This window comes from Apium graveolens, chromosome 5, assembly GCF_009905375.1.
Source record: "Apium graveolens cultivar Ventura chromosome 5, ASM990537v1, whole genome shotgun sequence".
In the NCBI taxonomy this organism is placed as follows: domain Eukaryota; kingdom Viridiplantae; phylum Streptophyta; class Magnoliopsida; order Apiales; family Apiaceae; genus Apium; species Apium graveolens.
The window spans coordinates 48718966-48791054 of NC_133651.1; the positions used below are offsets into that span (position 1 = coordinate 48718966).

Below are 72089 nucleotides of genomic sequence, written 5' to 3' on the forward strand. Positions count from 1 at the left end.
ACTTCTTACCCGGGTTTGGAGGGCGTCATACAAGATACTTTTGTATTCTACCCACGCATCTGTACTCCATCAACACCAGATCATTTCCAAATATGGATGTAAGAAAATATATAAATCCATATATATCTATATACTCCCTCTGTCCCATTCATTTTTATACAATTTCCTTTTTGAGATGTCTCTCTCAATTTATACATTTCAAAAATAGTAAATTTATATAATATATAAATTAACTACATCCACTACTTTATCCACTGTACTCGATATATATCTTAAAAATTAATTGGTCCCACCACTTTACCCACTTTTCTTAATTTTTCTCATTAAATTACACTTTTTCTTAATCTCCGCAGTGAACCCTTAGTGAGAATTCAAATGAACAGAGGGATTATTACATGATAATATCAAGAAACCGCTAAGCCTGAATCATAATTTTATTGCACTACCCACCATGAATACCCTAGGATAATAATTTAAAAATTTATAGTCACACATAAATCCTCTACTTTGGGCTTGATCGAAGGTCTTTACTTCAAAAGGAGAGCGCACAAAAAAAAGAGTTATGCTATTTACTAACCTCTTTTCATAAATCGGTATGAAGCATGCCGAATATAAAATCAAATGCAGAAATATGGGAAATGATCTAAACCAATCCGGGTTCAAGGGATGCTCGACCTAACAAATTACCAAATGCCTAACACGCCCCCAGATCCGGGTTCAGAGAATTTGGTTGTCACTATGAAACCTCAATATAAAATAACATGTTTAATCAATAAACAAATAATAGCAGTTGAAATATAGTATCTACGACCCCAAACTAACCGAGATCTTTTTAGGTTACAGTTCTAGAAAGAAGAAATCCAAATTCCATAAATAATTATTTTTCTCTTTTCTTGTAAAACTCTTTTCAATAATCTCACAAACTCAAAATCTAACTCACTAATATAACTTCGAAAAGAAGTATATTAGGCCAAGGATTCAATAACATGACTGATATGTATACAAACAGATTTACATAATAGAACTTATACTAGTTCCGCAAACCCTGGACCAACCATCTTCCAAAAGCTTCTTCCTTCGCTTTCTCGAATTATGCGGCTAAACAACGTCAGTTTACTTCTCTCTGGAAGGTTAAATTTAAAACAGGCAAATATGAGCGAAAAAATGCTCAGCAAGTATGTTAACAATATAATTACGAAGCCTCAAAACATTTACAGGTTTCTTAAATAAAACCAAAATTTTTACTTTACTAACCTTAAAGAATCTTTGGGAATTGAGCAACAGAGGCTTTACCCACATTTTAGATCTCAATAAGAATCTGGTCAACTATCCATATGGGAAATCAGTTGATGAAAAAGGATTATCTTTTCTAATCACTATACACTGTATACTAATAGGCATATCACAACAAAATCAATATGAAACAGCGATTCTAGACTGAATCATAAATTTTATCTCCACTTTACTCAAAACCTCAATCATGATATCAATACTCATTTTGATGTCAATGTCAAATTAGATATCAATCCTAATCTTAGATGCTCACAACATTTCATACTGAAGTTAACATCAATCATAGATATCAATACCAATTTTTGATATTAACAGTAAATTAAATATTAACATCAATCATAATTGAATTATACTTTATGTATCACATTTTACCCAAAACATATTTACTTGATAATTCAACTCTTTTATGATTATCAAAAACAATATAGCAATTTATATTGGAATCATCGAACGACGACTTGTTGCCGCTGGTGATCAGCCGCGGAGAAATACCGGTATGCCGAAGCATATCCAACAAAACAAAGGGGCACCCAAGGCACATGTTATTCCCAAATAATCTAAAAATGAATTACAGAAGGGGGTAGAATGTAATTATGGTTTTTTAATTTTAAGAACTATTCTTTCTTAAATATATAACTCTGTTTGATTTGGTTAAAGTGCGGAATGAAAATATTAAAGAAATCAAACACAAAGTAATCAAATACAAGTATTTAAAAACTTTCTGGTGGATTGAACTTTTCCACCAGAGATATTTATAAAATCGAGAAATCTGTGATGCAAGGTTTTCACGCAGCTGCTTACAAGTAGAACTTACAAAGAACAAAGAAATTCTTTACAAATACAACTTTATCTATTTATCTGATAAATTTCTTACTAACTTGATACTGTTCTACTTGCTACCCTTAGTTTATATATCACCAAGTTGCATGATAAAAGACAAACAAATAAGATAAAATGTTTCTTAGTCTAATTACATGCTTCTTCATTTCTCTATCCAGCATCTTTGAATATCTTCAGGTTAGCATGGAAATGGAAATACTTCTTTGTTCTCTAAAACCTGTAAATAGGCTGCCACATTCCATTTGCATCTAATCAACCCATGTGACTATGAAGTCACTATCAACTGCTATTTGAATTTAACCATCCGTTGAAACTTCATTGGATCATCCGTTGAAACTGTGACTTGGGTCATCTGCCGAAGCCTTGTAGAATCATCCGTTGAAAGTCTATTTACAATTAGCCAACCTATTTTGCATATCACACTAGTAGTCAACATGACTTTGAATGTCCTATAACTTCTAGATTTTTTAAGGCATTGTAGAATGCAGAAATGTGTTACCAGACTTATTAATACATAAGCTACTCTCTCAATGGATGTTGAAGTGATCATCCGTTGAAAGCTACAAAATTCACTAAATTAAATCAACTAAGGTATTTTATTTAACTTATCATTAAGTACAGAACATATTCCTAACAACACACAATGGCCTAGCAAGTATTATAATCAAGTATAATACAAGGCTCACACTGGACTACCGCCACGGCCTCTTACGCAACCATCCAATCTTAAAACATGTATTGAAAGGGGTCATAATAATTGACACCCTTATAGATTTTATTCCCCCATTCACTTGGGCAGGAATACTAACAACTTTATTTTAGTCTTATTAAAACATTAAACATTAATATATTCTTCATGTAGAATAGCGAGAACAATTGTATACTCTAAAACTCTACACGTCTGGATATGTAAATGTAAAAACACTTAACTATTATGAACATAGAATAGCAGAAGAGTACTTGCATACTCAGAATCAATATTTTTTATCTATAAAACATTTCTCTATTCTGAAAGTAAAATAGAGGAGTAATACATGCCTTTGGTTTTTAGTAGTTTTACACATTCGCATCTAACACAACAATCTCATTCTGGCGTCTCATTCCATCGTTGTCTTTCTACTCCACTAATATTTTGATCTGTTGCTTCTGTGATGGCCGCAAGCATGATATCCAATACTATTCCATTTCAGTTTTCATCCAACTTTTGGTTTTTAGCAGTATTACACATTCGCATCTAACATAACAATCTCATTCTGGCGTCTCATTCCATCGTTGTCTTTCTACTCCACTAATCCTTTGATCTGTTGCTTCTGTGATGGTCGCAAGCATGATATCCAATACTATTCCATTTCAGTTTTTATCCAACATCTGGTCTTGATAGACACGAATGATCTGTATCTATAATTAAAGATACACTTTAATCGAGTACATGATACTTACTTGACGAACTGCTCGTCTATAACGATCTTATCATCTACCCAAATGACAAAATACATATACACATAATAATTACACACACCAATCACGAACCCGTAGGCACATAATTCACATAGCACATAATCACATAATTCATGTATCACATAACCCGACTCATCAAAATATTCAGTTTTGTGTTTAAAATTGAAGTTTATTTGTTTTCATATTTTTAAAAACAAGAGATGGCGAGAGGAAGAGAGATACGGGGAAAAAGGGAAAGAGAAATAGAGATGGGGAGGGGGAGAGAGAGAGAGAGGGAGAGAGAATATTAGGATGATAGTGAGGCCCATGATAATCAGGATAAAAACTAAGCAAAAGGCTGCTGTGTTGCCACGTAGGAAGAAAATAAAAAGATACCTGACAACTGGAGGAAATTTCTGTTTTAGAATTCTAATTTCCTGTTGCTTTCTTTTAAACAAAATCACTTAAAAACACTCTTGTAAATTTAAAGCTAGTCAGCACTGGCTCAAGAAAAATTAAATTATATTTTTAAAATATAGAAAACAAAATAATCTATATTCTTATATTTTTCAATTAAATTTTGAACATGTAATTTATTTTCTACGGAATCCGTAATATAATGGTCGGTAATGCAATAATTAGTATAAAAATCATTTTAATATACATACTCTTTAAATTAAATTTAACTACCATTTTTAAAATGTCCACAGAGATATTCTAGGGATCTTAAAATATATCCCATTATTTTATCATATCCCAATATATTTTTTAATATATAAAGATATTAAAAACTCTAATTTTTACATAATAATTCATTTTAGAATTATTTTAAACAAAACTGACGATAAAGATAAACATGTACAAGACACATCCGCACGTTATCATCATAAACACAAAATTTCATATCCAAAATCACGCAACAAAATCTCAAATAACTATATATTTTATAATAATTATTAACACGTAATTATAACTCGCGAAAATGTCTGATCAGATTTTGAAGAATCTTCTGGTGCATTTCTCATCCTTGAACTCCATCAACTAGTATGGCCTCAAATGCACTCTATTTCCTGTTTATGGAATTGTTAAGACTATTGGGGGTGCATTTGGGCCTCTCCAGCTATTCCTTATCTCCTTAATTTTATTCAGTACCATCTTTTTGGCAATAATGTTGAACCCAAAATTCTTCTTCATGTCATAGATGAAGAGTTGATCTCCCTTGTTGAGAGTTGGTTTGGGTTTGGCTAATGCTTTGGATTGAAGTTTGACATGTTTGGCCTTTTTAATTGCTCTTGACTTTCTTTTATTTGGTTTGGTTAGGATTGTGATGTTTAGATCAGGAAGACGTAGGCTTTCCCAATCTATAGATTCATTTTTGGGAATTATGGGTTCACCATGGAAATTCATGTCAGAATAAACCTTGAATTCAGCCTGCTCCATTGTGGGCATGGATGGTTGATTTTAGGTGGTAAATTGGGTTGGAATGTACTCTTTCTTGTCTTCATCAAAGTCCAGCTTCTTCTTTGGTCTGAATTTCAGTCTTGGTTTCTTTGTTTGCTTTGGTTCTTCTTGCTTTTCTTCAATCAGAGTCTCAACTATCACAGAAGGCATCACATATTCTATGCTTATAGGCTTCTTAGCTTGGTTCTTGGCATCTAAGGCAGCTTTCTTTTTTTGTTTTTTGAGCCTCACCTTTTCTTCTTTCATAGCTTCTGCAAACTGTGGATGTCCAGCCAACACACAGATCAGTTTGCCATTCCTGTGGATTTTAGCAATTCTTTTCTTCAAGACTGAGTCTCTGGAATCATTTAAGTAAGCAATAGATCTACCAAGCAGCTTCTTCTCATCAGGTTTGGGAGTTTTATAGACTAGGTCCAATGGATTTTTGTCTGAATTCTTTGGATAGTTTCTCTTTGGTTGAAAAATCACATTGTCCTATGGAGATTTTATTACTGAGGGTTGACCTCTTTCCACATTCCCTAAGCTCATTTCATTTATTGAAATTGGTCTCAATTGAGATAAATGTATCATAACTTTATCTTGTTTCTCAATTGGACCAAAATTCTTCTCAATCTTCTCATCAAGCTTCTTCCATCTTTCTTTCAGCTCCAATTCAGTTGTTGCTATCTTGATCAAATCAATGTTGTCTAGAATTGGTGGCTTTGTGAAGGTAATTGCTGGAATTATTACCTTACTGATATTAATTTTGAGCACTTTCTCCCCCTCACTAACTGACTCCCCTTGACTAACTGGAATAATAGAGGCTTTCTCCCCCTTTTTGTTAGCATTAAGTTGAGCAGAGTTTGAGGTCTGTGCAGCCACCAACTGATGTAGCAAGCTAGTCTGAGTTTCCTGATTTACAAGTATTTTGGCCATTGAGTGCTCCACATTTGTAAGTATGGAATCCATGGCCTCAACCTTCATGTTCAAATCAGCTTCCTTTCTGAGTTTCTGGATTATTTCTCTCATTGTTGTTTGTGGAAGTCTAGCATCCAATCTAGCAACCAAGTTCTATTTAACTTCAGTAAGCTCTTGCTTTAGTCCATCCACATCCTAATTCTATTTGAGAGCCTGAATTTTGTGCAATTGGAGAGATTCCAGATGGACTTTGAGTAGACTTTTGGTGTTGGCACTTGTAACACCCCCAAATCCGAGGTCGGGGATCCGGGTTGTCACGAGTTCCATTTCCCTTAATAACACTTAATCTTAATAAACAACCAACTACTGCGTACAGTGACCCCACAATACACACACACACCATAAGTTATAGTCTCAGAGATGAATACCAAAAATAACACAAGTCATTTTATTCCACAATTATAAGCCATTACACCTCGAAAGGGTTTCTGAATAAATTTACATTTTCTTTGCCATTATAACAGTTCATAAATATACATAAGTCTGGTACATCAACAGTTGAAAACCTATCCTATTGGTAGTTCCTACCTCAGCTACAGCGGCATCAACGCCTACAGGAAACTGTGGAACATTTCCTATCCGCTCGTGAATTGGGAGCTCGGTCCTGTTCATCTTGTATAGCTTTTGTTTTGTGATGAAAGAATAAAGAAAGGGTGAGCAAGAAGCCCACCAACATAACATGTATAATAATTAACAATATATGAGCATTTTTATAGTACTCAGGAAAGTCTTGGTCAAGCAGAATTGATGAGAAATGTAATGGTGTCCCGTTTTAGTAACAGGCTTTACGGAGATGACCATTCCTCTACCCCGCTTCTTCCCCCCCCCCCCAAGTTTGATATCTTAACACAATGAAGTCGCAAAATATTCAGTATATATATACATATATACTTTTCAAAATCTTTGAAATTCTCTAACATGTATAATATACACAGAGTTCCAATTTATAACTGTATAAAAATACCGTTGCAAGGTGATCTCATATATCAAACTTTCTCTCAACGTTTTTCTAAAAATCTTTGTCATGCATAAGATAATCCTTTACTAGATATAAGTTGAAAAGATGAAGTCACGAGATACTCACATATACTTATATCTTTTCTGAATACTACTTGAACTACCACCATTCAAGGTATAATAAGTGTCAAAAGTTCATCACATAGATGAAACTACAAGATAAGACATGAATAGAATTAATTTTTGAAATATCATTTACAAAAATGAAGTTACGAGATACTTCATTAATTCCCGATATATTTGTACCTATATATATCCCATACACTCCATGAAAACCTTTGTTATGAAAAGTATAAACAAAGTTGTAATACCCAGTGAATTTGCAAAGAAGAAAACTTTGGCATAAACCCGATATCTTGCTGATCAGGCAAAGATACCAATTAAATAACTTTTTCTACTAGTAGATGGATGAATCCCCCACCGGTTATCACCCTGGCCGCATAAGGACCATGTGCTGGACCGCCACCCGGCCTTTTACGCGTTGATGGACTGCCACCCATCCACTTACACTTTGATAGAGCGTACCCCGGCTTGTCGCTTATGCCGACTCATTTAGAAGGACTTACTTACCGAGTGTTGGGCAAGTAATTAAAAGCTCTTTATCAAATCAGCAACCTCGTTGCGAATATAAAATACACCACAGAGCCGGATCCCTTAGGTGTTGAGCGAGTATTTAAATCCCCTTCGAAAGGAAGATCTTAAATTTAAAAATTAGTTTTGGGATCCGCTCTAACTTTTAAAATCATTTTGAAGACTCGAAAACATTTTTGAAAGCGTTTGAAATATGGATGATTTGATAGAATAAATCAATTCCAAGATAATCAAAGAATATCTGAATATATTGTTATAAATAATATTCCAATAACGAATAGCTTTTATCAAAGCAAATGAAGTAAAAGTTTTGAAAATAACTTTCTGAAAATATTTAAGCTAAGAATGTTTGACGATATTAATCATTTCTCGAATACTTGGCGAATAACGAAACATTATTCTTTAAGAAAATAAAGAATATTATTTAATAAAATAAACGGAGTCATAAGTCCTCGAATGAATATTCAAACTAATATTCACTTATAATTTAAAACTATCGAATAAACATTATATGATTAATAGTTTTGAATACAATATATATATATAATACACTCGGGAACATCGCCTCCCGGTTTAGAAAAATGTTCAACTCTGGGTCCCCTATACTAAGGGTATACGTAAGAACTGCTTATCTCTAGCATAGGTATTATGCAGTTTATAAACAATTGAATCGATAACAGGATATCAAAATTCTGAAACAGGAATGCATATATATATATATATATCATGCTTCAATATATCGCAAGATTTTCTAATAACCATGCACTTATCTCAAGATAATGCATATATATATATATATTAACATCACAACAACAGTATAACGGGTAAAAAACTTGCCTGAGTGTTTCGGGGTAGACTTAAGCTTAGAGTGGGTCCGGTAACCTATGAACAACAACATAAGCCGGAATTAAACCACGGTCGTTTAAGAAACTAGACTTTATCCACTTAGACCCTACCGTTCGCTTTTGCGCTTAACAATTTACATAAGTCGCTCGAGTACCCTCGGCTCTACCATTTTTATCAAATTAACCATTAAACCTTTTAAGGAGACTCTTTCGCGAGTACTTTACCAACTGCCTAATCCACCTTACATAATTGTTTCGTAATCCAATTAGTCTTTTAAGAGCCTTAAACAAGGTTTCAAAGTTAGGCGAGGGGTAAAGGTTCGTTCGCAAAACACCGTTACTTAAAATGATCGTTTCTCCTAAACTGTAAATTGGATTTAAGCGAACCACATAACAAAAAGAAGCTTACGACATGATCTAGATAAATATGGCAAGGTTACAGTTTGGTCAGTGATATTTCTGCTACGAATACTAACCACAACAGTCAATATGCAAACGGGCGTTACGACGGCAATATTTATGCGATTTCCAATTTAATTACCACTCTAAATCCTCATCAATTCAGTCACAACCACCAACACAACAATATTCAACCATCATACTACAAACTCAGTCCCCAACTCCAAGTTTTACCAACTTATCCAACCAATCAAAGAGCCAAAATTCAAAACCAATAAAAATCCACCAAAACTACTTATAATCAAAGATCAAACCTTAATACTAACAATGCTTCAATAAAACTTAATGGAATCATAAAATCAAAGCTAGGGTTTGAAGTTTAGACCTTCCTTAGATCCTTAAACCAATAACAAGAGATTGTAATCCTTAAGAGAGCCTTGATCTATGTTTATCATGTTCAAACTTGCAAAGGAGTTCAAGAAATGAGTTAGAACTTTTGGAGTTACAATTAGTCCGATTGAAAGAACTATAAACATGAGGGTCTTTCCATGCTTATTTGGATGAGACTTGTGAACAAGAGTTGTAAGCCATCTAAATACCTTTCCAACTAGCTATAGAACATAATATTTGAGTGAGTATTTAAGGATATATGGCAGTTTAAAGTTGCTGGTATTATTTTGGCCGAGAGCAAAATGATGAAATGGAGAAATGGAAAAACTTCTTTGATTGCCTTGGAGTTTGTGTGGTGTTTTTGGACTTGGTTAACCTTAACCTAGGTTTAACAAGGTTAAAACACTTGTCTAGAATTGATACTTGCATAAATATCTTCTCCCTTGATGACATCATCCATCATGCATTACTTTCTTGCCATGTGTCAATCCCTTGTGGTTTGATGATGTCATAACTCTTCGCTTCTTGTACAAACTTGTCTCTTGGTCGCTTTTTGTTTTACGGTTTGTTGAGTGGCATTTATGACACTTTATTACACTCCGTAAAGCTTTGAATTGGTGTATTTGTACTCAAGTTATTGGTGTTTTAATGTGTTTTCTAGTGTTTTTGCATTTTCAGGCATTTTCCAGGTAATCAGGTGAATTAGCATTGTTTTGGTGCTAATTTGGTGTTATTTGGTGTCAGGTTGGTGTTGGAATAAAGCTAGTGGAATGTAATAACTCAAATTTTTGAGACCTTGTAAAACGTTGAATGAATAGTAACCCTGACGGACGGGAAAAACGTTTGAGCCCACACTATGTAGTGCATGAGAAAATGAGTTTCAGAGTTGATATTATGATTATACGTACCAAATGAGTGTATGTAAACGCTATTAGTTTTTGAAGAAAACGAACTTTGAAAAATGACCATATTTACGAATCATCGAGGATTACGGGAATCATAATGTAATTACGAATATAAAACCCTACGGATATATACCCAAGTATGATAATTCAAAACATAAGGAATAAATACGAAAGGAATTACGTCGCGAACCATTTACGAGGAAGTATTAACGAAAATGTTTAAGCGACCGAGCGAACGCGTAAACAATTAAATAAACGTAACGCACTAACTAACCATGGTAAGAAAGTAACCATGGTTACTTTATCAAATAGTGAGCTAGAGATAGGATGATCAACCAAGGCTAATGGAATAGTAAGCTAAGGAAGCTAAGCAAGTGGTTTAGCTTGTAATCTACCACAAGCTAGTTAGATTTGTCCATGGATTTGGCAACAAGAATAAAACCTAGGATTATAAACTAGGAGAATATCAAATCAATATAAGATATCACCAACATCATTTTCTAGAAGCAACCAAGGAGCAAGCATAAAAACACGCCCTCTCTCCCAAAGAAGCTCCATTCGGCTTCTTCTTCAAAACCAAGGAAATCAAATTCAAATCTTCAAGTTCTAGCCATGGATAAATCCTCCCATTAATTCTCAAGCTTCCTAACAACCAAACTAAGGTAAGATAAATCTTTTGATCTCTTTTTATCAAGGTTTGATGGGTGAAATAAAATCAAGAAAGTTGCTAATGAATAGTATGAATAGTAACTCTTCTTTGGTTTCTTAATTTCAATGGTGGTTTTAGGTTCCAAAAACTATATTAATCACTCCCAGGACTTCACCATCATCAAGAACACATCTCAAGCTCTCAATAAAGGTAAAAATCTTTGACCAAACTTTATTTAAGATTCAATTTCAAGATCCTTTTAGTATGTAGTTGTAAACCTAGTTTTAGTGGTGATATTGTTGAGATCTTGATGTTTAGTTAAGTAGATTTAAGGTTGATTGTTGTTGCCTCAATAACATGATGTTATTGAGAGGAGTTATTGTGTTGATGATGATATGATGATTTTGGTGGTAGTATAAAGATTTAAGGCGTAAACGAAACTCCGATCTTAAACGTAATCTCGTTAAAATGAACAAAACATAACTTTAAGTTTCTGCAGAAATTCCCGAAGATGTAAACTGTAGTTTCTTGAAAAATAACCCTTGATTATAATACAAAATTTTATAAGGATCATTTAGGCGCTTGAATCGCTTGATTCCGATTTACGGATCAAAAGTTATGACCGTTTTACTAAAAGTGATTTACGCGACAAAAACTTCTACGAATTACGAACTTTGAAAATATAAAGGATCGACTTAAGAATGTTCATAAATCATGAAAATTTTACAGAGAGTATTATATTGAGTTTCATAACAGCTATAAAAATTTCAAGTAGATATAATGATTTTTCAATTTTATAAAAATATCGGAGTCGAGACCGCGCGATTAGAAACCGTAGAATCCATAAGCGGAGCCGACGGCGAAAATGAAAATGGACTTAAAATACTTTGAAAAAGGAAGCGACCATAATGTGAATAAGGACTTAAAGGAATAATAAGGATAAAATAAGTTGAGAGGGTGCATAATAATTAGTGCATGAGTGTGGGTAGCCGTAAATTAGAACGGGACCTAACGAAATGAATTGTATTATGATTATAGATTTCCGAGCGGAACCTAGAGCATCCTCCACCTAGATACCCAGGCAAGTTTACGAACCCAACTCCATTTTAATGTTGTGTTGTAAAAGGATTGTTTTGTTATCATTGCATAAATACCATGCTTGCCATGATACGCAATAATTGAATTTTTCGCATAATGTAGCGATGTTGTACGATAAGTATATATCGTAAAATATTTAAATCCGTTTTAAGCGTGGCGTATAATTATAAGACCGAGAGTCGGTCGGGATTTTAAGATGAAAACCCGGGAATTATTCCGGTGATATTATAGGACGATTACAAGTCCATAATAGTACGTTTTAAAGGGACTCAACATCCACTTACGAAACATTAAAATACCTTGAACTTTTATTAAAATGATATCCCAACGATCATATTCCCTCAACTATATTTTATTGTTCGAATAATAAATATTATATACCTATTCCTTTACTATGGGAGAAGTATACTCCAACGATTATTTATATCAAACCCGATTAAACATTTAAGATTATTAAATTGCGTAGACATAAATTAGTTGAGAAATATTATTTAAATATTCTTTTAAAAGTAAACTCATTCGAGGTTTAATGATTTATCGATTATCATTTAATTATTTATTATTCATTAAAGGGTTTATTTATGATTTAAAAATCATAGAACCTGATTTAAAATACTTTCTGATTTTCGTGAAATCATTCGAATAATTCAGATCGTCGGAGAATATTATCTCGACTTATTTTTATATTTTGAATATAGTTTTAAAGAGAAACTCACCCCCTTATTTAATTATCTGTTGACAACGGTCAACTCACATCCTTAGTACTTCCTCCGAAAACTTTCGGAAGTACATATATATATATGAAGTAAAGTTATGCCTATCAACAAGCAAAACGCTTGGGGGAAGTTCGATGTGGTTCGAGTTCTCGAGATATGATAAGATTTCCTAAAGGACAAGGGAGGGGTAGGATCCAAGTACTTCGTGTATTGGATAGACTAATGGTACCGTAGGAGATGGTACAATATGTACCTAAAGACCTGCGAAGTGTGTGTATACCCGAAATGAGGACACATAGCCCGTATGCGGCAAGGGTGATAACCGGGATACGAAGGTGTCGTCCTTATACTAGTTGGAAAAAGGTTACTTTTATCATAGTACGAATGATCATCGTATGCGGTGGCTCCAACGAATGTCATATTCTTCCAATTGGAGTTGTGATGCAATACCGTAACCCAAGCCTAGGTGATGGGTTTACTATTAAGGTATTCGCAGGTTAATAAAATCCACTAAAGGATTGTTTTCGTAAAAGGTGTGTATCACCAAGGGAAACTATTTTTGAATAAAACGTAATTATCATATATGATTTTTTACGTAAGTTTATCATACAGTCATTTTCATACTGTACATTATTATGCTGAGCAATAGAGCTCACTCTTGATTTCTTTTAAATGACACAACACAATAGTGAATCAAGATGCCTACCATGAGAACCACAACCAGGAAACGGGTAGAAAATGGCTGGTTGTTCCGTAGATTGTTTGGTGCTGTACCGCAGGTAGTCCGAATAAGCTAGATTGGTTTTCAGTTATTTTTAGTTCGACTTATCTATAAGTATGACTTATGTAAGGTAATAAATAAGAAACGTATATTTGGTCGACGGACTAGACTTACTTAAAGGCTATTCCCCGGTAAGACTTAATTACTTTTGGGTTGTAATAATTATCACTTTGCGGTTTAATCTACTCTAGTAATGAATGGTTCGTTTCCAAGACAATAACCTGTAAGTATGTATGTGTGTGTGTGTGTGATAAGTGTGGGGTCGTAAAGTGTGAGTATTTATATATTATGGTTTGAGGTATGTGGTTTATAGTGGTTTAGATGGCGTGGCCTCCGAGATTCCCGACCCCGGATTTTGGGGTGCCACAGAAATGGTATCAGAGCCTTAGGTTATCAAATCTTGGTAACGATATAATATAAAATACGTAGACATAAGAATAATAAATAATCAATTAGAGCTCAAGTCGAGTTCGTCATCGGGCTACACGGGTAGTCTTGACAGTTTTACCCTCAAGGGAATTCCGACTCTAAGTTAGTAACACCTTGCCTATTGTGTCAGGTACCAGTGGAGCCTATGAGGGAGGTTGACCCTGTTGATGATGTTATGGTTCCTGAGCGTGACCCTACTCCCGAGCCAAAGGACCCACCCATTGATGACTCAAATGATGACCCTACTGAGGATATCCCGGAGGAGGAGACTGACCTTCCTGTCCCCATAGTTGATGACGTTGAGATGACCCAGGGAGATGGCGTAGGCTGGAGGGATGTAGAGATGTACCCTCACTTGACTGTTCACTCTCCTACACCACCCCAGGGATGCAGAGCCCTATGCCCTATACTGATGATGATGAGGAGGATGGGATATATGCACAGGTCTACGAGGCTTATGACATATCCTCTGGCGACCCAGACTCACCTCTACCACCCCTGGCGACCATACATGTAGTTGTACATGACTGGATGGTGGCTCAGCTTAACGCTGAGATCACTGCGGCATCTTCCCACATTGTGGAGTTGCGTCTGGCACTAACAGCTGAGAGAGCCATCAGACTAGGATACCCATGGGATTTCAGAGCTGCTTCCCCAACCATAGCCCGTAGAGAGATTGATGGGATCGAGCTCCGTACCCGGGTTCAGATGAGGATGACAGCGATTGGAGGATATATCCCGGTAGTTGATGCAGAGCTGATGTTGGCAGGAGTGATGAGGAGGGTGTGTGACCTCACGCGCAGTGATAGTGATTGTGGGACTAGTGACTATTTATAGACCTTGAAGAAGGTTGGGTGACTTGTCACCAATTTGGATAAGATAGCTAGTAGTAGATGGCGTTCCTAGCCCTTTAGGGTATACGGCTTATGTATTTGCATTTCAGTATTGAGGACAAGTAATGATATATTATAATCAGGCATGTATGAACTCGGCAAGTCGTTTTGTCCCCCAGATATAAGTGGCAGACCCTATGGTATATATATCTAGTAGTTATTTAGAAATGGATTTCCATATTATGGCACCTAATAAAAACATGCTAAATAGTAAATAACATGCTTACACATGAATAAATTAATCCAATTGTAAAACATTGCAACTATATTGACAAATTTTCCTTATCAGAACAATGTCACCCCGTAGAAGAGGAACCAGGGCACAGCCCGCAGAATCTGTTAACCAACAACCGAATGAACCTGACCCTGTAGTGAATGAAGAAAGTTAAGAGGACCTAGACTATAATGAATATGATGAGGAAGAATATTTAGAAGAAGATGTTGAGGATACCCATCAGGGAGGGAACCCCATGAATGAATTTATGGAACTGTTAAGAGCAAATCTGAACCAACAGCCTATTCCAGCACAACCACATGATGCCCAACAGACTGCAGCCACTGCCTTTAGGGCCTTCAAATTTCTCAAACCCCCAGAGTTTCTAGGATCTGCCGACCCCGTTGAGGCACGGGCCTGGCTCAAAGAGATAGAAAAGTCCTTCGAGATACTAGGTGTAGAGGAACGGTATAAGAACATTTTCGCTTCTTACATGCTGAAAGGAGAAGCTAATCACTGGTGGGAGTCCAAACGAAAGCCAGAGACTGATATTGTGATTCAATGGGATAGGTTTACCCGACTGTTCTTAGACAAGTATTTCCCTAGGTTTATGAACACCCATATGGAGATTAATTTTCTGGAGTTGAAACATGATAGGATGAATGTGGCAGAGTATGAGGCCAAGTTTACTGACCTATCAGGATTTGTGCCTGAATTTGTGAATACCGAAGAGAAGAAAGCGCGAAGGTTTCAGCTTGGTCTGAAACAGTGGATCCAAAACCTAGTGGCGGTACTAGAGCTGACAGATTATGCCAGCTTAGTACAGAAAGCCTCGATTGTTGAAGCTGGCAGTGAGTAGAGTGTGAAGGAAAAGGAAAATAGGAAGAGAAAGATAGGAAACCAAGGCGGCGGAGGAGGAGTGGGAACCGGGAATAGGAGCTTTCTAAGTAGGTTTGTCAGGGGAGTGGTGTCCCAACCTGCACAAGGCCCCGGATTTAGAAAGGCCCCAAGTGAGAGTGTTGGTCAGGGCGGTGGACAATCTAGGGCAACATTTCATAGCCAACCCCGTGCCCCAATACCAGAATGTCAGACATGTAGAAAAAGACACCTTGGAGTGTGCACCCAGGAAAGAGCCCCTCTGAAATGTTACAGGTGCGACCAACCCGAACACCTTGCCAACAACTATACCCAATACAGCAAGATATGTTTCCAATGTTGGTAGGTAGGGCACATGAGGAAGGATTGCCCGACGTTGAAACCCCCTGCCTCAGGGATGAGCAGAACTGCATCTAACCGGCCCCCAGCTTCTAGGACCTTCAACATGACCGTTCAGGATGCTGTCCGAAACACTGACGTGATAGCAGGTACCCTTCTGTTAAATTCCGAACTTGCAAATGTCCTATTTGATTCTGGAGCAACCAAGTCATTTATATCTCAAAATTTTGCTAAAAAGTTAAAACTTAACGTCATACCCTTACGTGAGATATTACAAGTGGAAATAGAAAAAAAAGAAATAATTCCTGTGAATCAAGTACACCCTAAGTGCAAGTTAAAATTAGAAGGGAAGGTCTTCGAGGTTGACCTAATCCTATTTGCGTTAGGAGAATTTGATGTAATCTTAGGAATGGATTGGTTATCCAATAATGGAGCGCAAATAGATTGTGAACGGAAAAGGGTAAATATAAGAGTACAAAATGGAAAAGAAGGAAAAAAAAAGAAGTCAAAGTTTTGAACAGTGAGCCCGCGTGCCCGCATTGTCAAAGCGTGCGGCCGCGCCCAAACATTAGAAAAACAGTGCGCCCGCGCCGTGTCGGGAAAGCAGAATCCTGTTTCTACTTGGCTTTTATGATAAAGACTTCTACATTGCATGTGGTTGATATATAAACATCATATCATATCAGAAGGAGACATATCAGAGCTAAGGAGAAAACGACCAGAGACTTATAGCACAATTTAACAAAGGCGAAGACGATCTAGTTTATTCTTGTGAATCTTTGTTTTGAGTTGTAATATTGGATGCTCATTTCTTATTTTGTTGAACCTATACTCTTGTGTTAATTTTGTTTTATTATTCGTTATAAAGACTACGTTTATTATATCATGCTTTCATCGGAACCCACGTAGATGATGAGTCCGATTATGGGCTTATCGTTATCCTAGGGTTCTAGCGGATTTATTTATGGATTTCTTTAGTTGATTTATTTTGATGCTTTAGTGTGTGGTGATTGTATGATAACCTAGTATTGGTTGTGCATATTCGTCTTATGAGTGTCGCGAACTTATAAGATAGTTTGTTAATATTTAATGAAGCGAAATGATATTAAGGGTTTAGAACTTGCCATGCTAGCATAGGTTCATGTATGTATTATGAATGATTTGTAGGTAATTTTAACCATCTTACATGCCCTATGTAATCAAGATAGATAACTTGTTCTTAAACCGTAATGTTATCAAATTCTATAGATATATAGGGTCTCAATATAATTGGTGTTTATTCAGCTTCTATCTATTTTGTGGATGTCTGGTAGTATGGTATTCGTGCAACAAAAGTTGGCGTTTATCAGTTTCGTGTTGTCTGATTAGTGTCATCACCATTACATGCTAAGGTTAAGAATGAAAAGGCTATTGAATGAAGTATTTAATGAAGTTAGAATCCCATGTTTGTCATATATATTAATTAAATCATTCTTATTCTCTTAGTTATAATTGTTAGTTTAATTCTTAGTTATAAACATCTTCAATTTGTTATTCATCTTAGCATTTAATAATAACCATATATTTTTGCTTAAGTGCATAAATTATAAAGTTAATCTAAACCAGTCTTTGTGGGAACGAATCTGATTTATATATTATACTACTTGCATACGCGTATACTTGCATATAATTTAGCGCGTTTTTAGCGACTAACAAGTTTTTGGCGCAGCTGCCGGGGACTCGGTGTTAATTTTTAGTTTATGTGTTTTCCATCAGTGGTCGTTAAAGTTCATTGACTCGGACATTGTTACTTATCTGTTTCCTTGTCTTATTTCAGGTACTCTAGCGAGAGTGTATGCATACGCATTCGCGGTCTCGTAAGAGAACTCTGGATAAAGCCGAGGAAGAAGTTGTGGTGGTTCGAAGGGAAGTTTTTGAAGAAGAAAAGAAGGTAGAAGAAGAAGAGAAAGTCGAGGAACCAGTTTTAGTAGTGATAGGTCCCGTAAGAGGGCTATTTTAAGCTAGAAGGGGTGTTGAATAGCTTAATTACCAATTTAAAAATTGTTGCTGCATTTTAAAATAATTTATCCCTTTTTAAAACTTTACCGAGTGGTTATGCAGTTTATATGTGCGGAAAATAAAGTGTAAGGAAAGAAAATATCACATGGTGATTTTATCGAGGTTCGCGATGGCGCAACCTCTAATAGATTCGCTCACCCCTACTCCAGTCCCCGAGCTCCTCTCCCAGACTCGGGATTTTCCCTAATATTAAACTCACTCCTTTAGTAGGCGGAGAAGCCTTTACACCCTTAAAAATATTTGTCTTGGTGCGTAACACAAAGGTCACCACCTCAAAATAAATGTAATACCTACACAACTTATCTTAGATAATAACTCCCCGCTATTTCTTCAAAGTTGATGTAGAACCCTTGTGTGTACTTGGCTTCCTTAGCTTTTGTCGGTCTTAGATCTTAGTGATTTGGTCTTGGGTCTTTCCTCTTCCTCACGGTACAAATACTACTAACTCCCCGTTACTACGTTTAGGACTTGGGTCTTAGAACGAGAATCACCTCATGTCACTTCACCTCACTACAAAACTAATAAGACAATCCACGAAACAATAAGTATAGAGAAAAGATGGGTTGAACTAGTATGTTACGGTACTAGCCCACAAGATAATATAATATTCAAATAAGAATATTAAATATCAACTATGTATACTTGACTTGAGATATAGAATAATATGTCAAGTATACTTTCGATTACTCCGTCTTTATAGAATATATGTTTATCGGAGTAATATAAGAAGTCTTTTATTTACATATAAGCAATATAGCTTATGACTTCTTTAGTATTCTTCTTCTTTCGATTATGTATTTATAAATCGAAGAATACTTTAGTTACAATCTCGGAATCGTAACTTATCCTTTTTAAGCTCGTAGGCTTAAGGATTTTAGAATACTTTATATTTTGACAATTATAGAGCCAAAGTATACTTTTAACTTCGTGCATAATTTATAGGTTCTATATAAGCCAAGATCGAGATAAAAGAAGTGCAAGTAATTGGCTTTGGATTTGTGTTTTTGAAGTTTAGCTGGATGATTATGAAGTTTACTATTTATCGATTTATAATCCCACGGAACACTAAAGATGTTAGTGGGGATTATACGATACTTTTCGTAATGATACTATATACACGAACTATGCATTGGCCAAGATCCAAATAAATGAAGTGCAAGTAATTGGCCAACTCGTGTGATTAAATCCACCTTTAAAGCTTAGTCGGATGATTACAAAGTTTACTATTTATCGATTTATAATCCCACGGAACAGTAAAGATGTTAGTGGGGATTATACGATACTTTTAGTAATGTTACTATATACACGAACAATGCGTTGGCCAAGATCCAAATAAATGAAGTGCAAGTAATTGGCCAACTCGTGTGATTAAATCCGTCTTTGATATTTGAAAAAATTATGAAGCTTACTATTGATCGAATTATAATCCCATGGAACACTAAAGATGTTAGTGAGGATTATACGATACCTTTCATAAGTATTTCTATATTCACGAAATATGTTGGCCAAGATCGAGATAAATAAAGTGCAAGTAATTGGCCAACCCGTGAGGTTTGTCAAATATGAAATCTCACTCGTGAGGAGTTATAGAGATTTAAGTACTTGTATTTTATAAATCTTCTTTTAAAGCTTCTTTTTGAAGGTCAAGTATTTTATTCGAATTCCGAGTTCGAATCTTTGTTCTCTTTTCTTTGAGAACCTTCTTTATAGGAGATCTAGTATTAGAGCTTGAGATGAAGTTGAGAAATTAAGTACAAAGCTCATATAAAAGAAACTCAAAGAAGAAGCTAAAAATTACCACTTTTGGAAAACGGTCGGAAAAGTTCGCCGGAAAAATTCGCCGGAGGTTCGACCGGATTTTGGCACTATGGTCGAACTTGGGCAGCCCTTCGGGAGGCCAGAGAGTGGTAGTGGATGAGCTCACTTGGTGGGAACAAGCTTGGTTGGGTGAAGCTAAGCTTGGGTTTCAAAAACCTTGTATATATGTATATATTTAAAAGAGAGAAGGTTTTTGAGAAGAAGTGTGTGTATAGAATTTGAAAGAGATGAAGAGAAGCACTTCTTGAAAAAATCCCAGCAACTTTGTGGCTCTTTAGCTTGGTTAAAATGTGTTGGGGTGGGGGTTTATTTATAGGAGAAGTTGGGTGGATTGAATGGTGGAGATTTGAGGAAAATGGATGGCGGATGTTGTATGTCACATGGATTGATGACCTGGCAAGTAGGTTGTGTTTTTTTGACATAGCCATATAAGAAAAACAACTTTATGGGATTCAAAACTCAGCTGATATATTTAATTATATATATATTTTCCTTTTCTTTTAATCATTATTTAATCATTTTAATTAAGCATTAAGCACCATTAAATATGACCACCCTAAAACCTCTTAAATAAATACCATAAAAAATATGATAATTACCTAAATATTATAAAATGATTTCCTGCAAGTTTTGGTCAACCTTGGTCAATGGTGACTAGGTCAAACATGGTCAACTGTGGGACCATCTGCCTCGATTTTTGTGCCCGAACAAAAATTATCTGAATGTTACGAAATTTTTACCATGCATATAAAATACCATTTAAATTATCCATACCAAATTTGAAGTCATTATAGTACGGGGAAGTAGTTTATTTAAAATATAGACTGTTCTGTCAGCCTTTTCATCCGAGTAAAAATACCATAGGTCTTAAAATTAAATATATGGATCTTTTGGCCAAAGTTTTGACTTGAATAAATACTTAAAATATATTTGGATGGTAGGAAATTTTTTAGAGTATTTTTGAATAATTTTCTCCGAGAAATACTGATATTACGAAACGAGAGAAAATTACTTTATGTATACATGGAATGGGTTATAAAAATGGATATTAATATTTCAATCATGAATATTAAGAAACTTTGGATAAAAAATCTTTTGATGGATGTAAAAATATATTTTGGAGCGAAGAGTAAAATATTTTTGATGTAGCACGAGTCTTCTAAGGAATATATATGATATATCCCTTTTTCGAGTTTGTTGCCTTATTGATTTTGCAACTGAGATCCAAGACATATCATATCTTGATATTTCTTCTTTGATCATATTTCCTTAGAAATATATTCCATAATGATATAATTTAGATGTTTTAGAATAATGAAATATCTCTTTTATATACTTGAAAATAATTTTGCTAGATTGACCATTTGACTTTGATTTGGATCAGTTAAATTCATGTCTTAATGGAGAGGATCGACGTGTATTTAAATTTTATGTTTAATCGTACAAATACTAAAATAAATAATATATCGAAGATAACCTTTCAATCTTCCCCTTTTTGGTATTTGCTAAACATTTGCATTGCATACCTCATACACTAAAATGTTGTTACCATGATAAACTAGATTACGCTTTTTGGCTATCTCCCAAACAAAAGGGGAAGAGAATTTTGGACCCCCTTATTTTTCAAAACCTTAGATGTTGCTAGTTGAATCATTGTGCTTCTATATATGATAAAACTAACAAGTCAAATGTTTCTTCCCTTTTTGGTTTACTGCATTTGATGGCTAGAAGTTATATTTTACTTGGTGAATTTTTAGTAGCATGTATTGTTGAACAGCAATTTGTATCTTAAGAGATATATGGTTTATGCATACTATTCAAATTATTCTAAAATTAACCATGGCAATATGTTTCTTTTTTAGTGCACATATTATTTAAAGAAAATGAATTTCATTTGCATTTTATATTTAGAAATACAATGTGTTGGACATTTCTGTTTGGATCCAAAAGATATTATCATATTTGAGTTTGTAATTGTTTGAACTTGTTTTAAGCATACTATGACATTGTATATAACGCCTTGGTGTTTTAAAAAATCATGGTAAATATTTATACGTGTTTTATATGGTCGTTTGCATGCATATACCTGGTTAATTGATTTCCTTGTTAGTTTATACGAGTTGGAGCATATAAATGATATACACAGGTTCATGATCTGATCATTTATATCGTTTGAAGTTGCAAAAAGTCAATCCTAACTCAATTTAACTAATGTATCAACAAGTACTATATATCAAATGACCTAATACATTCTAAGCCAGTGCTTTTTATCAGATACAAACAAGAGAAATAGCAGTTTACATGAGTTTGAGCTAATACATTCTAGTTGATACACTGTTATCATTCTAGCATACAAACTATAACTTTTCACAGCATACTCTTTACAGATTTAGACAAGCTAATACAATCTATTTGAAACTGTCTAAATAGCAAAAAGACTTAACTAACTTATATAAACCTCTAATCAGTCTAATACATGTAACTAAGTACACAATGTTGAGAATATGTACATGTTTTACCTTGTTAGATCCAGATGCTTTGGGTTGGTTTGAAAGGAAGGAAAATAGGAGATAAATAGTATACCTTTCTTTACCTGAAGTCATATTTTTGCAGTTTCTAGTAGATCTGCTTTGGGTTTGCAATTTGGCTGATTTCCCTTTTAAATTTTAAAAGTGAATTCGTGCTCCATTCCTGCAGAGTATCAAACAGTACAGAAATCTAAGCTATCACAATTATTAGTTTAAATACAGTGATTTTGATCATTGGACAATGGAATAGGAAGTAAGGAGATAGGTCCATATAGCAGAGATTATCATGACAACTTTTATACTTAGTATTTAGACTTAATATTATATATCAGCAATTCAAATTTCCAGAGATAACCAATTTATCTTAAATTCTGCATAATATGGAAATAAACAGGCTTAATAACAGTGAATTTCAGTAAGTCCAGATCATATTATGAGTGTCCAAATACAAATTCCATCTTGTTCCTGCATAGACTGGTTAGTGAATTTTGAAAGCAAATTTGTATTACAAGTATGACAGTGTATGCACCAACAAAAATAACATAATGCAGATTATATTACATGGAACAAAAGTGTTCATATCAATCAGTATGGTTCACTGATTAAATTGAAGAAAGTTCTGCACCTGTCTTAGAGATTACAAAGCATTATGAGTGCATACACTCCATTAAGTTCAACCAAATTCAAAACAAAGTTAAAGTTACAGTCATCCAGGATGTTAGTCCCTAACAATGCAACAAGAATTTCAGAAGGGGGGTTGAATGGAATTCTTGAAACTTTTTCTTGGTTTAAAAATGTTCTAACTTAAAATATATATGTGTGAATTGATTTGCAAAGTACGGAATAATAACTTGGAATGAATCAAAACACAAGTAATTAAAAACACAAGTCTTTAAAAAACTTTCTGGTGGATTTGAATGTATCCACTAGAGATATATAATATATCAAGAGAACTCTGTGTAGCAAGATTTGCTCACAGCTGCTTACAAATATGAACAACTAAGTTTGCAGAGAAATGCTAAGAATACAGCTTACAAATGTTTTTCTGAGAAATTCTTTCTTAGTGTTCTTGTTGTTCTATTTTCTACTTCTTGGTTTATATATCACCAAGATTACAAAGTAATAAGACAAGATAATAAAATAAAACCTATCAAGTCTAATACTATGCTACTTCATTACTCTATTCCAGCATCTTTGAATATCTTTATAATAGCATGGAAATGACAATGCTTCTTTGTTCTCTAAAACCCAGTTGAATAGGCTTCCACATTCCATTTGCATACACTCGACGCATGTGACTGTGTTGTCACAGTCAACAGATGTTTGAATTCTTTATCCGTCGGGTTCATGATCATCCGTCGGGTTGCCTAGTTGATTATCCGTCGAGTGGCATTGTTGTTTATCCGTCGGGTAGCTATCTAGCACTTGACTTCATTTCATTTATGCAGAATTACAAGACATCATCTATGTACAATTAATCAACCTATTCTACATATCTAATTAAAGTCAACATGACTTGAGTACTACTACAGAATCTAGATAATGTGTATGTAGAAATGTGCTACAGACTTATTTTACATAAGCTACTCACTCGATGGATAATTGATCATCATCCGTCGGGACTATATTGAGTCATCCGTCGGGACTATAATCCTTATCCGTCGAGTGCTACATTTTTCACTAAGTAAAATCTACCAAGGTATTTTGTTAATGAAATCATCAAGTTCACAACATATCCACAACACACGAAAAGTACCATAACAAGCCTAAACAGTTAAAGTTCTTAAGTACAGCAGAGCAAATACAGATCAACAAAAGCAGTCCAATAAACAATAGCACAACACAACATAGAATTATCCAACAATAAGCAGCACATAGCTCACCCAATTACATTTCCATCAGCATCACACACATGAATTAAATCAGGAAAAGTTTCAATAGGTGGTCCCCTTGCATCCATACCTATGTCCTCTAACTCATAAACCATAGCTAAGTCATCAAAAATTGGAACTTGGAAGGCATTCATATTCTCTTGGTCATTCATACAGTGGTCTCCTAGGGTAGATGCAGCTAAGTTCTCAAGATATGCAATTCTATTTTTAAAAGACACAGTTACACTATCTAGGTAGGTTACCTTTTCCTTAATCTCACTATTTTCTGTTTTAACCCTCCTAAGTTCATTTCTAAGTTCATTTTTAAGTTCATTTATCATGACTCTGACAGACTCATAGTTAGAGAGGAAGACATCTTCTTCTCTAATTATTGAAAGAATCACAGTAGGTTCAACCTCTTGTGGTTCACAGTGCATGAGAGGAATTTTTGGCCTAATGTGCTCATTTGTGATGTGTGAATCACCTAGATTAGCAAACCTATCAGGAAGATGAATGTTGCACATAAGAAAGAAGCAAGTGATGAGGAGTCCATATGGCATGTATCCTACTAGATTAGCATTTATCATATTGAGAAGAATGACATAAGAAATGCTAAAGTTGATTTTGTTGTTATAAAGAAGATAAATTAGTTTAACATCATAAAAGTCAAAGTATTTACTTTGATTGGGTTTGGGCAGGACATTTGCCCTTATGATAAGTGCAAGATGCTGAAAAACTCCTTTAAAATGCTTAAAATGGATTCCATAGTTAACATCACATAGACCAGATGGAACATCAGACTCACACAAGACACCAAGCATAAGTTCATACTCAGCTTTGTTGAACACATACAAGGAATAGATATCATGACATGGTAATTCACACAAGTGCAGTGGAAGGTGTAGTGCCCTATTAAGACTCTTATTATCAACACAAATAACTTTCTTGTTCACAGTGGTTGTAAAATGCAAGACTCCCTCTACACCCTTAATGATATTTATATTACAGTAAAACTCACCCATGAGATGTATGAAGTACTGTCTACTCAAATGAAATACTAATCCCTCCCACTTAGCATGCCTAATGACCCTCTCCACTTCACCAGTTAAATTCACACAAATACCAGGCTGAACATTCTTCACTAAGTCAAGGAATTTCTTGGAATTAGAAGGATTAGCAAGGTCTGGTGGTGGAGGCTTAGAGGTGTTAGGGTTTGTGTTTGTGCTGGGTTCCTGTCTTAGGTTTGATTTTCTGGTATAGACTCTGGATTGAAAGGGTTTGGATGGTCTAGGATCTAGAGAGTGAGGAACTTCAAATTTCCTACTCTGATAGAAGGGGATAGTGTGATTTTTGAAACCTTTTTTGTGGTTTCTTGAATGAGATGGCCTTTGGTGACTGTTTCTTGGGTTTGAAGGGTTTACAATTTTGAATGATGGGGATTTGTGGTGAATAAACTGTTTCTTTTCCATATCTTCCAGCAGATATGGATTTGTGATGGCTGGTCTTGGCTTAGGGTAGAATGGCCTAGCATTTGGGTTCATAACTGATGAAGTGAAGTATGCAAATGAACTGTTTTTGTGTGTGAATGCAGCAGATATAGATATGAGTATATAAGCATGCACATTGCACATAATTCAATATCAGTTAGGAAAATAATTTTCTATAAAGTAGCTTTTACTGCTTATGAACAGTGATTATCATTAAATGCAATTTTGCAAAGAGTTGATGTGCAGAGGCATGGTTTGCATAAATCCAGATCCTAGGTATGTGTATAATGCAGCTAAGATATGATGTGTGATAGATGACATATGCAAATAGTGACAAATAGTACTAGAAAATATTGTTTTAGTACTGTTAGAAGTACAAAAAGTACACAATTTTGGGAGAATGTGTGACATAAAGGTGAAATGCAGCTCACTCTACAACATAGGACCTAGCAAGTGACAAACAATGCATTTAAGAATGTTTAGTTTTAAGAAAAGATTAGTGCAGAAAGGTTGTTACCTTTAAAAGGAAATTAATTTTCTGAAAACTTTTGAGTTTAATAAAGAATGTTACATTCATTTCTTTAGGCAACTTGTGTTAAATGAAATGCAACTCAGGGAATGATATGCACATTTAACACAGAATAATGCATCTATATTAATGCACAATCAGTTTCATTTAGTTCAAATAGCATTCAAAGTCACACACTCACAGAATAATAAGTAACAACATATATAACACATTAACTGCACTGATATTAACTGAATTTTCACCTATAATTCTAAGTGGCCATTAATCACAGCAGTGATCCAGATACAGGGATGCTCAAGGCTCCCCTGCCAGGTCTTTCTGTGAGGGCTGGTGTGTGAGTGATTAATTTTTATCTTTGTTAATCTGAGATTACACAAGCCAGTCTTGATTATACTTTACTTGAGTTCTTATGACCGCACAAGCAATTTTAAAATGCATAGCATAGTAAACAGTGATGCACTCAAGTTCATAGATCATATATATATTCAAGTAAGTATGATGCACATAGACTTAGTACAACTTTCAATAAACAAGTAGAGACTGAAGTTTAGCAAGACAGTTCTTATCTAGATACATAGTATTCATCTCAAAACAGTAATCAGGACAGCTTGCATATATTAAGGTGTTTAGATATGAAAACAAGAATTATTTTCTATATGAAGAGCTTTTATGAATACAATTTAGGGCACATACTTATACAGACTGATTACTTAATTAATATCTTAGTAAGTATAGGTTAATCAGGTGGATTTTGAGCAATTAAGATTTTTATCAAGGATAATCACATATGACATTTAAGGAGTCCAGTTCAAACAAGCAAGCAAGACTGTCAATAGATAGCATATACTTAAGTATATATTTTAATTCAGTATTCCAATTATCATACATTCAATCATATTTTATCATTTAAGAATTGACAATCCAGATTCAATTTCACTAGGCTTTATTCTGATATTAGTATTAATTTTATCTGAATTCAAATTATGTCACAACACACAGTCATACTATATCTTAGCACTAATGCACATAGATCACACAAGATTCAGTTTTGCACAGTCTTAGGATAATCACAATGACTTCACAGTTGACATAATCAATTAAGTTCATATATTCGTCTATAATCATCATTCATAAGTTATCTTTCAAATTGCCATAACATATGATGATTTTCAAAGAAAACATAGACTGCATTCAATTGTATAGGCTGAGAGACAACTGAATCACACTTGATGATTAAATCGAATATCAATTTCGAATTTTACACAACTTTTCAAGCACATGCACAACTCACATAAATCATATCAACACCTTTCTTCAACAATATAATCTATTTTTGGATAATCACATCTCAAAACCCTTTATCACATCATTTTCACACATCGAAGTAAAAATATCAATCGAAACTTACTTAATCACATAGATTCATAGATTTAAAGGGTTTAATTGAATGATATTCTCATACCTTAGCCTACCACCTGGCCTGGCGAGTAGGTCTTACCTGGTTGACTCAGTCGCGGACTGAGTCAATCTCCGAGTCCCGAGTTTCACCCGAGTTTTGACACATGCAATAGTGTTTCTCCTTCTTTGACTCGATTTTGCTCCGATTCCGGTCTTCTCCTGTCATTAACTTCAAGAATTTGTTAGGGTTTTTGAAAATCGATTAATCAAACAATAATAAAAGTATATCTATATATATATTGATCAATCAAATGTTTGAATTAATGATTCTTGTCTGATTTATGTATAAATCGACGATTTTTATCATCAAATTCATTTCTATGTTACCAACCCAAAAGAAATGTATCAAAATCGTATAAACTGAGTACAAAAGATGATATAAGTATTGTATCTGTATATAATTCATCGAAGATTTGAAGAATAATCGTGAATTAGATCTAGGGTTTTGGAGAAAGAGAGAAAGAGGCCAGAGAAAACGGAGAAGAGGCGAGAGGAAAGTGAAAGACTGAATTGTATGACTACTACTGTACAAAACAGTGTTTTGCATATATATTTTACTAAATCAACGATCAGGATTAGTTAGGGTTATAGATGAATGGCTGAGATTGAAATATAGAGACTGGGCTTTTTAATTTTAAATGGGCTGGGCCAAAAAAAAGAATTGGGTTTTATTTTTGAAAATAGATATGTATTTATATATTTGTAAAATATATATGGGCTTATAATAATTTGGGTCGGATATAATTTTTGTTTGGGCTGGATATAAATTTAACTCAGGAAAATATATTTATATAATATTTTTGTAAAAAATATTTTCCAAAATACCCATATATGTATAATAAGATTATATATTGATATATATAATTATATCTTATGATAATATAAAAAGCCTTTGTAAATCTCACTCAGAATAGTTTTATTTTCCCGGTAAATGAAAGCTGTTTAAGATCTCATTAAATCCAATAAATAAATTTCTTTATTGAAAAATCTGAATTTACGAGACTTAACAACATGATCGGGAAAATAACTTTTTCGTGAAATGGCTTAAATAAACCCAGAAGATAGATAATATGATTTTATTGTCTATCTATTTTATTGATTCCAGCATTCCTAAATCCAGACGGAGTTTAGTGAATCTTTCGGAATTCAATGGTTTCGTGAATATGTCAGCGAGATTAAACTCAGTATCTATGTGAGTCATTTTTATATCGCCTTTATTGATATAATCACGTAAGAAGTGATGTCTCACATCTATATGTTTAGATCTTGAATGTAATACGGGATTTTTGCTAAGATCTATAGCACTCGTATTATCACATAAGATTGAGATCACATCAAACTTTATATTGTAGTCAGCTAGTGTTTGCTTTATCCACAATATTTGAGCACAACACTTTGCAGCTGCTATATATTCAGCTTCTGTTGTCGAGCTGGATACGGAATTTTGTTTCTTTGAAAATCAAGAAACTAGGCATCCACCGAGAAACTGACAAGTACCACTAGTACTTTTTTTGTCGACTAAATGTCCGGCATAGTCTGAATCAGAAAAACATACTAAGCCAAATGGTATTCCTTTTGGATAACAAAGACCAACATCAGTAGTTCCTTTAAGATATCTCAATATCCTTTTTACCACGGATAAATGAGATTCTTTTGGTGCTACTTGAAATCTAGCACACTTACAAACACTATATTGAATATCGGGACGACTTGCAGTAATATAGAGCAAGCTACCAATCATTCCCCGATATTTCTTTGTGTCTACAGGAATTCCTTTTGGATATTCCGTTAATTTGTCGGATGTAGACATAGGAGTAGAGATGGGTTTGGCATTATCCATTTCAAATTTTTTCAACATCTCTTTACAATATTTTGATTGAGGGATATGGATGCCTTCATCAAATTGCTTTATTTGCCATCCTAAAAAGAAGGTTAATTCTCCTATCATACTCATCTCGAATTCTTTACTCATATTATCAGAGAATTCTTTACATAGTGCATCATTTGTTGAACCAAATTTGATGTCATCTACGTATATTTGTACGAGTAATATATCATCTTTTTCTTGTCTCGTAAATAAGGTTTTATCGGCCGTTCCCATTTTAAATTTATTTTCTAAAAGGAACTTGCTCAACCTTTCATACCAAGCTTCTGGAACTTGTTTTAGTCCATATAGTGCTTTATATAATTTATATACATAATCTGGATGGTTTGAATCTTTAAAACCGGGAGGCTGTTTTACATATACTTCTTTTTCTAATATCACGTTTAGAATGCAGATTTCATATCCATTTGGTATACTTTGATATTTTTATGACATGCATAAGCCAATAGCATTCGAATTGATTCAATTCTTGCTACCGGTGCATATGCTTCATCAAATTCTATACCTTCCATTTGGGTATATCCTTGTGCAAATAATCTCGCTTTATTTCGAACTACCGTTCCATTTTCATGTAATTTATTTTGAAATACCCATTTTGTACCTATTATAGAGGTATCACGAGGCTTTGGGACAAGTTTCCAAACTTTACTACGAGAAAATTGGAGTAATTCCTCTTGCATTGCAGAGATCCAATCCTCGTCTAATAAAGCCTCTTTCACGGTCTTAGGTTCTATCTGAGATAGGAAACTGAGATGATTCACAACATTTTGAACTTGTGACTGCGTTTGAACTCCCTTCCTTAAGTCTCCAAGAACATTAACTAGTGGATGACTTTTTATAGTAGGAATTGCTTTGGGAAGTTTATCTTCTTTTTCGTCTAATTCTAATGGATTTTTGTGAACGGGAGTCCCGATATCCATATTTTTGAATTGTCGAATAATTTTCAATATCATCTTGTTCGACATTTTCTTGATCAACAAGATCTTTATATTTCGCGGGTGGTTTACTATCATCAAATGCCACATTCATTGATTCTTCCACCATGAGCGAATTTAGATTAAACACTCTATAAGCTTTACTATTATTCGAGTATCCAAGAAATATACCTTCGTCCGATTTTGGATCAACTTTTGTAAGGTATTCTTTTGATTTGCTTTCGAATACTCGAAAGTAGCTTAACTTCGGAGTTTTGCCAAAATAGAGCTCGTAAGGAGTCTTTTGCTTTATAGGTCGTAGCAAAACCCGATTAAGAATATGGAAAGCCGTTGACATAGCTTCGGCCCAAAAATATTTAGGTCGACGATATTCATTTAGCATTGTGCTACCCATTTCTTGGAGTGTTCTATTTTTCCGTTCAACTACTTCATTTGATAGTAGAGTATATGGAGCGGAAAAATTATGTGTAATGCCATGTTCATCACAGAAGTTGGTAAAACTGGAATTCGCAAATTCTTTACCATGATCAGTCCTTATATAGACTATGGTTTTATTTTGTTGATTTTGAATCCTTTTACATAAAGAAGAGAAGGATTCAAAAGCGTCACTTTTGGCTTTGAGAAATTCCGTCCATGTAAATCGTGAATAATCATCTATGATTACCAACGTATATGAGCAACCTCCAAGACTTTGTATAAGAACCGGACCAATAAGATCCATATGTAATAGCTCGATAGGTCTTGAGGTAGATACCATGAATTTTGCTTTGTGAGAGGCTCGAATTTGTTTACCAATTTCGCAAGCTTCACAAGTATGATCTTTATGATAGTTTAGCTTAGGTATACCTCGTACATGGTCTTTAGTTGATATATTCTTTATCAACTTCATGTTGGCATGTCCTAATCTTCGATGCCATAGCCATGGATCATCATTTATAGTGATTAAGCATACGCTCACTTGCTTGCGCATGTCACATGTATATACATTCTTATTTCGAGGGAAAGTGAGGATAAAATTTCCGGACTCATCAAGAATTGAACATTGAGTAGTGTAGAAAATTACCTTGTATTCATTGTCGCATAATTGACTAATAGAGAGAAGATTGTACTTTAATCCGGTGACTAATTGAACGCCAGAAATCTTAACTTTATCATTACTGATATCTCCGATACCGACAATGTTTCCTTTGCTATTATCTCCAAATGTTATGTCCCCTACGGTGACCCTTTTAATGTTGTTCAAGAGTGACTTGTTTCCGGTCATATGTCTTGAACACCGACTATCAAGGTACCATATGTCTTGTTTCGCGGCAAGATAAACCTACAAAACCGATTATTTAAATTTATAGGTACCCCTTTGTCTTGAGGGTCCTGGGATTAGTGCATCATACATAAAATTTGATTTTTCATGGTAAAATCTAGGCAGAGTTACTTATCATTAGGCACATAAAAATTTCTAGATGCATAATGCTTAGTTTGAGGTTGATAATACCTAGAGCTATCATGAAATATAGGAGGATCATGATAAACAATATGTCTATTATTAGCATGGTAATTTGCATACTCATTCCTATTGAGAGGTTGTTGTCTTCTAAATGCATTACCATTGACATAATATTTTATGTTTCTTGAAACATGGGAGGTTGATGAGACCTTTGTTGCCTTTGATCTTTATATTCCCTATTCTTGTAAGGCATTCGTTTATCATCTTTCTTGTATGATTCCTTGCGAATCCATACATGTTTCCCCTTAATTTCACCATTCTTGAATTTGCAATATTGAACGGTATGTCCAACCCTATTATAATATGAACATTTATATGATGGTGATTCAGGTGAAGTCTTTATTGGTGATACAAATCTCCGTGTACTTTCTTTCGGAGGAGAATTCTTATTATATCCCAAACCTTCATTATTATATGAGGTTTTTGTATGCACCATTTGATCCAACATCTTATTGCCTTTTGTAAATCTTTGAATGACTTCTTCAAGATTTTTATTTTCTTTCTTTAAGGCATCAATCTTGTTGTTAAGGATTCTTTCTTGATCCATAACTTGAGCTATGAGTTTATGATTTTCTTCTTTTAACCTTAGAGCTTCACTTTTAAGATCATTTGTTTCTGATAGCTCATTTTCTTTATCAAGATTGTTTTTGTAAGATGTTTAATTTTCTTAAACATTTGATTTATTTAGAATATTTAAGTTCAATAGATTAACATGAATTTTACAAATATTATCATTCAATTGTATTTTTTCACGTCCATCTCTTCGTCTTTGAGAATCAGTGATATATTCTCTGTCTCAAGATTGAGTATATTTTCTTGAAGTGTATTTACCTCAATCTTGATGAGATGGCTTTGATCTTTTAGAGATGTAATCTCATTTTCATCTTGGACTTTTGAGTCCATCATCTGAGTATATTCTTTATTTTGAGTATGATGAATTTCCTTAATTTTCATCTTCTCGTACCATAGCAAGTGAAACCTTTGTTCAACATCTTTATACTTATTTTTATAACTTACTACAAGTTCAATTAAATCATGCTTATTCATATCTAAGAGAGATAAGTTAGATTCATCTAATAGAGATTTAATTGAGATATAGTTAGATGTTACCTCTTGATTTGAAGAGGAGATTTCCGTTGAGGTAGTTTCATCTCCGAGAGCCATGAAGCATAGATTGACCACCTCCTCACTAGCTTTAGGAGCTTCTTCATCTTCACTAAGATCCCAACCATTTTCGGCCACGAGATTTCGTCCCTTTGAGAGTTTAGGACATTCTCTTTTATAATGACCGGGTTGTTTACACTCAGAACACACATCTTGTGTTTCCTCCGGAGATGGATCTTTACGTTTTGGAGGAGTGTAAACAGGATGGTTTGTAGAGGCATTGGCATTACTATAGGTATTTATATTTTGATTATATTTGCCTTTATTGTAGCTCGTTGATGGATAATTACTCTTATAGTTGGAAGAATAATTTTGAGAGTAATTTGGCCTTCCGTTAGAGTTAAAAACTCTTTGTTGATTATTTGATTTTAGGAAGCCTTTTCCGTATCTTTGAGCTTTGCTTTGAAGCACACGACGAAGTTGTCTCGTGAGTAGAGCAATTTCACTCTCATCGAGATTTTGGACTTCCTCATTTAACTCTTCTTTGTTTCATCTTCATCAATTAATATGGCCTTTAGAGCCATATTTTTCTTTTTATCCTCCATTTTTGGAGCAACCTTTTCCGGAATATTATCTTCTTTGTAAGCACGAAGATTTCCGAATAGGTTATCGATCTTATACTAATTTAAATTGTGTATCCCTTTTATAGTAGTAACTTTGACCTTCCAACGAGGAGGAAGAGATTTGAGCACTCTTCTATTCTTTTCATTTTGAGTATAATTCTTTCCAAGTTGAGATAACTCATCGATTATACGAGTAAATCTTGTTTCCATATCGATGATATTTTCTCCTTCTTGGAGTTTAAAGTTCTCGTATTCTTGGATCAATGTTTCCATCCGAGAATCTGTTATATCAGTGGTTCCTTCATAGGTTACCACTAATTTATTCCACATTTCTTCTGCTGACTTGTAATTATTTACCCTTTTATATTCTTTTTCTGCAAGTATACTCGTGAGAACCATTTCCGCTTTGGCGGCTATATTCATTGTGGCTTCTTCTTCTAGATTATATTCACTAACCTTCTTTTCGATGATGATGTCATCGACAAATTTAGTAGGAACGCGAACACCATCTTCGATAGCCATCCAAACTTTGACTCCTTAAGATCTAGCATAAATGTAAAACCTTGTTTTCCATGTTGCAAAGTTGGTGCCATTAGATAGAGGAGGTCATGAGCTTGACAGTCCTTCGCCACAACCAACGGGGTTAATATACGCCATTTAGGATCACTTTTTGTTGTGCATGTATATCTATAAATCACTTAACAAACACGTTAAAAAGCACTGCTCTGATACCAATTGATAGGTCCCGTAAGAGGGCAATTTTAAGCTAGAAGGGGGGTTGAATAGCTTAATTACCAATTTAAAAATTGTTGTGGAATTTTAAAATAATTTATCCCTTTTTAAAACTTTACAGAATGGTTATGCAGTTTATATGTGCGGAAAGTAAAGTGCAAGGAAAGAAAATACCACACGGTGATTTTATCCTGGTTCGCGATGGCGCAACCTCTAATAGATTCGCTCACCCCTACTTCAGTCCCCGAGCTCCTCTCCCGGACTCGAGATTTTCTCTTATAATAAACTCGCTCCTTTAGTAGGCGGAGAAGTATTTACACCCTTACAAATATTTTTCTTCGTGCGTAACACAAGGGTCACCACCTCAAAATAAATGTAATACCTACACAACTTATCTTAGACAATAACTCCCCGCTATTTCTTCAAAGTTGATGTAGAACCCTTGTGTGGACTTGGCTTCCTTAGCTTTTGTCGGTCTTGGATCTTAATGATTTGGTCTTGGGTCTTTCCTTTTCTTCACGATGCAAATACTACTAACTCCCTGTTAGTACGTATAGGACTTGGGTCTTAGAACGAGAATCACCTCACGTCACTTCACCTCCCTACAAAACTAATAAGACAATCCAAGAAACAACAAGTATAGAGAAAAGATGGGTTGAACTAGTATGTTATGGTACTAGCCCACAAGATAATATAATATTCAAATAAGAATATTAAATATCAACTATGTATACTTGACTTGAGATATAGAATAATATGTCAAGTATACTTTCGATTACTCCGTCTTTGTAGAATATATGTTTATCGGAGTAATATAATAAGTCTTTTATTTATATATAAGCAATATAGCTTATCTTCTTTAGTATTCTTCTTCTTTCGATTATGTATTTATAAATCGAAGAATACTTTAGTTACAATCTCGGAATCGTAACTTATCCTTTTTAAGCTCGTAGGCTTAAGGATTTTAGAATACTTTATATTTTGACAATTATAGAGCTAAAGTATACTTTTAACTTCGTGCACAATTTATAGGTTCTATATAAGCCATGATCGAGATAAAAGAAGTGCAAGTAATTGGCTTTGGATTTGTGCTTTTGAAGTTTAGGTGGATGATTACGAAGTTTACTATTTATCGATTTATAATCCCACGGAACACTAAATATGTTAGTGGGGATTATACGATACTTTTCGTAATGATACTATATACACGAACTATGCGTTGGCCAAGATCCAAATAAATGAAGTGCAAGTAATTGGCCAACTCGTGTGATTAAATCCACCTTTGAAGCTTAGACGGCTGATTACGAAGTTTAATATTTATCGATTTATAATCCCACGGAACACTAAAGATGTTAGTGGGGATTATACGATATTTTTTGTAATGATACTATATACACGAACTATGCATTGGCGAAGATCCCAATAAATGAAGTGCAAGTAATTGGCCAACTCGTGTGATTAAATCCGTCTTTGATATTTAATAAAAATATAAAGCTTACTATTGATCAAATTATAATCCCACGGAACACTAAAGATGTTAGTGAGGATTATACGATACCTTTCGTAATTATTTCTATATTCACGAAATATGTTAGCCAAGATCGAGATAAATAAAGTGCAAGTAATTGGCCAATTTGCGAGGTTTGTCAAATATGAAATCTCACTCGTGAGGAGTTATAGAGATTTATGAAATCTCACTCGTGAGGAGTTATAGAGATTTAATTACTTGTATTTTATAGATCTTCTTTTTTTAAAGCTTTGTTTTGAAGATCAAGTACTTTATTCCAATTCCGAGTTCGAATATTTGTTCTCTTTTCTTTGAGAACCTTCTTTATAAAAGATCTAGTATTAGAGCTTGAGATGAAGTAGAAAAATTAAGTATAAAGCTCAAATAAAAGAAACTTCAAGAAGAAGCTAAAAATTACCACTTTTGGAAAACGATCGAAAAAGTTCACCGGAAAAATTCGCCGGAGGTTCGGCCAGATTTTCGCACTATGGTCACACTTGGGTAACCCTTCGGGAGGCTGGAGAGTGGTAGTGGATGAGCTCACTTGGTGGGAACAAGCTTGGTAGGGTGAAGCTAAGCTTGGGTTTCAAAAACCTTGTATATATGTATATATCTTTAAGAGAGAGAAGGTTTTTGAGAAGAAGTGTGTGTATAAAATTTGAAATAGATGAAGAGAAGCACTTCTTATAAAAATCCCAGAAACTTTGTGGCTCTTTAGTTTGGTTGAAATGGGTTGGGGTGGGGGTTTATTTATAGGAGAAGTTAGGTGGATTGAATGGTGGAGATTTGAGGAAAATGGATGGTGGATGTTGTATGTCACATGGATTGATGACTTGGCAAGTAGGTTGTGTTTCTTTGACATAGCCATATAAGACAAACAACTTTATGGGATTCAAAACTCAGCTGATATATTTAATTAAATATATATTTTTCTTTTCTTTTAATCATTGTTTAATCATTTTAATTAAGCACCATTAAATATGACCACCCTAAAAACTCTTAAATAAATACCATAAAAATTATGATAATTACCTAAATATTATAAAATGATGTCCTGCAAGTTTTGGTCAACCTTGGTCAATGGTAACTAAGTAAAACGTGGTCAACTGTGGGACCATCTAGCTCGATTTTTGTTCCAGAACAAAAATTCTCTGAATGTTACGAAATTTTTACCATACATAAAAAATACAATTAAAATGATCCATACCAAATTTCAAGTCATTCTAATGAGTGGAAGTATTTTATTTAAAATACAGATTATTCTGTCAACCTTTTCATTCAAGTAAAAATACCATTGGTCTTGAAATTAAATATATGGATCTTTTAACCAAAGTTTTGACTTGAATAAATAATTAAAATATATTTTCTAATATATAAAATATATTTGGATGGTAGAAAATATTTTAGAGTATTTTTGAATAATTTTCTACGAGAAATACTGATTTTACGAAACGAGAGAAAATTACTTTACGTATACATGGAATGTATTATAAAAATGGATATTAATATTTCAAGCATGAATATTAATAAACTTTGGATAAAAACTCTTTTGATGGATGTAAAAATATATTTTGGAGCGAAGAGTAAAATATTTTTGATATAGCACGAGTCTTCTAAGGAATATATATCTGATATATCCCTTTTTTGAGCTTGTTGCCTTATTGATTTTGTAACTGAGATCTAAGATATATCATTTCTTGATATTTCATCTTTGATCATATTGCCTTAGAGATATAATCCATAATGATATAATTTTGATATTTTAGAATAATAAAATATCTCTTTTTTATATTTGAAAATAATTTTGCTAGATTGACCATTTGACTTTGATTTGGATTAGTTAAATTCATGTCTTAATGGAGAGGATATACGTGTATTTAAATTTTATGTTTAATCGTAAAAATACCAAAATAAATAATATATCGAAGATATCCTTTCAAGAAGTAATGGGAGATCAAGCAGAAAATCATAAGGCTTTGATAGACTATTCTCAGCTCAAGATCAATAACATTCGGTCAAGCATCATCAGGCCAGCCATCAGGGTTAACACATTTGAGATCAAGTCAAGCATGATTCAGATGATACATAACTCATTTCAGTTTGGGGGTTCTCCTACTGAAGACCCCAACATGCACATCAGGGATTTCATCAAGATCTGTGACACTTTCAAGTTCAATGATGTGACTGAAGATGCTATCAAGCTGTGACTCTTCCCATTCTATCTGGGGGATAAAGCTAAGTGCCGTTTACATTCTCTACCAACAGGGCTATCACCACCTGGGAAGATCTTGCTCAAAAGTTTCTCACTAAATTCTTCCCTATGGCAAAAACTGCTACAATCGGGAATTCTCTTACTCAATTTGCTCAGCAAACTGGAAAATCTCTGTCTGAGGCTTGGGATCGATATAAGGAGATACTAAGGAAGTGCCCACATAATGGCATGCCTGATTGGATGATTATAAACTGTTTCTACAATGGATTGGGTGCTACATCTAGACCCATGCTCGATGCAGTATCAGGAGGAGCCTTGTGGGCTAAAAGCTACGATAAAGCTTATGAATTGATCGAACTGATGGCTGCTAATGAATACCATAATCCTTCTCGGAGATTGACTCAGGGAAAAGTAGCCGGAATTCTGAAGTTGGATGCAGCAACTACTATAGCTACCCAACTTAAGGCTTTGACGATGAAGGTGGACACTCTGGCTAATTATGGAGTTAATCAAATCGCTAATGTTCATGAGCTTTGTGTTGGTGCCCATGAGACTGATCAGTGCACAATTTCTAGTGAATTAGTTCAGTTCGTGAGCAGCTTTCAGCGTTCGTAGCAACCTGTGCCAGCCACTTATCATACCAACAACCGTAATCATCCTAATTTTAGTTGGAGCAATGCTCAGAATGTGGTTCAACAGCCTTATCAGCAGTATCCAGCTAAGCAATACAACCCCCCTGGTTTTTAGCAGCCGCAATATGCACCAAGATAGCAACTTCAACTGCAACAAGCTAATGAAAAATCTGAATTAGAGGAGTTGAAGCTTATGTGCAAGAGTCAAGATGTTTCTATCAAGACCTTGGAAAAACAAATTGGGCAAATTGTCAATGCCTTGCTAAATCGTCAGCCTGGTACACTACCTAGTGACACTGAAGTTCCAGGAAAGAGGGAAGCTAAGGAGCAGGTAAAGGCAATCACTTTGAGGTCTGGAAAGGTTGCGAATCCCGAACAAACTCAAGTGTCGATTGAAGAAGCTGGGGCTGAGAAAGAAGTAGAGCAGCAGGAAGTAGAAGTGGAACCAAGGAAGACTACTATTAAGCACACTCCTCCTAAGGGTAATACAGGGGAGAAACAGATATATCCTCCACCGCCTTTTCCTAAGCGATTGCAGAAGAAAAAGCTGGACAAGCAATTTGAGAAGTTTCTGGAGGTGTTCAAGAAACTTCATATCAACATACCTTTCGCTGAGGCTCTTGAGCAGATGCCTAGTTACGCAAAGTTTATGAAAGGTATTCTCTCTCGAAAAGTGAAGCTAGATGATTTAGAGACTTTCGCTCTCACGGAGGAATGTAGTGTTGTACTGCAACAGAAGTTGCCTCCGAAGCTTAAAGATCCGGGAAGCTTCACTATTCCGTGTAGTATTGGAAAAGTGTCTTTTGACGGATGCTTATGTGACTTGGGAGCTAGCATCAATCTAATGCCTTTTTCAATCTTCAAGAAGTTTGACTTACCTGATTCAAAACCGACTTATATGACTTTGCAGTTGGCCAACCATTCTATTACATATCCGCGTGGTATTGTGGAGGATGCCTTGGTCAAGGTTGATAAACTCATCTTCCCTGCTGATTTCATAATTCTTGATTTCGAGGAGGATAAGAAGATTCCCATAATCTTGGGAAGACCTTTCTTGGCAACTAGCCGAACCTTGATAGATGTGTTGAAGGGTGAGCTTACAATGCGAGTACTGGATCAGGGTGTAACTTCTAATTTGTTCAATGCTATGAAATTTCCTACGGAAAATGAGGAGTGTTTAAAGGTGGAGTTGGTCGATTTTGCGGTGACTTCGGAACTTGATCAATTGCTGAGGTCTGATGCCTTAGAGAAGGCCTTATTGGGGAATTCAGCTAGTGAAGATAACGAAGGTGAAGAGAAATTGCAATATCTGAATGCTTCTCCCTGTAAGAGGAAGATTGATATGCCTTTTGAATCTCTTGGAATGGAGGAATTGAACAAAGCTCCTAAATGCCTCAAGCGATCTATTGAGGAAGCCCCTACTCTCGAGCTTAAGCCTTTACCTGAGCATTTGAGGTACACTTTTTTAGGTGATGCATCTACTCTGCCTGTGATTATTGCATCTGACCTTTCAGGTAGTGACGAGGAAAATCTTTGAGAATTCTAAGAGAGTTCAAATCGCCAATTCTTATTGCAGATATCAAGGGAATCAGCCCTTCTTATTGCATGCGTAAAATTCTGCTAGAGGAAGCTAGCAAGCTTACGGTCGAGCAGCAAAAAAGACTTAATCCGATCATGAAGGAAGTAGTGAAGAAGGAAATTCTTAAGTGGCTAGATGCCGGGATCATTTATCCTATTTCTGACAGTTCATGGGTAAGCCCAGTTCAATATGTGCCAAAGAAAGGTGGAATTATTGTGGTAGAAAATGAGAAGAATGAGATTATTCCTACACGAACAGTCATGAGGTGGAGAGTTTGTATGGACTACAAGAAGTTGAACAAGGCCACTAGGAAAGATCACTTCCTTTTGCCCTTCATTGACCAGATGCTTGACAGATTGGCGGGTCATGAGTACTACTGTCTTCTGGATGGTTATTCGGGTTACAATCAGATTTGTATCGCTCCAGAAGATCAGGAGAAGACTACTTTCACTTGTCCATTTGGTACTTCCGCCTTCAGACGAGTTTTTTTTGGTCTGTGTGGTGCACCAATCACATTTCAGACATGATGGCCATCTTTTCTGATATGGTTGGCCAGAATGTGGAGGTGTTCATGGACGACTTCTCTGTATTTGGTGATTCTTTTGATGAATGCTTGCAGAATCTTGGACACATTCTTAAGAGGTGTGTTGAGACCAATCTGGTCCTCAATTGGGAGAAATGTCATTTTATGGTGCATCAGGGCATTATTCTTGGGCACAAGGTTTCTAATAAGGGTCTTGAGGTTGACAAAGCCAAAGTGGGGGTTATTGAGAACCAACCTCCACCTATTTCCGTTAAGGAAATTCACAGTTTTCTTGGCCATGCGGTTTTCTATAGGCGTTTCATCAAAGACTTCTCTAAAAATTTCAAAGCCATTGTGCAGTTTGCTAGAGAAAGATGTCCCTTTCAAGTTTGAAGACAAGTGTCTTGCAGCTTTTGAGGCATTGAACAAGAGTTTGATCACGACACATGTCATAACTGCACCTGATTGGAATGAACCTTTTGAGATGATGTGAGGTGCAAGTGACTATGCAGTTGGAGCAGTTCTCGGGTAGAGAAAGAACATCATATTTCATGTGGTCTATTTCGCTAGCAAGACCCTAAATGGTGCTCAACTGAATTATACTACTACGGAGAAAAGAACTTTTGGCTATTGTCTATGGTTTTGAGAAATTTTGATCTTACCTACTTGGGACTAAGGTGACAGTTTTCACTGATAACGCTGTAATTCGTTATCTCATCTCAAAGAAGGACTCGAAGCCTAGATTGATTAAATGGGTTCTTTTGCTTCAAGAATTTGAACTAGAGATCAAGGACAGAAAGGGGACTGAAAATCAACTCGTTGATCATCTCTCGCGTTTAGAGAACCCTAATGCTACTTCATTGGATAAGACATTGATAAATGAGTCTTTTCCCCACGAGCAGCTGTTTGGAGTGCAAGAAGAAGAACCGTTATTTGCAGACATTGTGAACTACCTTTTGAGTAATATCATGCCTCCCGACTTATCATATGGTCAAAGGAAGAAGTTTCTACATGAAGTGAAATGGTATATATGGGATGAGCCATTTATTTTTTGGCAAGGAGCTAATCAAATTATCAGGAGATGTATTCCTTATAGCGAAACGGGGGGATCTTGCAAGATTGCCACTCAACGACTTATGGAGGAAACTATAGTGGAGAAAAGACAGGAGCTCGTATTCTTCAAGCAGGTTTCTTTTGGCCAACTTTGTTTAAAGATGCTCACCAATTCATTTTGAAATGTGATCGATGTCAACGTGTGGGTAATATGTCTAAGAGGGATGAGATGCCTCTTAATGTGCTTCTCAAGGTTGAGGTCTTCGATGTTTGGGGAATTGACTTCATGGGGCTATTTGTCTCATCTTGTAACAATCAGTACATCCTTTTGGCGGTTGATTATGTGTCAAAATGGGTTGAAGTTAAGGCGTTGCCAACGAACGATGCGAAAGTGGTGCTTAATTTTCTTTACAAGCAGATATTCACAAGGTTTGGAACTCCAAGAGTCATAATAAGTGATGAGGGGTCGCATTTTTACAATCGCAAGTTAACTGCTATAATGCAAAGGTATAATATGAATCATCGCATTGCTACGGCTTATCATCTTCAGACAAATGGTTAAGCTGAGGTGTCTAACAGAGAGATCAAGCGCATTTTAGAGAAAGTTGTGTGTCCATCGGGGAAAGATTGGTCTTTGAAGCTTGATGAAGTTGTTTGGGCGTATAAAACAGCATATAAGACTCCATTGGGAATGTCACTGTTTCAATTGGTTTATGGTAAGGGTGTCATTTTCCTGTGGAGCTCGAGCATAAGGCATATTGGGCTTTGAAGAAATTAAATCTTGACTTGGATGCGGCTGGAAAGAAGAGGATGCTTCAATTGAATGAACTAGATGAGTTTTGACTTCAAGCTTATGAGAAAAACAAAATGTACAAGGAGAAAGTCAAGAGGTGGCACGATAGGGGTCTAGTGCTCAAATCATTTATGCCGGGACAACAAGTTTTTTTGTTTAACCCCCATCTCCGTCTTTTTCCTGGAAAGTTGAAGTCAAGATGATCAGGGCCCTTCATAATCAAAATTTGGTTCCCGCATGGAGCGGTGGAAATTTTTGAAAGTGATACGGGCCAGGCATTCAAGATCAGTGGTCAGAGGTTGAAGCATTACTATGGTGACACGGTAACCCGCGAGGTGGTTAGTGTCGTTCTCTTGTCCATTTGAGCTAAAGATTCTATGTCGAGCTAGCGACGTAAAAGAAGCGCTTCTTAGGAGGCAACCCAAGTTTTTTGTACATTAGTAGGTAGAGGAAGTAAGAAGGAAGGAGAAAAACATAAAAAAAATCAGAAAAAGAAACAAATTCAGGGCCAACTTCAGTAGCTAAGCGTGCCCGAGCTGATCTAGCATGCGGTCGCGCTATTTTTCCAGAAGGTAAGCGCGCCCGCGCTGATCTAGTGTGCGCCCGCGCCGGTTTTCCAGAAGGTGAGCGCACCCACCCAGTCCAAGCACGCGGCCGCGCCGGGGTCCCGACTTAGAAAAAATAAAAACAGCAGTTTGAAGAGTAAAAAACGGGATTTTTTCCATAAAATCAATTTCAAGCCGAATTTTACTCTTCCACATCCCAAATTTCCCTCTCCAAATCAAACCCATTATTCCCAAGATTCCCATAATCAATTTCCACTTCTATTCCATATCTAATTCTCATCTCCCCACCTATAAATACACACACTTATACACAAACTTCTCCACCACTTCACAAATTCTCAAACACAAATCTCTCTCAAACACTTAGTTTTTATTCTCTCTTATTCAATCCCAATGCCACCCAAGAGACAAAGAACGTAGGTAGGTAGCAGCACCACCGATTCTTCATCTGTGGGTGGTGTGAGGCCAAGGTTTTCTACTCCTGAGGATGAAGAGGAGTACACGAGGCTTATCGAAGCCTATTGCTAAGGAGTGAGGTTTTCTGCCATCAGGGAAGGATGGTAATCTGTTGGAGATGATTCTTGAGATGGGTTAGGTTCCTTTTTGTGAGGCTCCCGCTGCTGTGCCCATGAGTGTTGTGTGGGAGTTCTATGCTAACGCTAAGGCAGAGAAGAATGGCTTCACGGTGGTTAGGGGGATGACTGTAGAGTAGAATGTTGATGCCATTAGGAGGGTGATTGAGCATCCTGCGAGAAAGCCTAACCAGGACACTTGGAACGATAAGACTCCCAAGGACTTCAACTTGGATCTGATCGTTGCGACTCTGTGTATGCCTGAGACTCACCGGAAGTTCAAAAGGGGCCCTACTGATTACTCCACGTTCCCTGCATCGTGCATGAACAGGTTTGCACGGGCTTGGAACTCGTTTATTTGTGCTAACATCATGCCATCTTCTCATGTGCTTGAGATTACTGTGGAGCGTGCTCGTCTGCTGTGGGGTATTCTTCAAGGCGATTATATTGATTTGGGAAGGTGATTTATCAGGGGATTTTGAGGTTCCTGAAAGAAGGTACTAAGGGTTATATACCCTATGCGTCCGTGGTGATGAAGCCGTGTGTGGCAGTCGGTGTTCGTTGGCCCGCACATGAGCAGCTACAGCTTCCCAGTGCTCCTATCGACAGTTCTACACTGTTGAGTATGTAGGAGTGGTATGGAGGGAAGCCCGATCCTAAGGGGCTTGGTTATTCATATGATCATCTGCCAGGTCCTGTACCAGCAAATCAGACTTTTGCGGGAGGTTCTTCACAGGCCCGTCGAGCACCTTGAAGAGCTCAGTTAGGAGAGGAGGCTGGTTCGTCACAGTAGCAGTAGCAGGTAGCAACAGGAGCAGAGATTGGAGCTGGTTTGAGTTCGACGCAGTATAGGCATCTAGCGAGGATGATGGACGCGATGCATGACATCCATAGTCGATTTTTACATGATCTCACCCAGGAACTTGGGACTGTATTTAGAGTCACCGGTGTTGACATCCAGTGGCTAGTTTTTGGTGAGGATTCCGTGTATTTACCTCCGGACACGCCTAACACTCCACCCGTTGAGGGTGATGTTTCTGATTCGGAGTAGGTATGCTTGATTCCTTACTATTACCATCACTGAGGATAGGGAATATTTTAAGTTTGGGGGTAGTAGTTGAAAGAATATATTTTGTGTGAGTTGCATATAGTTGCATATTCATGATAGTTTAGTGCATATAGTTGCATATTTTGCCATATAGTAGTTTTTTTTTGTTTTTTTGTAGTTTTTTATGAGAGTTTGTTCATATAGTTTCATACATTTGCATTATAACATGATCCCTTAGATGATTTTTCCGATGAATTTGTGATATTGATGTTAGTGTAGTGATATCGTATTTAGTGATGTTAAGTCTTATCGAATTGATTTGCATGCTAGAGACAATTGTATTTCACTAAGTCTTATAGGTTTCTAGAGTACTAGATTATGGTCATGGTTTGTTTGTTTGTCGAGGTTTAATCGCTTATTTATATTTAGAATTTAGGATATTCTCTTAATAATAAAATAACATGGATTTTTAGAAATTGGAGAAAATTGGATTTCATTGCTAGTGTGTGGCTAGGTGTCAAATGACTAGTAGCTGGATCATATTTATATGAGTACTCTAGAGTTGAGCGAGATGGAGCGAAACACACTCGTTCAGAAATTTGATAAAAAAACAAAAAAATAAAAAAAAGAGTGTTATGTATAATTGATCACGAGTGGGCTCTTTAGTACTCGAGTTATTAAGTTCTTAGGGGACTTTGTGCCTAGTGACCTAAGGGTTTTATAGTCTAGGATCCGTTAACCTAACACTCGCTACATAGGTACTATTGTATAAGTTTTTTATGGACCTCACTCATTGCACGATCAAATCAGCATAGTTTTTTTGTCTTGTTATGAATAAAAGCGTGAATCGATGTTAAACTCCGATATAAGAATTGAAGTGTTAAAAGTTATTTTGAGCTAAGCTTTTATTCTATTTATAAATTTGTGATTGCTTTAATGAGTAGTAAGTCATGATTGTTGATCTAGTTGCGATAGTAAATCTGTAAGCAGTTGCACACACGCACGTCTTTGGTTTCAAGATTGATTTTTGAGGTTTGATTGATCTTTATGCAAATAATTGTATTTGATGAGGTGTTGCTTGTCGATTGGTTTAGTTATTCTATGTGGATCGTTGCATTCACGCATTTTTATTTCTTGTTCTTTGAGTCTGTTTATGCATGAGGACAAGCATCAATTCAAGTATGTTAAGTGGCATTTATGACACTTTATTATGCTCCGTAAAGCTTTGAATTGGTGCATTTGTACTCAAGTTATTGGTGTTTTAATGTGTTTTCTAGTGTTTTTGCATTTTCAGGCATTCTCCAGGTAATCGGGCGAATTAACATTGTTTTGGTGCTAATTTGGTGTCAGGAAGGTGTTGGAATAAAGCTAGTGGAAAACCAGCTCAATCGGAAAGGAAAAAGAAGATGTCAAAGTTTTCAACAGTGAGCCAGCGCGCCCGCGCTGTCAAAGTGCGCGCCCGCGCCCAAACATCAGAAACCCAGCGCACCCGCGCTGATCAAGCGTGCGGCTGCACTGTGTCAGGATAGCATAATCCTGTTTCTACTTGGCTTTTGAGAGAATGACTTCTATATTGCATTGGGGCTGATATATAAACCTAACTTTAGGTCATTTTTCATATCATATCTGAAGGAGACATATCAGAGCTAAGGAGAAGACGACAAGAGACCTATAGCACAATTTAATAAAGGCGAAGACGATATAGTTTATTCTTATGAATCTTTGTTTTGAGTTGTAATCTTGGATGCTCATTTCTTGTTTTGTTGAACCTATACTCTTGTGTTAACTTTATTTTATTATTCTTTATAAAGACTATATTTATTATACCAAGCTTTCATCGGAACCCGCGTTGATAATGAGCCCGATTATGGGCTAATCTTTATCGTGGGGTTCTAGCGGATTTATTTATGGATTTCTTTAGTTGATTTGTTTAGATGCCTTAGTGTGTGGTGATTGTATGATAACCTAGTATTGGTTGTGCGTATTCGTCTTATGAGCGTCACGAACTTATAAGATAGTGTGTTAATCTTTAATGAAGGGAAAGTGAATTTAAAGGTTTAGAACTTGCCATGCTAGTATAGGTTCATGTATGTATTATGCATGATTCATAGGTAATTTTAACCTTCTTACTTGCCCTATGTAATCAAGATAGATAACTTGTGCTTAAACCGTTCTGTTGTCAAATTTTATAGACATATAGGGTCTCAATATAATTGGTGTCTATTCAGCTTCTATCTCTTTTGTGGATGTCTGGTAGTATGGTATTCGTGCAACAAAAGTTGGCATTTATCAGTTTCGTGTTGTTTGATTAGTGTCATCACCATTACATGCTAAGGTTAACAACGAAAAGGCTATTGAATGAAGTATTTAATGAAGTTAAAATCCCATGTTTGTCATATATATTAATTCAATCATTCTTATTCTCTTAGTTATAATTGTTAGTTTAATTCTTATTTATAAACAACCTCAATTTGTTATTCGTCTTAGCATTGAATAATAACCATACATTGTTGTTTAAGGGCATAAATTATAAAGTTAACCTAAACCAGTCTCTGTGGAAATGAATCTGATTTATATCTTATACTACTTGCGAACGCTAAACTTGCGTGTAATTTAGCGCGTGTTTAACGACTAACACGGTTCGCTTAACTCTCGTTCTCGTTAATAGTTTGAGGGATCATATCCGAGATCTTATTACTTGGGCTTCCCTAAACCTTTATTAATATCTTATATTCCTTTAATGATCCTCTGCTATAATCCTTAAATAAAAATCCTTTTAATTATGTTACCTTATACTTAATCTTTTCGGTATATGGCGGATTTTCGGGAAAAGCCAAAGTGTTCGAATCCGAATTACGACGACCTTTACATACACTCATTGACTTTATAGAATACTAATATAATCTAAGAATTTCCATAATAGTACTCCTATATAGTCTGGTTTGATAATTTTCCTTAATCAGCATCATCAGCAAAAAGTTACTATTCATCAGGGTTTCAAATATTTCCAAAAATCGGGGTTATTACAGTCTCCCCTCCTTAAAAGGATTCCATCCCGAAATCAGATAGCAAACAGTTGGGGATGCTTTTCTAGCATTGCGCTTTCTAACTCACAAGTCAAATTTTATTTTATTTTCCACATTGTGGTTTTACCACAAAACTCTGACTAGTCTGATGGCCTTGTTCCTAAGCACTTGCTCCTTTCAATCCATAACCCTTACTGGTTGCTCCATATAGGTCAAGTCTGGTTGCATGTCTATGCGCTCGTATTCTCCTATATATCTCACATTAGGATTAAACTTCCTTAACATTGACACGTGGAACACGTTATGAACTTGCTACAGATTCGGGGTAGGGCTAGTTCATTTAATAACTTCCCAATACGTCTTAATATATCCAAGGGTCCAAAAAAGCATGGACTTAGCTTTCCATTCTTTCCGAACCTCATCAATCCTTTACAAGGGGATACCTTTAACAGCACTAGGTCCCCTATTTCATACTCTTTGTCCTTTCGAGTCAAATCAGCATACCTCTTATGTTCATCCTGGGGTTGCTACCAGCCGTCCTCTGATTAGATCCACTATGTCTTTGGTCAGTTCGACCACTTCGGGTCTAAGCATTTTGCGCTCTCCAACTTCATTCTGATACAAGGGAGATCGACATTGTCTTCCCTAAAGGGTCGCATAAGGTGTCATCCTGATACTGACATATCATCCATCATCGTAAGAAAACTCAATATGTGCTAAGTGATCATTCCAAATTTCTTTCAAGTCTATCACACAGACTCTCATTATATCATATAGCTTTACAGCTTTCGCTTCTCAATACTTATTCGTTTCCAGTTCGCAATCATTATTATCTTCCGTACTGAATACTATTCTGGATATACCTTTACTCGGTAGCGTTTTATAACCTTTTAATAAACACGTCAACATTAGTATCACGAACGTGTTTCCATTCCGAATACCACCATACTTATACTACTCCTTTTTCTAGCTGCTTCTATCTTCCAAAGTTTGATCAATCATATAGAAGTAAAAGAATTTATTGAGAGATCACTATGATCATGAACACTTGTTCTATTGCATAGTTAGTACAGAAGGTGGCCAATCTTTAGTACTTGATAAGCAATTAAACAACATGTAGTATCCTACTAGGCTTCTATCACACAGATAGATAGTCATTCGACTATACCTCCCCTTTTGGAAGGGTTGTTCTTCTCAGTTTACACGAAAATGAAAAGAAGAGAAAAAAATAATTTAAGAGAATTATATAAAGATATTGCCACAAAACATATGTCTTGGAGTCTACCTTTGAACTATAGAGGTTTATCATAGGAGAACAAAACATATATATGTATATATCTCAACATCAAGTATTATAGCATCACAATTCATGTGCCTGAATATTTTTTCTATTCCATCCATCATTATATGTACCGATGCTCTTGCTCGAGCTTAATAACAATCACCTTTGAAACTCCCTCAACATCGAAAATTGAATCTGGGATTTCATTCTAGACATCATCATTACTAGAATCCATTGCTACACTGCAACCTTCTTCGTATAGTAATACTACTCTTTATCGATAAGAAGGAATAAATATATCATAGGTAAATGTTCGGCTTAGTTGGTCTATCAATAATAATTTATACATCACCACGACCCGATTAGTGGTACTCAATCTCAACATCCATTCTAATACAACTCTCACGGAGGTAATCGGCTCATTACTCGTAGAATCATTGCTGCATTACTGTGGTCCATCGCTGACCTACTATAGTCATTCATTTTCCATGAAATCTTAATATCTAACCATACATAGTCCATACCTACCTTATCGAATTATTCTAAGGAGGTAACATAATCACCATTCATGATTCATGAAGGACATCTCCTGAACTTGACATACATATGACATGAAGCAGATAAAATTGCAGAAGAGTTTCAATAAAAGCAACAATAGCAGGTTAATACCGCTATTGACCATATGTATTTATTGAGAGACATGAAGGACTTCTAAGATAGTCCGCTCACGGCGATTACATGAATTAAATCTTTACCAAATTACTATTATGGTTGAGTATCGCACAATCATCAGAAGGAATGTCAATCTTTCACACCATAATACAACATTCACGGCTTTAACCATCATCACTGTATTCCTCTGGCATTAGCGCCCATAATTGCTCTCTTACACTTAGAGTGTCGGCCACCTCATTGGCCTTTCCTGATAGTAATAGTTCCTTATAATCAATGTCTTTTGAACGATCTCTAACTAAATTTTCTACCTCATTTCCAATCAATGCTTGTGTGAAAATGCTCTTCTTTAAGCTTTAGTGAGGAAAAAAATTACCATTTTTCCATAAGTTATTACCTCGGTCTTTAGATGTGAACATTGTCGCGACTGACTCTCGATCATACTTAGGACATCTCTTATCTTGGGTCCTTCTTGTTTTCACCAATCTCGACCCTCATTGGGTCGATTTATATTTTCTTATGGTTCAACACGTGCCCCACCTGGCCTTATTATAATTACATCATATTTCCTTTATCAAGATTTTTACTCTTGAGAACTTTGAATATTACCTTTCTCCTTGTAAAACCTCTAAGGTTATCCTTAAATCCTTCATCATGTACACCCTAGGTACAGGACATATCAAGATACCATTTACTAATACTAGAATCATTATCTATATAGTTCTGAAAAGTTTCTCCACTAATCTTTAAAGATTTTGTTGCCTTAGTCTTTCATTCCGTACTACCCAAACTCATAATCTCCCTATTAAGCGTATATTGCCAACCTTTATGCATTCCCCCCATAGTTCATCTCAAGTTATCGAGGTTCTATCCTTAATTCCACCTTTAAAAAGGTACTTACATCCTTCCATGGATAAATCAAGTCATATATCCCTGATAAGGGTATCCTATTCAATTATTCCCACCTCGATAGTCTATACCTAATTTCACAATAGCATCCTTATTCAAACTGAGGTCAATCCATGTGGCCTCTAAAAGATAACAACGGTTATCCGCTTTTCTTGCCTGATTTGGTAATGATAATAGGGATGTTCTGGAAGATATTGGTTGTGTTCAACGTGAACTTCTTCTTATTAAATCCTCATTTACCTTTGTTGTTTATATCAACAGTCATCTCAATGTTAAGATATCTTCTATACTTGGTATCTCCCTTTTTGGGTATGAAGTAACAGGTGTTACATACACTTCACATTTTTGAAGGTTACTTCCTTCATCTAATTTATTAATTTCTTGCTTTCCTGTCTCCCCAGTCCATTCGTGTCTCATTATTTACTCCATCGATTTATCTCAAAGTCTCATCGAATCCTCTCAACTTGAAGGATTCATTATACGTATCGCTTAGGCCTTCCCAACCTCTATTTTATCTCATGATCAGTCACCAATATCCTGATGATGACACACTTCTTTATTGCTAGGGTTCCTTAGGATTTCCACATACCTAGCTCCCTTATCATTGCTTAAACTCTCTTTTTCATTTATCTTCCTTTATGCTCCTTCCCATTTCATTCTTTTATTTTCTTTTCTATTATAACCATTTCATGAACCAACACAACATAAGCATTGATTTCAAATATCCCGTCATTCTGGATTCGTGTCCTTCAGACGAACCTTGATGACTTTCACAACCTAGATTCACGATTCATCATACTTGGCCGCCTCTGGTCTGGTTTTAAAAATTCTGCACTATTGTTATGGATCAAAACCTAAGGTATAATAATTATTGTATCTATTACTAAGGAACGTGAGCTTCGAGGCTCGATTTGACTGTTCTTGTGTTTCGTGACTCAATCTTCCTTACAAGATGCCTACGTACCTTGCTGATTGCCAAAGATCAAGTCAAAAAATGTAGTTCTGATTTGTGGGGTGAGACCCCTTATATAGATGTTGGGAGTCCTTAAATTGGACTTGGGTAAGGAGACTTGATTGTTAAGTCTCAGAATTAGAATGGACTTTGGAGTCCTAGGAAGTAGGAAGTTGATTCCTTGTCCCATGAGGTTCCTTGGAGGCCAATCTACAAGTATTTATATCCCCACCAGGACTCATCTTAATAGCTGTTTTTCTCCCTTATTAATTAATTATGAAATTAATTAATATTCAGGGTTTTGGGCCTTCTTTGTTCCATCAGGCCTTATCTGGTCCATCAGGCCTTATCTGGTCCATCAGGCCTGATCAATGTGTTAACCTTTTTGGTTTGAATGTCATACATCTTCTTATTGGGCCTTGTAGCCCAAATCATGTGTAATTAATGCAACATTAACTACGTAATCAGGATTTATTTATTCCCTATTCTCTCTATCTTCCTTAGCCTTCTACCAGCAGTGGCCTCTCTCTAGAAGATAAGTGGCAAAAATAGTCTTTTGCACTTCGTCAATCATTTAGAATCTCAAATAATGCTCTACCCCCAAGTGTTGCCCACAGATACCTTCATGCACTTATTCAATAGCCAAGCGTGCCTCATCGGGCCTGAGACATCTTAAGTAGGGAACTACATAAGATCTTTTATACAAAATCCCATATATCAAGGAGTATCTTAGTGCTCAAATAGCCAACTTCCGTGCTTCAGTAGCATCATTTGGCAACCAACCGATTTGAATATGGGTCTTAATGAGATCTATCCATGACGTCTCCAGACCTATAGGAGCTACAAGCTTAACATCAATGCTCCGTGTCTTTAGAATGCGGTAGTACACACTTCCTGAACTTTCCTCTATCTCAGATGAAGCAAACTTTGATAAGGCATCTGCCTTAGCATTTTCCTCCCTTGGAATGTGCTCAACATGACATTCATCGAATTGGGTCATCACAGCCCTTACTAGGCGGACGTACTTAGCCATCGTATCATCCCTTTCCTCAAACTCTCCCTTCACCTGGGATATGACCAACTTCGAGTCTCCACAGACCTTCAAGTTCTTGACTCTCAGTGTCCCTGCTAGGCCGAGGCCAGCTATTAGAGCTCCATATTATGCCTCGTTGTTTGTGGTTGGAAAGTCTAACTTCATAGCATATTCAATCAAGATTCCATCAGGGCTTTGTAAAACTAACCCTGCTCCACTTGAATTTGTTTTTGATGCTCCATCAAAATAGAGAACCCAATATTCCTTCTCCTTATCATCATTTTCTTTGTCCCCCTTATCAACTTCCTTGTCTTGAGGTGTGGTATCTTCCTGCCCCCGACTTCTTGGTTGGGTAGGGTACATTCCACCACGAAGTCAGCCAATGCCTGGGCTTTTATTTCATTTCGTGGCTTATACTTGATGTTGAATTCTCCCAGCTCTATTGCCCACTTGATCAACCTCCCACTAGCCTTGGGACTATGAATGATATTTCTCAGGGGTTGATTTGTTAGCACCTCAATCTTATGAGCCTGGAAGTAAGGATGCTACTTTCTCGAAGCCATTAACAAGGCTAAAGCAAACTTCTCTATATTTGAATAGTTCAATTCGGCTCCATGCAGAATTTTGCTAACATAGTATACCAGTTTTTGGATTTTTAGTTCCTCCTTAACCAATACAGCACTCAAAGCACTTTTTAAAACGGCTAAGTACAAGTACAAGACTTCATTTAAAGCTGGATTGGCCAACAACGGGGCATGGGCCATATATTTCTTTAATTCTTCGAATGTATTCTGGCTTTCCTCACTCCATACAAAATCCTTAACCTTCTTTAAAGAGTTGAAGAACGACAAACACTTGTCTCCAGACTTTGATAGTTTTCGGGGGCTTCATGTCCAGGATTGCCTTTATTTTATCGGGATTGGCCTCGATTCCTCTCTTGGAGACCATCAATCCTAAAAACTTTCCAGATCCTACTCCGAAAGCACACTTTATAGGATTTAACATCATCTTGTGGTACCTCAGGACCTCGAAAGCTTCCCTCAAATGGGTTATGTGGTCAGTCTTCACTAGACTCTTGACTAACATGTCATCAATATAAACTTCCATGGTCTTGCCAATAAGATCCTTAAAAAAATTATTTACCAACCTTTGATAGGTGGCTCCTGCATTCTTGAGACCAAAAGCCATAATAAGATAACAATAAACACCAAAGTCAGTGATGAATGATACCTTTGGGATGTCGTCCTTGTGCATCTTGATCAGATTGTATCCACTAAATTCATCCATAAAGCTCAGCATCTCATGTCCAGCAGTGGCATCTATTAAAGTATCTATCATTGGCAACGGGAAACAGTCCTTAGGGCATGCGTCATTCAGATCAGTGAAGTCCACACACATCCTCCATTTTTTATTGGCCTTCTTCACCATTACAGGGTTTGCTAACCATTCTGGAAATTGTATCTCCTCAATGAAACCAGCCTCTAAGAGCTTCTCTACTTCCTGTTTTATAGCTTCTTGCCTATCTGGAGCAAAACTTCTCTTCTTTTGCTTCACTATCTTCCGATTTGGATCCACATTCAGCTTGTGAGTAATCAGTTTCGGGTCTATGCCTGGCATATCAGCTGCTGACCATGCAAACACGTCACTATTTTCTTGCAAAAAGTTCACCAAGTTCCCTCTAAGGGGCTCCTCTAGTGTGGCTCCAACGAAATTCACCTTCTCAGGATTCTCGGGAGCTAAAGGAATTGAAACCAAATCTTCTGCTGGCTTCCCTCTTTTCTCATCATTTTCTCGGATATCCAAATCTTCAATAGGCAGAACTTGCCCCCAACTCCATCTGCCCTCAGTGAGGCCACATAGCAACTTCTAGCCATTTTTTGATCTCCTTTCTCTTCTCCAATCCCATTCCGGGTGGGAAACTTCATAACTGAATGGTAGGAAGAAGGGACTGCCTTGAAGGCATGTATCCCTGTTCTCCCCATGATAGCATTGTAAGTTGAACTAGCCTTCACCACCACAAAGTCCAACATCTGTGTTGCTTGCCTTGGTTCCTGTCCTATGGTTGTTGGCAACTTGATTATCCCTTCCACGGGGCACTCCACTCCCGCAAATCCATATATTGGCATATCGGTCGGGGTTAGTTGAGAATCATTATAACCCATCCTTAAAAAGGTGTCATGGAGCAAGATATCCACTAAAGCACCATTATCCACAAGGACCCTCTTAACTGGGATATTTCCTATTATAGGTGTTATGACCAGCGGGTCGTCATGAGGAAATTTCACACCCTCTAGGTCAGAATCATCAAAAGCCATTGTTACTTCCGTCATGGCCCTCTTCGGGGCTTCTCCAACAATATGCATAACCTCTCTGGCATATGCTTTCCTGGAGTTCTTGGATACTTCAGCGGCAGTTGGTCCTCCAAAAATCATGTTTACCACAGGTCCTCGGCCTCCAAAGATTGCATTTATGACTGGTCCCCTAGGCTGGATATTCCGCCCCTGATCGTATTGGTCCCTCCTATGATCTTCAAATTTCTTTCTCCCATTGTTATTCATATATCTTCCTTCCCCAGCGTACTTGTTCAATCTTCCTTTCCGAATGAGGAACTCTATTTCATCTTTCAGTTGCCTACACTCATCGGTGTCATGGCCAACATCTTTGTGAAATCTATAATATTTGCTCTTATCTAGCTTGACAGGATCTACCTTCAAAGGTTTAGGCCAACGAATATCTTGGTCTTTCTCGATTTCCATCAAGATCTGTCTTCTAGGAGCATTCAGCTTAGCGTATTCAGTGAACTTTTGCTCAGGTCCTCCCTTCGTAGGGGTTGAATCAGGGTTTTGCTCAGTTCTAGGATACGTGTCCTTAGCGATATATTCCAGATCAGTTTTCCGCTTCTTGCCTCCAGCGGGCTCGTTGCTCACTACGGTCTTCCTCATGCTCTCTTCCACCTTGATGTACTTCTCGGCCCATCTTGAAGCTGCAACATGCTCTCAGGGGGGCGCTTGGCCAAGGACATCTTGAAGAACTCATCCCTAGTTCCCTGTTGCAGTGCTATCATGGCTACCTTGTCATCAAGGCCCGGGACTTTTAAAGCCTCCTTCGTGAAACGATTCAGGTATTTTCTCAAGGATTCCTTCGCTCCCTGCATAATACTCATGAGGGATGCTGAACTTTCTAATGCACTCTCCCGCTGATGAATTGTTTAATGAAAGCCTGACTTAATTCTCTGAAGGACCCAATAGAGTTCGGAGGCAAACGAGTATACCATCTTTGAGCCATACCCGAAAGGGTTTGAGGAAAAGCCCGACACTTAATAGCGTCATTCACGGGCTGCAATAATAGTGCATTGGAGAATGTCCAGACATGATTAGCGGGATCTCCCGTGCCATCATAAGCTTTGATAGTGGGCATCTTGAACTCCCTTGAGATGTGGGCATTCATTATCCCTTCAGTGAATGGTGGAGTAGGATCATCAGGATCTCCAAGGGGAAGAAAATTGCTTGGATCAGCTCTTGGGACTACAACCCTTCTTTATGACGGACCATCTAGGTCTATGATTGGAGGAGGATTCCTCCCACTAGGTGGTAATGGGGTCCTGGGAACCTGGTGCCCCTCCAAATCGCGCCTCAGCCTTTGAATCTCAGCTTCATGGGCCTTGATCCTCTCCTGCACTTCTTGGGGGTTCACCCCTCGGGTGCTCCTAGAGCGTTGGTTACCATCAGCCATCGGCTCTTTGCCAGAACGTCTCCTTCTTGGGGCCACTTCATCATCCGAACATTCAGAATCTCTCACAATATAAGGACCAGAAAATTCCTGGTCCTCCGGGATAGGAGCCAAACATTGTATGTAGGGGGTGTTTGCCCCCGTGTTTCACTCCGTCCAGCGTGTCCACTTCCTCCAATCTCGGAGTAAAGGGGCATCCCATAAGGGGGGTTAGTGGTTACAACAGTTGAATACTCGTACCCAATGGGTCGAGAATTCACATGTGTATAAAGTTGTTGAAGTTGAGGATTCGTACCTTGAGGAGCCAGGGGAATCATCCTTTGAGGTTGAGGTTCTGTTGCCCCTACCTGGGCTCCTCCTTGGGTGACGGCATAGGTTGAATGCGGATGCACCTCCACAGTTGACGAAATCATTTGGGTTGTCCCTGCGAGTGTCCCTCCTTCAAGGACGCTGCTTGTTCTCCGTGTTCTCGCCATGGTTGTTGTTGTGCTTTCCTATAGACGGCGCCAAATGTTATGGATCAAAAACTAAGGTATAATAATTGTTGTATCTATTACTAAGGAACGTGAGCTTCGAGGATCGATTTGACTGCTCTTGTGTTTCGTGACTCAATCTGCCTAACAAGATGCCTACGTACCTTGCTGATTGCCAAGGATCAAGTCAAAAAACGTAGTTCTGATTTGTGGGGTGAGACCCCTTATATAGATATTGGGAGTCCTTAAATTGGACTTGGGTTAGGAGACTTGATTGTTAACTCTCATAGTTAGAATGGACTTTGGAGTCCTAGGAAGTAGGAAGCTGATTCCTTATCCCATGAGGTTCCTTGGAGGCCAATCTACAAGGAGTTATATCCCCACCAGGACTCATCTTAATAGATGTTTTCTTTCCTTATTAATTTATTACGAAATTAATTAATATTCAGAGTTTTGGGCCTTCTTTGTTCCATCATGCCTGATCTGGTCCATCAGGCCTGATCAATGTGCTAACCTTTTTGGTCTGAATGTCATACATCTTCTTATTGGGCCTTGTAGCCCAAATCATGTGTAATTAATGCAACATTAACTACATAATTAGGATTTATTTATTCCCTATTCTCTCTATCTTCCTTAGCCTTCCACCAGCGGTGGCCTCTCTCTGGAAGATAAGTGGTAAAAACAGTCTTTTGCACTACGTCAATCATTTAGAATCTAAAATGATTCCCCTATTTCCTTTAGCCAGGATCTTACCTCGACTAGGCTAGCTTGTTCCTTGAAACTCTGAGAGGTTAGCGACTTAAAGGTCCTGAAAGAATTTCCCACCTGCATTATTTCCTCAGGGTGGTGGTTGGGGATAAAAGTATAAGCTTTGTTTAGGAAGGTCCATGTAACACCCCCAAATCCGGGGTTGGGGATCCGGGTTGTCACGAGTTCCATTTCCCTTAATAACACCCAATCTTAATAAATAATCAACTACTCTGTACTGTGACCCCACAATAAACACACACACCATAAGTTATAGTCTCGGGGATGAATATCCAAAAATAATCACAAGTCGTTTTATTCCACAATTATATGCCAATACACCTTAAACGGGTTTCTGAATAAATTTACATTTCTTTGCCATTATTACAATTGATAAAGATACATAAGTCTGGTACATCAAAAGTTGAAAGCCTAGCCTATTGGTAGTTCCTACCTCAGCTACAGCGACATCAACGCCTATAGGAAACTGCGGAACGTTTCCTAATCGCTTGCGAATCGGGAGCTTGGTCCTGTTCATCTTTTCTATCTGTTGTTGTGTGATGAAAGAAGAAAGGAAGGGTGAGCAGCAAGCCCACCAAAATAATATATATAATAATTAACAATATATGAGCATCCTCATAGTACTCATGAAAGTCTTGGTCAAGAAGAAATGAACCAAGTTTGATCTCTTAATGCGACCCAGTCGCAAAATATTTAGTATATATATATATATACTTTTCAGAATTTTTAAATCCTCTTCCATGTATAATATACACAGAGTTCCAGTTTATAACTGTATAAAAATATCGTTGCAAGGTGATCTCATATATCTAACCTTGTCTCAACGTTTTTGTGAAAATCTTTTTCATGCATAAGATAATCATTAACTAGATATAAGTTGAAAAGATGAAGTTACAAGATACTCCAATATACTTATATCTTTTCCGAATACTACTTGAACTACCACCATTCAAGTTATAATTAGTTCATCCCATAGATGAAGCTACACGACAAAACTTGTATAGAATTAATCTTTGAAATATCATCAAAATGAAATGAAGTTACGAGATACTTCATTTGATGAAAATATCATTTTGAAAACTCGACCCTGCCAACACTTAACAATCGCCCAGCCGTAGCCTTTCTATCGAAGTGCTCTGGGTAGTGTTGCAGAAATATCCAATTGGACGATGAACTCATTACGGGAGTTTGCCGTGCCAGGAAGACCACTTACGATGATCAGTCGCAGTAGTGCAACCCCACCATTTTCTACATGTAGAGGAGAACCTGTCGGATTTACTTGTCAACCGAACACTGGACTCCTAAGGAATGGACCGTCTTAGCGGAACTTCCAGGCCATTTGGGCCAATATAATAAGGCTGGGCCGGCGCCACTCGACCACTTACGCCACTCCTAGTTCAGATGAAATCCATGGCTCTGAAACGTAAAGCTTGTCCCCCCTTTCCCCAAGTAGAAACTTGTTGATACGGCTCCACCAAGAAGTCGTATCTAGTTGGAAAGAAAACTCACCGATATTTCTCAGGCGGTGCCTGTTAATGGATTAACTTGTTCTAAGAATTTTACTTCCCGAGTGTTGGGTAAGTAATCAAAAACTCTTCTATCAAAACAGCAACCTTGTTGCGAATATAAAACACACCACAGAGCCGGATCCCTCAGGTTTTGAGCGAGTATTTAAATCCCCTTCGAAAGGAGGATCTTAAATATAAAAATGAGTTTTGGGATCAGCCCTAATCTTTAAAAATCATTTTGAAGACTCGAAAATATTTTTAAGAATGTTTGGAGTAATACTGATTTAATAAAATAAATCAGTCCCAATATATTAGAAAATATCTGAATATTATTATTTAAATAATATTCCAATAAAGAATAATCTTTATAAAATTAATTGAAGTAGAAGTTTTAAAACTCATAGTTCAAATGAATAATAAATAATCAAAGATATACTTATACGAAAGTACGATCTTTATTTGAATAATCAAAAATAAGTTTGATTATCGAAACATTATTCTTTAATAAAATAAAGAATATTATTTAATAAAATAAGCGGAGTCATAAGTCCTCGAATGAATATTCAAAACAATATTCATTAAATAAAATATGCGGAGTCATAAGTCCTCGAATGAATATTCAAAATAATATTCATTAAGTGAAATAAAGTTATCGAATAAACCTTATTCGAATAATAGTTTTGAAAACTATTTATATATATATATATAAATATATATATATATATAATATACTCGGGAACATCGTCTCCCGATTTAGAAAATATGTTCACCTTTGGGTCCCCTATACTAAGGGTATACGCAACTACAGCTTATCTCTAGCATAGGTATTATGCAACTTATAAGCAATTGAATCAACAATTAGATATCAAGATTACGAAACAAACATGCATATATACCATATCAGCATGCTCCAATATATCGCAAAATTTGCTAATAACAATCATGCACTTATCACAAGATAATGCATATACATATATTTACATCACAACAACAGTATAACGGGTAGAAAACTTGCCTGAGTGCTCCCGAATAGACTTAAGCTTAGAGTGGGTCCGATAACCTATGAACAACAACATAAGTCAGAATTAAACCCCGGACGCTTAAGAAACTAGACTTTAACCATTTAGAGTCCTAACGTTCGCTTTCGCGCTTAACGATTTACTTAAGTCGCTCGAGTACCCTCGGCTCCACAATTTTTAATGAATTAACCATTAAGAATTTTAAAGCGATTCTTTCGCAACTATCTTACCAACTGCCTATTACACTTTACATAAATGTTTCTTACCCCAATTAGTCATTTAAGGTCCTTTACCAAGGTTTCAAAGTAAGGCGAGGGGTAATGGTTCGTTCGCGAAACGCCGTTACTTAAAACAGTCGTTTCTCCTAAACCGTACATCGGATTCAAGCGAACCACGTATCAAAACGAAGCTTACGACATAATCTAACTAAACATGGCAAAGTCACAGATTAAATAGTTAGCTCTCTATCCCGAACACTAAGAACAAGCAGTTGTATGAAATTGGGCATTACGACGACTATGTTTACGCGATTAACAAGTTTTAAACCACTCCAAACAACCACCATTCAACTCACAACCAACAATACAACCAACCCTCATCCAAACCTTACTATATCAGTCCCCAAACCTCAAGATTTTCCAATTTATACAACCCCACACATGAACTGCTAGCTATACTTAAGTTTCATTAACTATAAATAAGATTTCAACATACAAATCACTACAAATCCAATCCAAACTCTAAACACATAAGCATCATGCTTCTCATTTACTATAACCATCAAAACCATCGTAATACTCAAAGTTAAGCTAGGGTTTGTGGTGTTATACCTTCCTTGGAGTGATTAGAGTAGCTAGGAAGTCTTAGGAAGCCTCCTACAAGCCTGATCATTCCAAAGAAATCAAGAACACAAAGTTAGGTTTTGAAGTTTCTAAAAGTCAGATTGAAAGAACTGTCAAAACGAGGGTCTTACGATGCTTATTTGGATGATACTTGTGAACAAGAGTTGTAGACCATCTCAATACCTTTCCAAAGAGCTATAGAACATACTATTTGAGTGAGTATTGAAGGAGATATGGTAGTTTGAAGTTGCTGCTCTGGTTTTGGCCGAGAGCTTTTGTTCTTGGAAAGCAAAAGTCAACTTCTAATTTGTGTCTTGTGTTTTTGTTTTGTTTTACTTGGTTGTTTCCTTTTGTTTTGCTTAATTACCTTTTAACCATGGTAAAATTTGTGTGGCTTGTAATCAACCAACAATCCCTCCATTTGTCATGCTTATGTCACCATGCCTATGTCATCCATTTGCCACATGTCTCTTCCTTATGGTTTGATGATGTCACAATCTTTGGCTTCTTGTACAAGCTTGTCTCTTGGTCGCTTATTTGTTTTACGGTTCGCTTAACTTTCGTTCACGTTTATCATTTGAGAGATCATACCCGGGATCTTATTACTTGGGTTCCCCTAAACCCTTCTTAATAATTTATATTCCTTTGATGATCCTCTCTTATAATCCTTGAATTTAAATCCTTTTAATCATGTTACCTTATACCCAATTCTTTCGGTATCTGGTGGATTTTTGGGAAAAATCAAAGTGTTCGAATTTGGATTCTGACGATCTTTACATACACTTATTTACTTTATAAAGTACTAATACGATCTTAGAATTTCCATAACAGTACTCCTATATAGCGTGTTCTGATAATTTTCCTTAATCAGCATCATCAGCAAAAGTTACTATTCATCCGTGTTCAAAAAAAAATTCCAAAAATTGGGGTTATTACAGTCTCCCCTCCTTAAAAGGATTCCGTCCCGGAATCAGATAGAAAATGAATAGGGATGCTCTCTTAGCATTGCACTTTCTAAGTCTCACATAAATTTTCCCACATTATGGTTCTACCACCAAACTCTGTCTAGTTTGATAACCCTTCTCCTAAGCACTTGTTCCTTTTCGATCTATAACCCTTTCTGGTTGCTCCATATAGGTTACGTCTGGTTGCATGCCTATGCGCTCATATGCCCCTATTTGACTGGCATCTGAATTATACTTCCTTAACATTGATACATGGAACACGTTATGAACTTGCGACATGTTCGGCGGTAGGGATAGCTCATATGCTAACTTCCCAATACGTCTTAATATATCCAAGGGTCCAACAATTCGTGGGCTTAGCTTTCCTTTCTTTCCGAACCTCATCCATCCTTTACAAGGGAATACCTATAACAGCACTAGGTCCCCTACTTCCTATTCTTTGTCCTTTCATGTCAAATCAACATACTTATTATGTCCATCTTGGGCTACTACCAGCCGTCCTCTGATTAGATCTATTATATCCTTGGTCCTTTGGACTACTGTGGGTCCAAGCATCTTGCGCTCTACAACTTCATCCTAACATAAGGGAGATCGACATTTTCTTCCCTCAAGGATCTCATAAGGCGACATCTCGATAATGACATATGATCTATTGTCGTAAGAAAACTCAATCCGCGATAAATGATCATTCCAAATTCTTTCAAGTCTATTACACAGACTCTCATAGTAGCTTCTAGCACTATAGCTTTTGCTTCTCAATACTCCTTCTTTTCTTGTTCGTAGTCATTACTATCTTCCGTACATAATACTATATTGGTTACACTTTTGCTCGTTAGTAGTCTATAACCTTTTAATAACCGCATCAACCTTAGTATCTTGAACGCGTTAGATTTGGAATACCACCGCACTGATACTACTTCCTTTAGCTGCTTCCATCTTCGAAAGCTTGATCTATCGTATATAAGTAAAAGATTTTATTGAGAGATCACTATGATCATGAACACTTGTTCTATTGCATAGTTAGTACAGAAGGTGGCCAGCCTTAGTACTTGACAAGCAACTAAACAACATGTGGTATCCTACTAGGCTTCTATCACACAGATTGATAGTCATTCGGCAATACCTCCCATTCTGGAAGGGTTGTTCTTCTCAGCTTATATGAAATGAAAAGGAGAGAAAAGAACGAACTGAAGAGAATTGTATATATATAAAATATACTGCCACAAAATATCTGGCTTGGAACCCACCTCTGAACTATAGAGGTTTGATATAGGAGAACAAAACATATGTGTTTATATATCAACATCAAGTATTACCGCATCGCATTTCACACGCTTAAATATTTATTATTCCACCCATCATTCTACGGACCCATGCTCTTCCTCGAGCTTATACTCAATCACCTTTGAAACTCCCTCGACATCGAAAATCGAATCTAGAATCTCATTTTATACATCATCGTTAATATAATTCTATGCTTGCACCGCAACCTTCCTCGTATAGTAATACGACTCTCTATTGATAAGAAGGAATAAGTATTCAATAGGTAGATAATCTACTTAATTAGTCTATCAATGATAACTTATACACCACCACGACCCGATTAGTGGTACTCAATCTCAACATTCATTCCAATACAACTCTCATGGTTGTAATCGACTCATTACTCGCAGAATCATTGCTGCACTACTATGGTCCACCACTGACCTACTATCGTAATTCACTTTTCATGAAATCTTAATATCTAACCATACGGAGTCCATACATGTCGTAGAGAATTCTCCTAAGGAGGTAACATAATTACCATTCATGATTCATGAAGAACACTCTAGATCCTGATGTACATATATGACATGAAGCAGATAAAATTGCAGAAGAGTTTCAATCAAAGCAACGATAGCAGGTTAATACCATTCTTAATCATATGCCTTCAACAGAAGACTTAACTCAAAGGTTCGTTTAGTCCTTTCGTAATATGGTCCTGGCTTATCTCAAGATATGACCTTATAAGATAGATAGCCCGCTCATGGCGATTACACGAATTAAACCTTTACCAACTACTATTACGGTTGGGTATTGCACAGTCATCAGAAGGAATGTCAATCTTCCAAACCATAATACAACCTTCACGGATTTAACCATTATCACTGTATTCCTCTGGCACGAGCGCCGATAATTGTCTTCTTACACTTAAAGTGTCGGCCACCTCTTTGGCCTTTCCTGATAGTAATATTTCCTTACAATCAATGTCATTTTAACCACCTTCACTAAATTTTCTACCTCATTTCAAATCACTGCTTGTGTGAAAATGCTTTTCTTAAGTCCTTGTGGTAAAAAAAATCACCATTTTTCCATAAGTCACTGCCTTAGTCTTTAAATGTAAACATCATCATGGCTGACTCTCGATCGTACTTAGGGCGTCTTTTATCTTGGGCCCTTCTTGCTTTAACAATTCTGACCTTCATTGGTTCAATCTATACTTCTTATGGTTTAACACGTGCCCACCTGGCATTATTATTATTGCGTCATATTTTTTTTTTCTCAAAATTTCTATTCTTGAGAACTTTGAATATTACCTTTCTCCTTGTAAAACCTCTAAGCTTATCCTTAAATCCTTCATCATGTACACCCTAGGTATAGGGCATATCAAGATACCATTCACTAATACTAGAATCATTATCTATAGAGTTCTGAAAACTTTCTCCACTGATCTTTAAAGATTGTTGTTGCCTTAATCGTTCATTCTATACTATCAAAACTCATAATGTCCCTATTAAGGGTGAAATGCCAACCTTTATGTATTCCCCTAGGGTTCATCTCAAGTTATCAAAGTTATATCCTTAATTCCACCTTTAAAAAGGTACTTGCATCCTTCCATGGATAAATCAAGTCATATATCCTTGATAGATTATCTTATTCAATCATTCCAACCCAGATAGTCTATACCAATTTCACAATAGCATCCTTATTCAAACTGAGGTCAACACATATGGCCTTCAAAAGATAACAATGGTTACCCGCTTTTCTTTCCTAGTTTGGTAATGACAACAGGGATGTCCTGGAAGATATTGGTCGTGTTCAACGTGAACTTCTTCTTAATAAATCCTTATTTACTTTTGTTGTTTATCTCAACAGTTATCTCACTGTTGGGATGTCTTTCATACCTGGTGTCTCCCTTTCTGGGTATCATGCCCCCGGTCTTACACTTCACATTCTTGAAGGTCACTTCCTTCATCCAATTTTCCTAATTTCTTATTTTCTTATCTCCTCAGTCTATCCGCGTCTCATTGTTTATTCTTCGAATTATCTCAAGGTTTCCTCGAATTCTCCCAACTTAAAGGGGGTACAATATATGTATCTCTTATGCCTTCAACCATCAATTTTAACTCATGATGAATCACCCTCATCCTGACGATTACATACTTTTCTATTTCTATTGCTACAAGTCTTTAGGGTTTCCTCATGCCCAACTCCCTTATCATTTTTCAAACTCTATTGCCTTTATATTCCTTTCCACTTCAGTTTCTTTTTATTTTCCTTTCTCTTATCATTATTTCATGAACCAACATAACATAAGCATTGATTTCAAACATCCCGTCATTCTGGATTCGTGTCCTCAGAACGAATCTTGACAACTTTTACAACTTAGATTCATAATTCATCATACTCGTCTGCCTTTGTTCTGGCTCTAAAGCTTTTACACTATCTCCATAACCTTGGGAAGTCCTTTCCCGAAAACAACTGACTGAACTTAAATCAGTTTATTATAATCTCTTGCTCCGTGCCTTCCTTGGCCTTTCACCAGCGGGTGGCTTCTCTCTTAGGAGGGTAAGTGACAAAAACAGTCTTTTGTGATTCCTCAATCATTTAGAATCTCAAATGATTCCTATATTTCCTTTAGCCAGGCTCTTGCCTCGACTGGGTCAGCTTGTTCCTTGGAACTCTGAGAGCTTAGCGACTTAAAGGTCCTGAAAGAATTTTCTCACCGCATTGTTTCCTCAGGGTGGTGGTTGGGGATAATAGTCTAAGTTCTGTCTAGAAAGGTCCATAAATTATCGTATAGGAGTACCGTCTCGGGTCTCCTTTCCTTACTCGACTTTTGTTTCCATAGTCTGAACATTTTCTCCTCCTCCCCATAATCGGGGTCATCCTACATGTTTTAAATCCTCATTTTCCACTTCATTATGTTATGGATTCCTTCTATCTTGATGGCGACCTCCCTGACTATCACGTTCAGGGTTTGCTCTAAATCGTATTCCTCAAACTAGCTTTCATCTAAGATCTCATCTTTAAGCTCTTGAACATTTGGAACCCAAAATCTATAGGAATACCTCATTATTCCCTTAATTGTCTTGACGCGTACGCGATTACCTTCTTGTGTTGTATAAGAAGCACCCTAATTCCTTATGCGAAGCATCACTACACATCACAAAATCTCCTTTTCCATCCGGCAACGCCATCATAGGGGTCGTCACCAATCTTTGCTTCAGTTCTTGAAAGTTGTTCTCGTATTTCTCTGTCCATTCGAACTTCTCAGTCTTACGAGTAAGCGCGTTAAAGGGGCTACTATCTTTACGAACTTGAACGAACCTCCGGTAGTAACCGGCCGATCCTACCTCTGGTAGTCGCCCTAACCATAGTCATCAATTCCTCAGTGGTCCTTTATTCATTCTTGTCAGGATCCTCCACGGGATTCTTCTCAGCAACAATCCCTTCTAGGACAACATCCTCAACCGCTACATCCTCAATATGAACATCATCCGGTCCCGCGTTAGGACGCTCTATCGGATCCATAATCTGATCTCCAATAAGTAATAAAACATCATCGCGTTGTTGCTCCTCAACCTCAGGGTTCGGAGTCCCGCTACCATATACGATAATGAACTACGCTTCTATCACGATATTTATAAGGGTTCCCATAAGGGTTTTAACTGTTAGTACTACGTTAGGTAGTCCGACTATGAACTTGGCAAGAGTTCTTATTATCTTAGTGAACTTATTATTTTAACGTCATATCATCTCTGAGGTTTATAACGCTTAGCTCTGATACCATTTCTGTAACACCCCCAAATCCAGGGTTGGGGATTCGGGTTGTCACGAGTTCCATTTCCCTTAATAACACCCAATCTTAATAAATAATCAACTACTCTGTACTGTGACCCCACAATAAACACACACACCACAAGTTATAGTCTCAGAGATGAATATCCAAAAATAATCACAAGTCATTTTATTCCACAATTATATGCCAATACACCTTAAACGGGTTTCTGAATAAATTTACATTTCTTTGCCATTATTACAATTGATAAAGATACATAAGTCTGGTACATCAAAAGTTGAAAGCCTAGCCTATTGGTAGTTCCTACCTCAGCTACAGCGACATCAACGCCTATAGGAAACTGCGGAACGTTTCCTAATCGCTTGCGAATCGGGAGCTTGGTCCTGTTCATCTTTTCTATCTGTTGTTGTGTGATGAAAGAAGAAAGCAAGGGTGAGCAGCAAGCCCACCAAAATAATATGTATAATAATTAACAATATATGAGCATCCTCATAGTACTCATGAAAGTCTTGGTCAAGAAGAAATGAACCAAGTTTGATCTCTTAATACGACCAAGTCGCAAAATATTTAGTATATATATATATACTTTTCAGAATTTTTAAATCATCTTCCATGTATAATATACACAGAGTTCCAGTTTATAACTGTATAAAAATATCGTTGCAAGGTGATCTCATATATCTAACATTGTCTCAACATTTTTGTGAAAATCTTTGTCATGCATAAGATAATCATTAACTAGATATAAGTTGAAAAGATGAAGTTACAAGATACTCCAATATACTTATATCTTTTCCGAATACTACTTGAACTACCACCATTCAAGTTATAATTAGTTCATCCCATAGATGAAGCTACACGACAAAACTTGTATAGAATTAATCTTTGAAATATCATCAAAATGAAATGAAGTTACGAGATACTTCATTTGTAGAAAATATCATTTTGAAAACTCGACCCTGCCAACACTTAACAATCGCCCAGCCGTAGCCTATCTATCGAAGTGCTCTGGGTAGTGTTGCAGAAATATCCAATTGGATGATGAACTCATTACGGGAGTTTACCGCGCCAGGAAGACCACTTACGATGATAAGTCGCCGTAGTGCAACCCCACCATTTTCTACATGTAGAGGAGAAACTGTCGGATTTACTTATCAACCGAACACTGGACTCCTAAGGAATGGACCGTCTTAGCGGAACTTCCAGGCCATTTGGGCCAATATAATAAGGCTGGGCCGGTGCCACTCGACCACTTACGCCACTCCTAGTTCAGATAAAATCCATGGCTCTGAAACGTAAAGCTTGTCCCCCCTTTCCCCAAGTAGAAACTTGTTGATACGGCTCCACCAAAAAGTCGTATCTAGTTGGAAAGGAAAACTCACCGATATTTCTCAGGCGGTGCCTGTTAATGGATTAACTTGTTCTAAGAATTTTACTTCCCGAGTGTTGGGTAAGTAATCAAAAACTCTTTTATCAAAACAGCAACCTTGTTGCGAATATAAAACACACCACAGAGCCGGATCCCTCAGGTTTTGAGCGAGTATTTAAATCCCCTTCGAAAGCAGGATCTTAAATATAAAAATGAGTTTTCGGATCAGCCCTAACCTTTAAAAATCATTTCGAAGACTCGAAAACATTTTTAAGAATGTTTGGAGTAATGCTGATTTAATAAAATAAATCAGTCCCAATATATTAGAAAATATCTGAATATTATTATTTAAATAATATTCCAATAAAGAATAATCTTTATAAAAATAATTGAAGTAGAAGTTTTAAAACTCATAGTTCAAATGAATAATAAATAACCAAAGATATACTTATACGAAAGTACGATCTTTATTTGAATAATCGAAAATAAGTTTGATTATCGAAACATTATTCTTTAATAAAATAAAGAATATTATTTAATAAAATAAGCGGAGTCATAAGTCCTCGAATAAGCGGAGTCATAAGTCCTCGAATGAATATTCAAAACAATATTCATTAAATAAAATATGCGGAGTCATAAGTCCTCGAATGAATATTCAAAATAATATTCATTAAGTGAAATAATGTTATCGAATAAACCTTATTCGAATAATAGTTTTGAAAACTATTTATATATATATAAATATATATATATATAATATACTCGGGAACATCGTCTCCCGGTTTAGAAAATATGTTCACCTTTGGGTCCCCTATACTAAGGGTATACGCAACTACTGCTTATCTCTAGCATAGGTATTATACAACTTATAAGCAATTGAATCAACAATTAGATATCAAGATTACGAAACAGACATGCATATATACCATATCAGCTTGCTCCAATATATCGCAAAATTTGCTAATAACAATCATGCACTTATCACAAGATAATGCATATACATATATTTACATCACAACAACAGTATAACGGGTAGAAAACTTGCCTGAGTGCTCCCGGATAGACTTAAGCTTAGAGTGGGTCCGATAACCTATGAACAACAACATAAGTCGGAATTAAACCCCGGTCGCTTAAGAAACTAGAATTTAACCATTTAGAGTCCTAACGTTCACTTTCGCTCTTAACGATTTACTTAAGTCACTCGAGTACCCTCGGCTCCATAATTTTTAATGAATTAACCATTAAGAATTTTAAAGCGATTCTTTCGCAAATGTCTTACCAACTGCCTATTACACCTTACATAAATGTTTTTTACCCCAATTAGTCATTTAAGGTCCTTTACCAATGTTTCAAAGTAAGGCGAGGGGTAATGGTTCGTTCGCGAAACGCCGTTACTTAAATAGTTAGCTCTCTGTCCCGAACACTAAGAACAAGCAGTTGTATGAAATTGGGCATTACGACGACTATGTTTACGCGATTACCAAGTTTTAAACCACTCCAAACAACCACCATTCAACTCACAACCAACAGTACAACCAACCCTCATCCAAACCTTACTATATCAGTCCCCAAACCTCAAGATTTTCCAATTTATACAACCCCACACATGAACTACTAGCTATACTTAAGTTTCATTAACTATAAATAAGATTTCAACATACAAATCACTACAAATCCAATCCAAACTCTAAACACACAAGCATCATGCTTCTCATTTACTATAACCATCAAAACCATCGTAATACTCAAAGTAAAGCTAGGGTTTGGAGGTGTTATACCTTCCTTGGAGTGATTAGAGTAGCTAGGAAGTCTTAGGAAGCCTCCTACAAGCCTGATCATTCCAAAGAAATCAAGAACACAAAGTTAGGTTTTGAAGTTTCTAAAAGTCAGATTGAAAGAACTGTCAAAACGAGGGTCTTACCATGCTTATTTGGACGATACTTGTGTACAAGAGTTGTAGGCCATCTCAATACCTTTCCAAAGAGCTATAGAACATACTATTTGAGTGAGTATTGAAGGAGATATGGTAGTTTGAAGTTGCTGCTCTGGTTTTGGCCGAGAGCTTTTGTTCTTGGAAAGCAAAAGTCAACTTCTAATTTGTGTTTTGTGTTTTTGATTTGTTTTGCTTGGTTGTTTCCTTTTGTTTTGCTTAATTACTTTTTAACCATGGTAAAATTTGTGTGGCTTGTAATCAACCAACAATCCCTCCATTTGTCATGCTTATGTCACCATGTCTATGTCATCCATTTGCCACATGTCTCTTCCTTGTGGTTTGATGATGTCACAATCATTGGCTTCTTGTACAAGCTTGTCTCTTGGTCGCTTATTTGTTTTACGGTTCGCTTAACTTTCGTTCACGTTTATCATTTGAGAGATCATACCCGGGATCTTATTACTTGGGTTCCTCTAAACCCTTCTTAATAATTTACATACACTTATTTACTTTATGGAGTACTAATACGATCTTAGAATTTCCATAACAGTACTCCTATATAGTGTGTTCTGATAATTTTCCTTAATCAGCATCATCAGCAAAAGTTACTATTCATCCGTGTTCAAAAAAAAAATTCCAAAAATTGGGGTTATTACAGTCCATGAATTGCCCCATAGGAGTACTGTCCCGGTTCTCCCTATCTTGTTCGACTTCTATTTTCTCAGTATGAAATGTTTGATCCTTCTCCCATAATCGAGGTTATCTTACATGTTAAAATCCTTGTTTTCCACTTCATTATGTTATGGGTTCTATCTATCTTGATGGCGACCTCCTTGACTATCACATTTAGGGTTTGCCCTAAATCTTATTCCTCGAACTATGGATTTCATCTAAGATCCCGTCCTTTAAGCTCTTGAACATTTGGAACCCAAATTCTGTAGGAATACCTCATTATTCCCTTATCATCTTTCTCGGTATTAATCTTTTCTTTATTTATTGGCTCTCTGCCTTCATTCATCACTTTTTCTTGGCATAATATGATATTTTTCAATAATTCGGGCTATATTACAATCTCAAACAGCTTTTTAGTACCGGCTCTGGTTACCTTCACTTCTATTCCCATTTTCTCGAAATCTCTTATCAAAGCTTCCGAAGACATTATCATCTTGAGTCTCTCCTTTCTACTAAGGGCGTCATCCACCACATTGGCTTTCCCTAGATGATAAAAAATCTCATAATCGTAATCCTTGATTAGCTCTAACCACCTCCTCTGGCGCATGTTGAGCTCTATCCGCGTGAAAATGTACTAAAGCTCTTATGATTTGTGTAAATCTCGCACTTCTCTCCATACAAGTAGTGCCTCCAATCTTTAGGGAAAAACTATTGTCGTGAGCCCAAGA

At 36.4% G+C, this 72089-nt stretch overlaps 1 non-coding gene across 1 annotated transcript; it reads right to left on the minus strand.

Moving 5' to 3' along the window:
• Positions 1 to 38504: 38504 nt before the first annotated feature.
• Positions 38505 to 38611, minus strand: LOC141662389 (small nucleolar RNA R71). The gene has a single exon (XR_012550508.1). It is a non-coding gene; the product is annotated as a small nucleolar RNA R71 (small nucleolar RNA).
• Between the last annotated feature and the right edge of the window lie 33478 nt (positions 38612 to 72089).